A 72,089-nucleotide genomic window follows, 5' to 3' on the forward strand; every position below is an offset into this window, starting at 1 on the left:
ACTTTAACTCTACCATAACTTTAACTCTAACATTACTGTAACTCTAACAAATACTGTAACTCTGCCATTACTGTAACTCAGCCAATATTGTAACTCTTACATTACTGAACTCTGACAAAAACTCTAACAATACTGTAACTCTAACATACTGCGACTCTAACATAACTTTAACTCTAACATTACTGTAACTCTAACATACCTTTAACTCTAGCATTACTTTGACTAACACTACTGTAACTCTAGCATTACTCTAACTCTTACATGTCTTTAACTCTAACATTGTTGTAACTCTAACATATTGTGACTCTAACATAACTTTAACTCTACCATTACTATGACTCTAACATAACTTTAACTCTAACATTACTTTAACTCTAACATTACTGTAACTCTGACATTACTGAACTCTGACAAACTCTAACATTACTGTAACTCTAACATAACTTTAACTCTAACATTACTTCAACTCTAACACTACTTAAACTCTAAAATTACTGAACTCTAACAAAACTCTAACATTACTCTAACTATTACATGACTTTAACTCGGACATTACTGTAACTCGGACATTACTGTAAGTCTGACATTACTGTAACTCTAACAAAAACTCTAACATTACTCTAACTCAGCCACTATTGTAACTCTTACATTACTGCACTTTGAAAAATAAAAATAAAAGTATTACATTGACTCTAACATAACTTTAACTCTAACTATTACATGACTTTAACTCTGACATTAATGTAACTCTGACATTACTGTAACTCTACCATTACTGAACACTAACAAAACTCTATCATTACTTTGACTCTAACATAACTTTAACTCTAATATTACTGGAACTCTAACATTACTTTGACTCTAACATAACTTTAACTCTGACATTGCTGTAACTCTGCCGATATTTTAACTATAACGTAACTGTCATCTAGCATAACTTGGAAATTACTTTAGCTCTAACATTACTTCAACTCTAACAATACTGCACTCTAACAAAACTCTAACATTACTCTAACTATTACATGACTTTAACTCTGATATTACTGTAACTCTGACATTACTGTAACTCTAACAAACTCTAACATTACTCTAACTCAGCCAACATTGTAAATCTAACATTACTGCACTCTGAAAAAAAAAAAAAAAAAAAGTAGTATTACTGTGACTCTAACATAACTTTAACTCTGACAAAACTCTAACATTACTGTAACTCTGACATTACTGACCTCTGACAAACTCTAACATTACTGTAACTCTAACATAACTTTAACTCTAGCATTACTGTAACTCTGCCGATATTGTAACTCTAACACTACTGTAACTCTAACATTACACTATAACTCTTACATGTCTTTAACTCTAACATTGCTCTAACTCTGACATTACTGTAACTCTACCATTACTGAACTCTAACATATCTCTAACATTATCGTAACTCTGACATTACTGTAACTCTGACATTACTGTAACTTGGACATTATTTTAACTCTAGCATAACTTCAACTCTAACATTACTGAACTCTAACAAAAAGTCTAACATAACTTTAACTCTAACATTACTGTAACTTGGCCATAATTTTAACTCTAACATAACTTTAACTCTGACAAAACTCAAACATTACTGTAACTCTGCCATTACTGCAACTCTGACAAACTCTAACATTACTGTAACTCTAACAAAAACTCTAACATTACTGTGCCTCTAACATAACTTTAAAGTCTAACATTACTGTAACTCTGCCGATATCGTAACTATAACTTTACTGACCTCTAACATAACTTTAACTCTAACATCACTATAGCTCTGCCGATATTGTAACTCTTGTGTTACTGACATCAATCATAACTCTGCCATTATTTTACCTCTAACATAACTTTACCTCTAACACTACTTCAACTCTAACATTACTGGCCTCTAACAAAACTCAACACAACTTATCATTACTCTAACTCTTACATGACTTTAACTCTAACAATACTGTAACTCTGCCATTACTGAACTCTAACAAAAACTCTAACATTACTGTGACTCTAACATAGCTTTAAATCTAGCATTACTGTAACTTGGCCAATATTGTAACTCTAATGTTACTGAACTCTGACAAAAACTAACATTACTGTAACTCTAGCACAACTTTAACTCTAACATTACTTTAACTCTGCCAATATTGTAACTCTAACACTACTGTAACTCTAACATTACTCTAACTCTTACATGTCTCTAATTCTTACATGACTTTAACTCTAACAAATACTGTAACTCTGGCATTACTGCAACTCAGCCAATATTGTAACTCTTACGTTAGTGAACTCTGACAAAAACTCTAACAATACTGTAACTCTAACATACTGTGACTGTAACATAACTTTAACTCTAACATTACTGTGCCTCTAACATAACTTTAACTCTAACATTTCTGTAAGTCTGCCTATATTTTAACTCTAACATTACTGACATCTAGCATAACTTGGCCATAATTTTAACTCTAACATAACTTTAACTCTAACATTTCTGTAAGTCTGCCGATATTTTAACTCTAACATTATTGACATCTAGCATAACTTGGCCATAATTTTAACTCTAACATAACTTTAACTCTACCGTTACATCAACTCTAAGAAAACTATAACATTACTTTAACTCTGACATTACTTTAACTCATACATGCCTTTAACTCTACCATAACTTTAACTCTAACATTACTTTAACTGTACCATTACTGAACTCTGACAAAAACTCTAACAATACTGTAACTCTAACATACTGTGACTCTAACATAACTTTAACTATAACATTACTGTGCCTCTAACATAACTTTAACTCTAACATTTCTGTAAGTCTGCCGATATTTTAACTCTTACAATACTGAACTCTGACAAAAACTCTAACAATACTGTAACTCCAGCATATTGTGACTCTAACATAACTTTAACTCTAACATTTCTGTAAGTCTGCCGATATTTTAACTCTAACATTATTGACATCTAGCATAACTTGGCCATAATTTTAACTCTAACATAACTTTAACTCTACCGTTACATCAACTCTAAGAAAACTATAACATTACTTTAACTCTGCCATTACTTTAACTCATACATGCCTTTAACTCTACCATAACTTTAACTCTAACATTACTTTAACTGTACCATTACTGAACTCTGACAAAAACTCTAACAATACTGTAACTCTAACATACTGTGACTCTAACATAACTTTAACTCTAACATTACTGTGCCTCTAACATAACTTTAACTCTAACATTTCTGTAAGTCTGCCGATATTTTAACTCTTACAATACTGAACTCTGACAAAAACTCTAACAATACTGTAACTCTAGCATATTGTGACTCTAACATAACTTTAACTCTAACATTATTGTAACTCTGCCATGACTTTAACTCTAACATTACTTTAGCTGTACCAATATTGTAACTCTAACATTACTGACCTCTAGCATAACTTTTATTCTACCATAACTTTAACTCTAACAAATACTGTAACTCTGCCATTACTGCAACTCAGCCAATATTGTAACTCTTACGTTAGTGAACTCTGACAAAAACTCTAACAATACTGTAACTCTAACATCCTGTGACTCTAACATAACTTTAACTCTAACATTACTGTGCCTCTAACATAACTTTAACTCTAACATTTCTGTAAGTCTGCCTATATTTTAACTCTAACATTACTGACATCTAGCATAACTTGGCCATAATTTTAACTCTAACATAACTTTAACTCTAACATTTCTGTAAGTCTGCCGATATTTTAACTCTAACATTATTGACATCTAGCATAACTTGGCCATAATTTTAACTCTAACATAACTTTAACTCTACCGTTACATCAACTCTAAGAAAACTATAACATTACTTTAACTCTGACATTACTTTAACTCATACATGCCTTTAACTCTACCATAACTTTAACTCTAACATTACTTTAACTGTACCATTACTGAACTCTGTCAAAAACTCTAACAATACTGTAACTCTAACATACTGTGACTCTAACATAACTTTAACTCTAACATTACTGTGCCTCTAACATAACTTTAACTCTAACATTTCTGTAAGTCTGCCGATATTTTAACTCTTACAATACTGAACTCTGACAAAAACTCTAACAATACTGTAACTCTAGCATATTGTGACTCTAACATAACTTTAACTCTAACATTATTGTAACTCTGCCATGACTTTAACTCTAACATTACTTTAGCTGTACCAATATTGTAACTCTAACATTACTGACCTCTAGCATAACTTTTATTCTACCATAACTTTAACTCTAACAAATACTGTAACTCTGCCATTACTGAACTCTGACAAAAACTCTAACAATACTGTAACTCTGACATACTGTGACTCTAACAATACTGTAACTCTAACATACTGTGACTCTAACATAACTTTAACTCTAACATTACTGTGCCTCTAACATAACTTTAACTCTAACATTTCTGTAAGTCTGCCGATATTTTAACTCTAACATTACCGACATCTAGCTTAACTTGGCCATACTTTTAACTCTAACATAACTTTAACTCTACCGTTACATTAACTCTAAGAAAACTATAACATTACTATAACTGTACCATTACTGAACTCTGACAAAAACTCTAACAATACTGTAACTCTAACATACTGTGACTCTAACATAACTTTAACTCTAACATTACTGTGCCTCTAACATTACTTTAACTCTAACATTTCTGTAAGTCTGCCGATATTTTAACTCTTACAATACTGAACTCTGACAAAAACTCTAACAATACTGTAACTCTAACATATTGTGACTCTAACATAACTTTAACTCTAACATTATTGTAACTCTGCCATAACTTTAACTCTAACATTACCGTTACTCTGCCGATATTTTAACTCTAACATTACTGACATCTAGCATAACTTGGCCATAATTTTAACTCTAACATAACTTTAACTCTACCGTTACATCAACTCTAAGAAATACTGTAACTCTGCCATTACTGCAACTCAGCCAATATTGTAACTCTTACGTTACTGAACTCTGACAAAAACTCTAACAATACTGTAACTCTAACATACTGTGACTCTAACATAACTTTAACTCTAACATTACTGTGCCTCTAACATAACTTTAACTCTAACATTACTGTCACTCTAACATTGTTGTAACTGTACCATGCTATATCTAACTACTTTTGTATACATACCTGCACATGATCAGGGAGTAACGATACACTCAATGAAAAAACTATTCAAAAACACAATCTAGGATGCTCTGTAAAACACAAGACATATTATAAGACACAAATTATGACACGATAAAACACATCAAACCAAACTGACTTCACACTTCACACCTCAGACAACCCAACTCACAATAAAACATTGTGATACACATCACTTGAAGCTGCTCCCCTGAGAAGGGGACAAGGCTACACTACTGTAACCTCGTACTAGCATTGAAAAGGAGAGACATAGAGACAGAGAGATAGCACAAGAGATGAAATTACACTTTATGACACCTCATTGCACTTTATGACACCTACTCTTCACAGATAAGTAGATCCAAACAGACAGACAGACAGACAGACAGACAGACAGACAGACAGACAGACAGACAGACAGACAGACATGTGTACACAGATGGGTAGCCTCCGAGAGCCAACTTCTAGCAAAAAGGTGTGAAAAACCATTGGATGGGGTAAGAGCAATGATGGGAGGGAGGGATGGGGCTAGTGGAATCCCCCTGTCCTAGTTTTTTATTACAAAACCCTTGTCTCATCAGAGCTTGTAGATCTGCTGATTTTCGGAGCATTTTTGAAAATGTGTCTGTACCACCCTTATAACAACACTGTAACACTGTAAGAGTAACATTAAAACACAATAAAATTAATGTCGCTGGTTCATGGTTGGAGTTATTTACTGATCCAGTTTAATAAAAACAGCAACATTTTAAACTTAGACCAACTTAAAACACTGTGTTTGGCATATAATACGTATTATAAACTACACATGAGGATTTATAAAACATGTGCAGTCATATTTTATTATTAATGAGAGATTGCTAGATTATTGTATGTATGCGTGCAGTACCAACTATGACCAATAGTGTTCTATGAGGGAGGGGGGTAGTGGGAGACCCCCCCTCTAACTAGCTTTAATTATGACACCTCCCGTTCAGACACTACTGTGGGCCCAATAAAACAAGCTCTAACACGTACGTGCGAAAAAGCCCTCAGCTTGTAGATCGGCTATTTTTTCAAATAGCCTAGATATAAAAAATAAGGCTATAGTGGTTAATGTATATGTTTTATAATGTAATCATTTATATTTGCAAAGTATCTAGTAACTTTTCAAGTTAAGTTTTAAAAATAATTGTAGTGGAGTAAAAAAACAAGACAAAACTACACTATGTGTGGTTGCAGCTGTGGGGCCCCAATAAAACAAGCTATAACACCATAGGTGTGAAAATGCCGCTGTCAGAGGGACAACCGGCCCTGTTCCCCTACGGTTTGATCCCATTGGTTGGAAATAATCACCCAGCATGCAATTGTGAAATTTAGCTGTGTATTCTGCTCTTCTAAAACCATGCGTCATACTGGTAGTGACGAGAGCCATAGGACAGCATCTCCCCTCTGTTAAACTGAACTCGAGTCTATGTTCTGGCCCCCCCATGGGGGGCTAAGTCAGACTCCACCTTTAACTACCAACGCTACGGCCGCTGTTCAAAGAATATTATATATAATTAGTGTTAATTCATTTGTAGAAAAACAAATGAAAAAAAAAAAAAAAATAGATTTATAGAGAAAGATCTATAAGGGTCCATTTGGTTACCAACTCTTCATTATTTAACTGGGGATCGCCTGGAACCCCTATCAAGGACCACTGATGGTCCTATGTTTTGGTATTGCACTATGCATTGTGACATCATGCTAACGCTATTAGCATATTAGCATATTAGCTTAACATGTTATCCCCTATGGGTAGGTTTTGGTATTGCACTGTGCCCTGTGACATCATCGATTTTAATTAAATTGACTGAGTAATGAAATAATCAATCTGAAATGATTAATTATGGATTATGGAATGTCAAGAATGTCAAACATGCCAGGAATGTGAGGAATGTCAAACATGTCAGGAATGTGCTCAACAGCGCCACTATTTCCCCTAGCGGTAGGGTCAGGTACTGGAAAGTGACCTGTGACGTCACAAATATTAGCCTGTGGAATGTCAAGAATGTGAAACATGTGAGGAATGTGAGGAATGTGAGGAATTTCAGGAATGTGCTCAACAGCGCCACTATTTCCCCTAGCGGTAGAAATGTGTATTAGAACTACACCCTACTATACTACTCAGATCTACAAGTTTGTACATCTGCTATTTTTGAAATAGCCAAAGTGTGTAATTATATCCAAAATGATATCTTTCCCGGTTTCAGTGGGTTAAAGAGATATTTCACGTTCCAACATGTTTAGAGTCATTTTAACGTTTACTCAGACTTCTGTGTTTCACATCAGAAACAGCAGTAATTACACTTATCTTGGACTATTTACATTTCTTAATGGACATTAAAGGAAGGATTCTTTTGTACATAGTGGTATTTTTTCTCAGTATTCTTTTGTTGATTTTTGAACTGTTTGGTTGCTACTATATATGTCTATGAAATTAATTCAAGGACCCCAACGGAAAAATACGTCCGCAAGGACTTTTTGGGTCGGACCTTTTAGACAAAAGTATTATAAATGTAACTGTGTTGTTTTACATTCTTTTGCCTGATAAAAATGTCAATCAATCAAAAACATGTTGTGATGATATGTGCTCATCAGTCCAGTAGATGGCAGTATTAGTTTACCTTTTATTCCAGAGAGTGGTTTAAGTGATAGAAGCTTCTAGATCATGTGACAACAAACTGTCTGTCTGTCTGTCTGTCTGTCTGTCTGTCTGTCTGTAACAGTAAGGTTATTGCTGTTTATTTACATGACAACTCCTAGTTGGAGGACAAACAATGAAGTGTAAGTTTTAATCACAGGTTAAGTTGATGCAGATTTGTTAAACAATGTTTAAATGAAGTGATGCAACACAACTCTAATTAAAATAAATCCTAGATCAACAAGTCCGTGATTAGTCCTAAACTAAGCTTTTTTTAACCCTTTGGTGCTCATTTCACTGTGATATGGAATATATTAGATTCAAAGTGTCCTTATTGTCATGATGTGTTTACATTGTCAAATAAAACAATACATAAATGTACAGTCAGTCTGTCAGGTTGTTCAACATGTCTCTCTAGTAACTGGTGATGTTTAATAAAAGAATATTTCTGATTGGCTGCTGAGTGAATCAGGAAGTGAAATTAAAGTTTGGGGAGTTTCCAGAGAGAAGCTTCAAACACACACACACACACACACACACACACACACACACACACACACACACACACACACACACACACACACACACACACTTCTCATGTGACACTTTGATCACATGACCAGTGTGTTTTTAAAGACATTTGATGGTTTCAGCAGTGAGATGTAATGAGGCTTAGATTGATGTTTAATGAACATGAACAGCATTTCACACACACACACACACACACACACACACACACACACACACACACACACACACACACACACGGACACACGGACACACACACACACACGGACACAAGCGCACACACACACACACACACACACACACAAACAGACACACTAACAGGAGTGTAGCCTGAGACGTTCTGTTCATCTCAAAGTCTAGACCAGGGGTCTTCAACATGTGGTCTGGGACCCCTAGAGGGTCAAACACCACGCCCAGTGAGCTTGTAGATCTATAACTTAGGTGTAGATCTATAGCTTGTAGATCCATAACTTGTAGATGGACTATTTTCTACGAAGAGGTTTTGGTGTAGAGGGAAGAAAAGAGTGAACCAAGTACAGAGGTCAAGGTCAAGTTTACTAAGTAGCGTATTGAGGGTTTAAGTCACACATGGGCAACATACGGCCCGGGGGCCGGACCCGGCCCTTTGACCATCCCATTCTGGTCCTCGTAGTCCTCAAGGATAAACTAAATGACCTAACAAAAATCTACATAAATCTACATAAATCTACATCTTAAAAGACAGCATTTTATGTTCATGGTTTTGAGGGAAATGAATTTAACTTGACTCCAATGAATTATTATTATTTAATATTTACCATTAGAGTACATATACCTGCATTCCATATTTAGTTAGTTAGTTTTATTTCGGTCATAATTTTTCTTTTTAAACAAAACAGTTGATTATACATTGCAACTTAGTCAACATGATGACTATTTGGCCGAAAAGGTATGGGCTGAAGCCGAAGCTTATTTTGCCCACCTTAATATCATTTAAAATAAATTATCATACTGTAGTAGCATAAAGAAAGCGTAAGCTCAAACAAAAGAAAATGAACTAACACAAATTTTCAAATATTACATTTCAGAACAGACGAAACAAAAAAGAAACAACATTTCTGGTCACAATATCTCTTCATACGTAAACAATTTGTATATACCTTTTACGAATTTCGTTATAACAATATCTTCTATTACTAGTATTATTTTTACCATTACTATTTTGAATTTTCATTACTATTTATATTACTTTCATAATTATATTTGTATTTAATATTTATCAATATATATCTCGATATTTTCTTCATATATATCATATATGCATTCAAATACACATCCACAAACATATTCCATCCGTATTATTAAATTATTATTTAATCACTTCAATATGAAGTGATGAACTTTAACCTTTAACCTTCTCATCATGTCTCATCTGAAAGCTTTCAATTAATTACAACATTTTACTTTTATAAACATATTTCTGTCTTTCTTTCATTCTAACTATGTTTTTTCTTCAAAACTCCCCACCATCGTCTTCCCGGAAACAGATGATGTAACATCATATCTTTAATCTGATTGGCTGATTTGTCTAAACTACAGAACGAGTCCTCCTTCATTCTCTTTCAGACTCCAGAACTTCTCTTCAGGTAAACATGTGTTTATTCTGATGTGTTTATTCTGATCTGTTTATTCTGATTGATTGATTGATTGATTGATTGAATACTTTATTAGCAGTATAAAGCACAGGAAATACAGTTCAATACAAGGTCAGCTAAGAGGATTTAAAACCTAAGAAAGCCTATGGCTTGTTTCCATTGGGGTCCTTTGTACTCAATTCATAGAGACATTTAATGACAGACAGATATACACTACTATGCAAAACATCATGAAAACAGTTTGAAAACAGAAAAACTAAAATATGTACAGTAAACAGTTCGAGGGGGGGGGGGGGGGGCTAGGCTTTGACTTTTACAGGGGCCAGTTTTGAATAGCAGCCTCCTGTAGGTACTCTGTTAGAGCGGTTTTGAAGGAGAGTAGGGTTTTACACTCCTTCATGGCTGTTGGTAGGACATTCCACATTGTTGTGTCATAATAGTTCATTAAAATACCTGGACACTTCAGAAGAGAGTCAGTCACCACTAGGGGAAGGGAAATTAATGTTTCGGGAGTTTCAACCACACACACACACACACACACACACACACACACACACACACACACACACACACACACACACACACACACACCTCATGTGACACTTTGATCACATGACCAGTGTGTTTTTAAAGACATTTGATGGTGTCAGCAGTGAGATGTAATGAGGCTTAGATTGATGTTTAATGAACATGAACAGCATTTTACACACACACACACACACACACACACACACACACACACACACACACACACACACACACACACACACACACACACACACACACACACCAGGGTTTCCGCTAGGCATTTTTTGGGCCGGCCACCATGGCAGGATTATATTTTACCGGCCAAAGAATACATTTACCGGCCATATTATAATTAACGTCACATGCGTGTTTGCACTGCAGTCATGCACCCAACTGATTGGGCTCATTACACCTCGTTACGTTTGCTGCGCTTCTTTCCACTTTATCACAGATGCAATCTGTTCCTGTTTTTATAGATAACTAAATTATATGATCTACTATATCATGCAGAGATGTGGCTTGCCAAAAATGAAATGAATAAAGTGGGCATGAGTGAACTGCTGCGTGACGAATAGCCTACCAAAACATCCGCTCGATGTTCTTTTGGGGCGGCTCGCCCCAAAACACAGTCGCCCCGGGGAAAATCCGGCGGTATTCGCCTGGTAGGGTATTCCTAAACAAACATATCAGTAAACTATGCCTAAACCTAAACTTATTCCTATCCTAATCTTTACCTCAGTAAAACTATACCTAATCCTAAACCTATTTCTACCGTTATTCTCAGTAAAACAAATACAAGAACCACTGGTCCGCCTGAACAATGGGGGCGAGGGTGTTTTGGGGCGAGTCCTAATAACCCTGCGGGCTGTGGTTTCCCTGCGCAACACCGTCGCACATTATAAACAAATTAATATATATTTTGGGCTTTACATCGATTCTCATTCAACCTTGATATGCAAAAGTAGGTTTTGTTAACGTGAATTATATGTGTCATGATATATGTGGCCTTGCGCGAGGTTGATTACTTGCCTATAGTTGCTTTCACCAACTTTCACCACTGTATCCATTGCAGACAGACAGTCACTGTGCTTGCATAATATCCACGACCCACACGTGTTCGGGTCCCTTTATCGAGAATCGGGTCCGGTTTGGTTCAGATTCTATCACCTCGGAAAATCCAGGATCTGTTTATCAACACCCGAGCGAACCACTCTGTCTAGTGTCTCCTCAACGATGAAAGACACAGCCGTGTCTCTCAGCTGTGCTGTGTTGTGTCGTATCATAAATAGCAGACATACAAGCTCACAACGCGGCGCGTTGCGACGTGCTGTGAGCTTGTAGCTCTGATATTTTCAACGCGCGACACCATCGTACAACGAATAGGCTAATCTATAACTGCAGCGCAGAGCAGGCTGTCGGAATTAAACCACACAGTCAGATCATGATAAAAACTTTAAATGATTATGAATTTAATGGTTGTAGCCAACTACTTTATCCACATAATAATATTAATATTAGGCTTAAATGATAAAATAGCCTAATAACAGCATTTTCCCAACCGGCCACGGTGGCCGGTGGTGTTTATATTTACCGGCCAATTAAACATTTTACCGGTCAATGGCCGGTAAATACCGGCTAACGGAATCCCTGACACAGACACACACACACACACACACACACACACACACACACACACACACACACACACACACACACACACACACACACACACACCCCTCTGAAGTAACACTTTGATCACATGACGTGATGGTTTCATCAGTGAGATGTAATGAGGCTTGGATTAGAGGAGCGTCTGTGAGGCAAGGCAGTTTTATTTGTATAGCACAGTGGTTCTCAACCAGTGGTCTGGGGACCACCAGTGGTCCTTGAGGGGGTTCCAGGTGGTCCCCAGCTAAATGGAGAGTTTGGTAACCAAATGGACCCTTACTAGATCTTTAACTCTTGAGAGTGTAAAATGAAACCAAATGGACCCTTACGGGTCCATTTGGTTTCATTTTACACTCTACAAGAAGTCTGCACAATTAGATAATGTAGAAGAATTGTTATTTTGATCAACGTTTGCCTGTTATTTCTGAAATGGAACCAACATATACAACATGGATGGAATTGTGGACAAAATCTCATCCAACGACGACAAAATATTCTAAGTTTTGTGTCTGAGAGTCTAAATGTCATCAAACGGTGATGAATCTGTGGCTCAAATGCAGAATAAATAATGGACATTGATCTGAAAAGGGTTGAAACCCACTGGTAGCACATTTCAACAAAAAGGCAATTCAATGTGCTTTATACAAACATCGGCCTCATAATGGCGCTATGATAGGCCGATCTGTGTGCGCAGTTTCGCAGCGACCGGGCCAACGGTGCCGGAGATTAGCTGTTCACAGACAGACTGACACACGGACACACGGACGGACGGACGGGGTGCAAAACATGCTCTCTCACCACGCCGTACGTAAAAATAACTCAATCAAAGGCAGCAGAAAACAGAAAGGTCTTTAGTTGAGTCTTAAAAGGATCCCTGGCTAATAAACCGAATAATTCTGCCTTAATGCATTATATTTGTCCTCTATAACTAAAATACAAATAATTAAACACCTTAAATATTGTATTTTTTTTAAACAATTAATATTTTACTCATGAGGTGCAATGCCCGTCGCAAGATGATGATGTCATTTGTCCATGTGTGGTCTAGCCTTATGGAATTTATGGAATACACAAGCAAAAAAAACATATTTAAACTAGAAAAAGTGCTCCTTGGAGCACAGGTCTCCGCCAGGTCAGGTAGGTTATTGTGGCCTCCTGGTGGCGCTATAATAGGCCAATGTTTAAAGGGTGCCATTTGTTCTTAGGCCTTGCACGGCAATCGGACACTGCATTCATGGTTTGAGGCATTTTGTGCAAAAAAACAAGTTTTGCTATATTAGACCTGCTGGTGGCGCTATAACAGGCCAATGTTAAAAGGGTGGCATTTGTTCCTCAACATAGTGTGAATGTGCGTGCAAAGTTTGACCGCAATCGGACGGTGCGTTCATGATTTGTGGAATTTTGTTCAAAACAAGCCACTACTGCAAACTTTAGATGTCAATCTTAGCCAATGAGGATGGAATATGAAAAATCAAACACATCCGTCTTGATCACATGACTATGGAGATCATCTGTACCGTTTTGCGTGAAATTTGGATAACATCGGAAGGAGTAATATAAAAAAATGTGTTTTACATAAGTCGGCCTCCTGGTGGCGCTATAAAAGGCAAATGTAAAAAATGCAGGGCAAAGGTTTTTCCGTGACCTCTAGGGAATGCGCATACAAAGTTTTACACAGATCGGTGCAGTGATAGGTAAAAATATGAATCGGCCTATTATAGCGCCACCATGAGGCCGATTTGAACATTTTCAAGTGTCATTTCTTCCTCGAAATATTGGTAAAATGCGTGCAAAATGTCACGGAAATTGCATGCTGTGTTCATGATTTGAGGCATTTTGTTGAAAACAAAGCACTCCTGCAAACTTTGGAAGCCATTTTTAGCCAATCAGGATGGAATATGAAAAATCTGAAAGACACGTTTTGTTTAATGACTATAGAGATACTGTGTACCGATTTGCGAGAAATAAATGACGCTTCACCGGTGCGTTTCAATGTTGTAGCGCTCCTTTCGCAGCCACTGCTTCTATTTTTTTTTTTTTTCACGCCGTATGGGCACCAAACTGGTACACAGTTTGGCTAAGAATGGCTTCTAAAGTTTGCAGGAGTGCTCCGTTTTGAACAAAATGCCTCAAATCATGAACACAGAGACTGAGTGCGATGTCCATGACAATTTGCACACACATTCCCACTAGGCCGAGGAAGAAATGCCAATTGAACATTTTCATATCAGCCTCATGGTGGCGCTATAACAGGCCCATTCACGTTTTTATCTATAGAACTGCACCGATCTGTGTGAAACTTTGCACGCACACTCCCTAGAGGCCAAGGAAAAACCTTTGCCCTGCATTTATCACAGCTGCCTTTTATAGCGCCACCAGGAGGACGACTTTTGTAAAACACATTGTTTGCTATTACTCCTTCACATTCTGTCTAAAGATCACACAAATACACAGTATCTGTATAGTCATGTGATCAAGATGTAAGTGTCCGACATTTCATATTCCGTCCTAATTGGCCAACATTGGCTTCCAAAGTTTGCAGGATAGGTCCGTTTTGAACAAAATGCCTCAAATCATTACACATCAGTGTGTGATTTCCGTGACATTTTGCACGCATATTCCCACTAGGCAGAGGAAGAAATGCCATCCTTTTCACATTGGCCTGTTATAGCGCCACCAGAAGGTCTAATTTAGCGAAACACATTTTGGCACAAAATGCCTGAAATCATGAATGCAGTGTCCGATTGCTGTGAAAGGCCTAAACACAAATGGCACCCTTTTCACATTGGCCTGTTATAGCGCCACCAGGAGGCCACAATAACCTACCTGACCTGGCGGAGACCTGTGCTCCGAGGAGCACTTTCTCTAGTTTCTAATGGTTTGGTGTGGGTGATGGGAAGTGACAAACGGGTGCCAGTGAGGGTGCTACCAGACTGTGGATCATTATATTCTTTAGTACCAGAGTCTGTGTTACCTTTTACACCTGAAAGTGATACAGGGAGAGCATTTAGTTTCAGGGAATGAGGATGTTTGTGTTTCCTGTTCCAGTGCATGAAATGTCTCTCCTTTCAGAGTTTCTTCATGGAGAAGTTCACATGGGGCAATGGTGGAAAAAGTACTCAAATGTTTTACTTAAAAGTATCAATACTGCAATGTAGAAGTACTCTTTCACAAGTAAAAGTCCGGAATTCAAAATGCACTTGAGTAAAAGTAAAAAAGTATTGGAATCAAAAATGTACTTAGAAACACCTCAAACGTGTAATTGCAAACTGCAGTACTTGAGTAAATGTACTTAGTTACCACTGCATGGGGGTGCGGCCGGAGTTGCCGGTTAAAGGTGTGGACATCGTTCTCGGTAACGACCTCTGAGGGGAACGAGTATGAGCAGATCAGGTACCAAATGTAATCTGGTAAAAAGCTCAATAACCGATGACTGTTTTACTTCATAATTATGTAACAACTCAACTCAACCAAAACTTTATTTATATCACATTTAACATGATCATGTCAACCATAGTGCTGTAATGACACAAACTAAACAATACAATATAAACAGACATTAGCAAACAATGACATAATGCATGCACACACACACACACACACACACACACACACACACACACACACACACACACACACACACACACACACACACACACACACACACAAACACCCCTCTGAAGTAACACTTTGATCACATGACCTGATGGTATCATCAGTGAGATGTAATGAGGCTTGGATTAGAGGAGCGTCTGTGAGTTCAGTTTACAGAGGTTCCTGGTTTGATCCCTGACTCCTCCTGGCTTCATGTTGAAGTGTCCTTGAGCAAGACACTGAACCCCTAACTGCTTCTGATGAATGTGAGAATGTGGAACACCTTAGTTTAACATTATTAAAAGTAAATTAATACTTAATAGAGTTTTACTGCTGCCTTCTAATCCAGTCCTATATTGCACAGATCTGAATTATGACCATATGTAATGTTAAGCACTGTGTGACACTGTGTGACACTGTGTAACACTGTGTGACACTGTGTGACACTGTGTAACACTGTGTAACACTGTGTAACACTGTGTAACACTGTGTGACACTGTGTAACACTGTGTAACACTGTGTGACACTGTGTGACACTGTGTAACACTGTGTGACACTGTGTGACACTGTGTAACACTGTGTGACACTGTGTAACACTGTGTGACACTGTGTAACACTGTGTAACACTGTGTGACACTGTGTGACACTGTGTTACACTGTGTAACACTGTGAGTTAAATGAGACACATTTCACATCATGTGTAAATGTACACAGAGTTAAATGAGGACACATTTCACATCATGTGTAAATGTACACAGAGTTAAATGAGACACATTTCACATCATGTGTAAATGTACACAGAGTTAAATGAGACACATTTCACATCATGTATAAATGTACACAGAGTTAAATGAGACACATTTCACATCATGTGTAAATGTACACAGAGTTAAATGAGACACATTTCACATCATGTGTAAATGTACACAGAGTTAAATGAGACACATTTCACATCATGTATAAATGTACACAGACAAATACTCCAACTAATTACATTATTTATTTTATTAATATTTAAAATATTTAATCACTTCAATATTTATTCTCATCTGTTTATTCTCATCTGTTTATTCTCATCTGTTTATTCTCATCTATTAAATTCAGTTCAGTTTTGATCAGTGTTGATGAAGATTACAGCCACCCTCCTCATCCTCTCCTCTGTACTTCATGTCAAAGCGATCCCAGGAAGTAAGTACATTATATTTATGTTATTATATAATATATACATTTATATCTACTGTTATCATATAAAAACAACTATGAACAATGCACAATACAAACAAATGATACCCCCCCCCCACACACACACACACACACACACACACACACACACACACACACACACACACACACACACACACACACACACACACACACACACACACACACACACACACACACACACCTCTCATGTGACATTTTGATCACATGAACAGTGCGTTTTTAAAGAAATGTGATGGTTTCAGCATATACAGTATATATATATATATATATATATATATATATATATATATATATATATATACATACATACAATATTGAATCTTGAATGTTGGTCCAAATAAATAAACATTAAAACAGATGTTAGGAACTGTTGTTGTGACCTCATGAATTAAATAATTCTGTATGAATTACTTTCATAACAAAATATAAACAAATAAATACATGAATAAATATATACATTTGAATATGTTTCAGTGTGAATAAAACGTTTGACAGGAAGCTACTTTTAATATCCAGCCTTTCACTTCATATAAGAACCAAACATGATTGTTTAACATGATGATTATGTGTTATTGTCACTGTGAAGAAGTTTGTTGTTGAATTTAATGTCATCTTTGTTTTATTTACAGTGTTCCATGAGGACATTCATGTCATTGGCTGTTCAGACACAGTTAAAGACTCTTATAAAGAGGACATGTATGCACTGGATGGTGAAGTGTTGTTCTACGCAGACTTCAACAAAGGGAAGGCGGTGGAGCCTCAGCCTCCGTTTGTAGATCATATCACCGTCACAGACTATTATGAAGGAGCTATGAATGATCAGGAGACCTGCAAAGACCAGCTGAACACCATCCGCACTGCCATGAAGAAACCACCAGTGAAAGGTACATGAATACTATGAACACAATAGTTATTAACTAAAACGGTTGAATATATTTAACATGAATGAAGATGTTTAAACATGTATATTAAGCTTTATGGTTTTTATGGTGAAATATTTTCTAAATATTTCTAAAGCTCCCATGTGGCTTCCTGCTGTAAATGTAGCTTTGGGGAGGAGGGGGGTTGAGTGGCCCCGCCCACTCATTAACTATTCTATTGTTATTTAATTAGCTTCCAGTACAATGTTGAGGTATTTGTACTTTACTTGAGTATTTCCAGTTTTCAATACTTTTACTTCTACTGCACTACATCTCTGATCCAAATATTGTACTTTTACTCCACTACATTTATTTTAAAACTTTAGTTACTAGTTACTTTGTAGATTTTGATTATTATTATAAAACATACATTAACCACTTCAGCCCTATATACATTTCGGCCATTTGAAAATAGCAGATCTACAAGCTCACAATGTGTCGTGATGTGACACATGTGAGCTTGTAGATCTGCTATTTTCAAAAAAAATCATACATTTGAAAACTTCAAATGGGACATTTCTGCGCAATGAGTACTTTTACTTTTGGTACTTTAAGGACATTTTCATACTTTTGTACTTTCACTCTTCTGGACTTTTACTTCTAACAGATTATTTCTATATTGCAGTATTGATACACACACACACACACACACACACACACACACACACACACACACACACACACACACACACACACAAATTTATTTATTTGGATGTTCAATTAAAAGACATGAATCATGTCAAATCCAGTTCAAACAGTTACCATCAAAATAAAACGCATTAAAATGTATTCATATTGTGAGGCATTTCTCTCTCTAAATAACAACCTTTCTGTGAGTGTTATCTCTGTTATCCTGGAATACATGATGGGGTCTGACAGACAGACAGACAGACAGACAGACAGACAGACAGGCTATTTTAGACTTTATGTAGTGACATGTTTGGCCCATGGGGGGACAGTTAGCTTTGTGTTGATATTATACACATGATAATAAAAATGAACATTAATGTCATTTTTTATTGTCTATTTCCAGATGGATATGTGCTCTATTGGGCTACCCGCTGTGTGTTTAACTCCAGTGAGCTGAAGGACATACAGTACATACAGTCAATTAATTTCGATGGTGATGAGCTGACCAGGTGGGACAGTAGAGTAGATCAGTTTGTTGGATACACTGAGTACGGTGTGAAGAACGCAGAGAGCTGGAATAAAGATCCTGGAACACTGGCTTGGTACAGAGCAGCACGAGAGGGAATCTGCAAACACAACATTGAGGGCTACTACTCCTCTGTTCTGAACAAGAGAGGTGAGCTGATCTCAGAGCAGCACTCAACACTCATCACCTCATAAACTATAACATGACATCATAATAAATCATTCTATTCAGAGATGATTCATGGTGTTAATATTGATCTGATAATGATTATAAAACATTACTTAATCTATTAACTCATTCAATCCGGGGTCGCATCTGTGTCATTTTTACATTTCTTTGGCTATTCAAAAATAGCAGATCTACAAGCTCATAGCGCGGCACCGAGTGCCGCGCTATGAGCTTGTAGATCTGCTATTTCTGAAAAATTGTGCAAATCTTTGAATATATATTTTTTAAAGTGAACATTTGTAACATTTGTAAATCGTTGCTTCTGGGGGTCTATACAGACCCCTGGAACAACATATTTGACAAATGTTTGCTTTAAAAATATAAAGATTTAAAGATTTGCACACATTCTCAAGATAAAAAAAAAAAAGCAGATCTGCAAGCTCATAGCGTGGCACTCGGTGCCGCACTATGAGCTTGTAGATCTGCTATTGAGAAACATTTCAGATCCTCTTAACCCTTTAAGACCGGGAACGCATCTGTGTCATTTTAACATTTCTTTGGCTATTCAAAAATAGCAGATCTACAAGCTCATAGCGCGGCACCGAGTGCCGCGCTATGAGCTTGTAGATCTGCTATTTTTTTTAAATCGTGAACATTAATGTATAAATCTTTGAATATATATTCTACAAACAGTTTTTTTAAATTGCTATATCAGTGGTGCTCCAACTGTTCCATGTCAAGGACCCCAAAATGATGTGTTTCACCACGGACCCCCATCTCTAAATATGTTGTTCCAGGGACCCCCAGAAGTACAGATCGGAGTTAAAAATGTTCGCTTTACAAAGTATATATATATTCAAAGATTTTCACATTTACAAGATTTTTCAAAACATAGCAGATCTACAAGCTCATAGCGCGGCACTCGGTGCCGCGCTATGAGCTTGTAGATCTGCTATGTTTAAATAGCCAAAGAAATGTAAAAATGACACAGATATGTTCCTGGTCTTAATGGGTTAAACACTTAAGCCTGATTCATACTGTATCCTAACACACTGTCACACAGTAGAAATAGCAGATCTACAAGCTCACAACATGTGGTGTCACCATCGTACACAGAGTATAAATGAAACATATAGATCTATTTCTGAGTGTTTTCACCCTCATATAATGACCTTCCTAAAATAGAGACACCAGGATGAATGTTTTTAAATGAACTTTAAAAAGAACCATGCAGGATAAAACACACCTCTATCTCTATACACTTCATTTACCCTGGTTTTATATTTAATTATTGTCTTTACTAGTTTGTTTTCTATGTTTTTAATCACTTTAGTCATATTTTACAGGATTATGTGTTTAGTTTTGTTTGTTTCTACTCTTGTTCATTTGAACTATTTTCATTGAATGATATTGCTTGGTTTATTGTTGTTCATGTAAAGCTCTGTGTAACTTCGAATGATTTAATATGTTTAAATGACATTATATAAATGCATTCTATGTTGTAGAAAACTGTAGAATATTGTAGAATGTACAGTATTCTATGAAACATAGAAATAGTAATCTAGAATCATATGTAAACCAATAACCTCTCATTAGTCTAAACAGTATAATATCAAACATTAAAGAATCTGTAAATTGAAACTATCCAAACTATAGGAAGCCAGGTCTACAATGAACCTGTTATCTGTCTACATGCTATGGGAGGGGTTGTAGGGTTGGATCAGGCTTGAAGATATGGGGGTGTCATACCTTTGGTTGCTTTGTAGGCCAAACGTGAACATTTTGACTGGTTGAAGATCAAACGTGTCGCAGCTTTCTGGATCTAATTTATACAATTATTAATGATAATGACATTTTCCTATGACTGGTATAATAATAATAATAATAACAATAACAATAATAATAATAATAATAAGGGTAATAATAATAATAATAATAATAATAATCATCATCATCATGTTATTTATCCAGTGGAGCCCAAAGTGAGTCTGAAGTCAGAGACTCCCCCTCGTCGTGGTGAACACACTCACATGCTGAGGTGCAGCAGCTACGACTTCTATCCTAAAGTCATCCTGGTGACCTGGTGGAGAGGTCAAGAACCTTTGACCTCTGGCCTCTCCTCTACCGATGAGCTGTCTGATGGAGACTGGTACTACCAGTACCACTCCTACCTGGAGTACACACCCAGGTACACACCTAACAGACACCTATACATAGAAATACACACCTCTACTGGTACTACCAGTACCACTCCTACCTGGAGTACACACCCAGGTACACACCTAACACACACCTATACATAGAAATACACACCTCTACTGGTACTACCAGTACCACTCCTACCTGGAGTACACACCCAGGTACACACCTAACAGACACCTATACATAGAAATACACACCTCTACTGGTACTACCAGTACCACTCCTACCTGGAGTACACACCCAGGTACACACCTAACAGACACCTATACATAGAAATACACACTTAGTAGACAACTATGCATATATTCTTTCAAAATAAAACAAGTGTTACTGACTTGCTGAAAATGGCCCATTAATTGGTAGGCTAATGTTAAGTCCCCCATACACACACACACACACACACACACACACACACACACACACACGCGCATGACGAACGCACAAGGAGACACGCTATAACGTGTGTATCTCGTTACTAAGTTTCTTCTGCCTCTTGCCTTCCTATTTTTCCTGCAATGGGGAGGAAATAGTGGAATACACAATAAACACTAGAGCGGAGGAGAGCCCAGCGGGGCATTCACACTCCTACACAAAAATGGAGGACGCACGTAGACATGATTATTTTAGACGGAGAAAATATCAGTATAAGCTTATCTTAATGCCTATAACTGTATATAAAATAAGTGTGTGTGTGTGTGTGTGTGTGTGTGTGTGTGTGTGTGTGTGTGTGTGTGTGTGTGTGTGTGTGTGTGTGTGCGTGTATTACAGATCAGGAGAGAAGATCACATGCATGGTGGAACATCCCAGCCTGACCGCGCCTATCAAGATGGACTGGGGTCAGTTACTGTAATCTATACTATACTGTAATCTACTGTAATCTACTGTAATGTGTTACACTACACTCTGTTTTAAGGGTTAAAGGATTATTCTCTATTTGTACCTGAAGGTATATTTGTTTTACAGAAAGTAAAAACAGCACTCCATAAAAAAACAATACAAATACATGAAAACTTAAACTCTTAAAAAGTAACCATTCTAATAAGAAGGTCATGGCAGGAGCCTCACCTAGAGCTTATAAGTGTCTTGTCTAGATGTAATCTCTCAAGAACAGATTCTGCACTGCGTTGGAATCTGTCGGGGAGGTTCGTCATAACGTGTGCGCATTCAGATCAGGAAGCAGGCCGCGCTTTACCCAATCAAATGTAGTGGGCGGGATTCACATGTCCGTTGATCTTTCCCCCTCGAAACAAACCCAAACTAATTTAACAATAGCGTCCGCGGAGCAGACAAAACCACGGAAAGATATTCACATTTTAACTTACTCTTTCATCATAGAAACAAGTGGGCTTATAACCAAAACGATCCATGTTCTCTGGGAGAAGTGGTGTTAGTGTTCTGTGTAGAAATATTGTTAGTGGGAATGAAAACATAGTGGCACCCACCGGAAGTGAAAGCTGAAGGCAGACCTAAACCCCGGTTTCCTTGCGCACTGGTGTTACGTTTTCTTCCGCCCAGAGCCAACAGACATAGAACAAACAGCAGAGGTCGCTGTTTTTCATTTTCAGTTGGAACTGGGTTCCCAGATTGGTCTAGATGAGGTCCATCATCTTTGTTTACTAATGGCTGCTACCACATCCACATGTTAGCTTCCTGTACTAAACATATTATACACAATAAAACATAGTTGGCTGCTACATGACTTCAGTAGTTGGCCACTGATATTTACTTTATTGTAATCTGTTTACTGTACAGTTTAACTGTACTGTACTCTGTTTTATATCACAGATTGTGTTTGTTTGGTTGTTGTCATATTATTGTCAGATGACTCCATATAGTCAGTGAAGAACAAGGTGTTTTAAACTACTGTAATAATACAATATCATATCATATCATATAATTATTATAATATTATATTTGTGTTGACAGATTTCTCCATGCCAGAGTCAGTGAAGAACAAGGTGGCCATGGGAGCATCAGGTCTGGTTCTGGGTCTGGTCTTGTTCCTGTCTGGATTCATCTACTTCCAGTGGAAGAAACGAGGTGATTAACATGTTTCATTAACATGTTCAATTAACATGTTTAATTAACATGTTTAATTAACATGTTTCATTAACAAGTTCCATGAATATGTTTCATTAACATGTTTCATTAATTATTATACTACCAGTGGAAGAAATGAGGTCAGATCAACAGAGGATCACATGACATGTGGAACCCTCACAGAAATGCAAACAAACAAACAAACAAACATGTAAAGCCACAACCTAATATATTGGTTTAGAACCTTAACCGGTTTAGACCAGTTTAGATGACCTAGATAGAGGTCAAAGTGTGTTCAATGTTGTCACATTTAGCTTTAATACATCAGTGTTACATTTAGTCCTAAATAAGAGTCAAATGTTCACATTAGTTCTGATGCAACATGTGACCCTGATGACTGAACCCTAATGTTGTTGTGTTGTTGTTTTATTGTGTTATTGTGTGTACATGTATGCATTTTATGGAGAAATACACACAATACAGAACATAGGATTTATTTGTGTGTGTGTTTTAACTGTCTCTCTTCTTCTTCTATCAGGTCGTATTCTGGTGCCGACAACCAATGACGATCTTTAGACTCCTCCCACACACCCAGGTTCACTTCCTCTTTCTTTTTAATTCACTTTTATTTAAAATGTATAAAAGTGTATAAAACTAGAACACATACACACAACAACATGCTGGTGTAAGAAGTGAAACAACTAGACTAGGATACTAATACAAACTACTGAATTAATTAACTTATTCAACTACTTTGAACATTGATTTTCAGAGATATAGCTCATTTTATTTCTTATCATAATGAATCTAATAATCAAATGTAATAATCAATCAATGTAAAGTTGTATCAGACGACACTGATGACAATGTGGTCAGATGTATTGATTCATCAATCAAATATAAACATGTTTAACGAGGCACAATGGCGAGGCGTTATTATACCAAAAGAAACAAAAAGACAATGTTAAACTGGGTGAATCATTTGGGAGGTTCACGGCACCGTGGTTCCGGTCGCCTGATGACATTAAGTTATTTCCGCTGCGATCAGAAAAATGTTTTTGATCCCAGCCTAGAGTCTGCAGGAGTTTAGATCCCATAGCCCGAGAGGACGCCGGTCAGGTGATCAAGTCAGGAAGTGATCTGCCTGTGATTCAGTTCAGTGAAGAGACGACACAATGCAGCCAAACTCTGAACCAATCATTTGAACTAAACATTTAACTGAACTGAACCCAGTGATTCAGTTCATTGAATATAAGGGAAGGTTGTTCTAAAGTGTTAACATGTTCACACAGTTAATACATTCTGATTCTTATTGGTTTATTGTCTTTTCACAGAACACCTGGGTGTGTTTTCAGAGAAGCAGACAGTCATCGCTGCCCCCTGGTGGAGAGAGGAGGAAATACATGTGTGTCCAATCAGCTTTTAAATATTAATGGTCATAACAGCAGCACAATGATGACATCATCAAGCTTTTAAATAGTCATAACAGCAGCACAATGATGACATCATCAAGCTTTTAAATAGTCATAACAGCAGCACAATGATGACATCATCAAGCTTTTAAATAGTCATAACAGCAGCACAATGATGACATCATCAAGCTTCTAAATAGTCATAACCATAGATATAGAAACCTAGACACCTCATTGGTCTCTGCAGTTTGTTGGAGCGTCCTGTTTTGTATGGTTGCCGCAATATTTCCGGGGGGCACCGGCACTGGCCAATCACAGCACGTTGACTACTGACCAATCACAGCACGTCTTTTCCAGGACTTCCAGGAATCTAGTTGTCCCGCCCCCATCTGCCTCTGATTGGCCAACCGAACGCCCCCTTCTGTGACACACGCGGAAGTTTCCAGCTTACCCCCCGGAAGCGGAAGCGCGCCCGCCATACAGACGCCTCAGAGCCAGAGGAGGCGTCTACCTTTATATGTCTATGGTCATAACAGCAGCACAATGATGACATCATCAAGCTTTTAAATAGTCATAACAGCAGCACAATGATGACATCATCAAGCTTTTAAATAGTCATAACAGCAGCACAATGATGACATCATCAAGCTTTTAAATAGTCATAACAGCAGCACAATGATGACATCATCAAGCTTTTCAACAGATGTGTCTTTTAAACAAAATGCTAAGGATAATTAGTGTGGGGCGATTCATCAAATAACTGTTATAGTTTCTGTGGTCAGAAAACACAAACATAACATGTCAGAGACAACACTTGTACTGAGTTCTACACAAAGTGTTATGGAGACTTGTCCTACCTTTATTTTCAAGTCGCCAGCCAGCGTGGAGACGGTTAACGTTACAATTCAAGGGTCCAGTTGTTTGTAATAACAGCGTTGTTTTAACACAACAAACTTAAAAACGATCAGCTCCGTTGTAAATAAATCAGTATAAATTTAAGTTTAGTCCAGTATAAAGTAACAAACAAAACTTAACAAAAAAAAAAAATCTTCTTTCTAAATCGTCTTATATTCGTGGTCAAAAAAGTGTTTGCTGCCGTCCTCACTCAGGCTCCAAACATTTCCCCCTGTCCAACTGTCCCCCGACAGTCTGTCTGTCATTCCTTAATCAAGAGGTTCCTGCACCCTGTGGGTTCTATTGCATAGCTCAAGCAGCGGGGGGGCAGCAACGGGTGTCCAAACAGTAAATAAAATATAGATAACTAAATTGGCTCTAACATACCGGCCCCTAATTGTTAGCCGTCTAGGAGAACAATTACTTAAAAACAAAAAATGAGCCAATAAATCAAAACAAATGAAATCTCTTGAAGTAGGTGCTAGATTGTGATCTCTTCAGATTTGAGATGCACCTATCTTCAGTCTTAGGTTATTCAACGTTCAGTTTCTAAGAGAAGACACAGCTTATTTACTGGTCTCTCTAAAGTACTAGTTTTAGTCCTGATCCTCACGCTTCGCACAAGGCCTTTTGATCCGGGTAAGGTTTCAATAATCCGGCCAAGCAGCCAGGAGTTCCTGGGAGCGGTATCATCCATGATCAAGACTAAATCGTTTTTGGCGGGGTTCCTTTTTGGTTTCAACCATTTACTTCTCTCTTGCATAATAATAATCAATGAGGAGCCGGTCATTATTGAGAAATAAACCCAGACAGGGTGATTAGACCCTGACACGATAGCAGAGGGTCTTTATCACCCTGAAGGGCTTTATTTCTCATTAATGACCTGCTCCCCATTGATTATCCTGCTTATTACACAGCTACTTAATAAAGACATTCATAAATATACCATAAAAGTAACAAAACAATGGATGAAAGTTTTCCATTAATTTATGCCAGTTCATGCAGAGCAACACGGTCGCCTCGGAAAACAACTGGAAGTGTTGATAAAATAGATATTCAATATTCAGTTACTGTATTGATTATTTATGAGTCTTTGATTAGACAACAGTCTGTTATTGAGTTCAGAGGTCTTTCATCAAAAGAAAAGCGCTGAATTCTGTGATTGACCAATCAGAATCAAGCATTCAACCAAGCTGTGTAATAAACTATATTAAAACATTAAATAAATGATCACACACACAATCAGAGTTCTTCATAACATTAATATTAATATCCATCTGAATGGAAGTCAGTCAGCCTTGTTTGTGAAAAAGGTTTTATTGTTTTATAATTGACCATAAGTCATTTATTTTGTAATCATTTATAATGTGTGATAATTAATGTGTTACGATAATTATAACATCACTGCTTCCCTGTGATGGGTGGACCTGAACCTAGGGTGGTCTGAGGTGATGGGTGGACCTAAACCCTCTAGGGTGGTCTGAGGCGATGGGTGGACCTAGATCCTCTAGGCTGGTCTGAGGTGATGGGTTGTACGAGTTGTACGAACTCTTGTTTTATCATTGTATTGTTTTATTGGATCTTGTTTAGTCGATACACTTATTTGTTTTAGCTCGTGCTCATTTGATTTTGCTATTTTGTCTCATCTGTTTAATAAAGTAGGTAGCTGATATATTGCACTTTTACCTTAGCGCTAGGTATACTCTTAGTTGTTTGTTTTTGCAGGAAATGCGCTTAAGACTTCTAGTGATTAGTAGTTTCGTTCCCTACCTATGTTGATGCACTTATTGTAAGTCTCTTTGGATAAAAGCGTCTGCTAAATGACTGTAATGTAAAGTCTGCTAAATGACTGTAATGGGTGGACCTAGACCTTCTAGGGTGGTCTGAGGTGATGGGTGGACCTAGACCCTCTAGGGTGGTCTGAGGTGATGGGTGGACCTAGACCTTCTAGGGTGGTCTGAGGTGATGGGTGGACCTAGACCTTCTAGGGTGGTCCGGGGTTATGGGTGGACCTAGACCCTCTAGGGTGGTCTGAGGTGATGGGTGGACCTAGACCTTCTAGGGTGGTCTGAGGTGATGGGTGGACCTAGACCTTCTAGGGTGGTCTGAGGTGATGGGTGGACCTAGACCCTCTAGGGTGGTCTGAGGTGATGGGTGGAACCGGGTCCACCCAAATTAGACAATGGTGGTCCGCCACAGTCTATGAAATGAATGTGAAACACTGATGACATGCAATCATATTAAGTAAGGATTTATATGTAATCATTATGTAATCATTTACTTGTAATCATGAGCAGGGGAGCAGATCTCATTACAACTTCATAATATCAATAATATCACCAACATAGAGCTAACGCTAGGATTTAAACTAACTAATAATGTTCACAATGATTACAGTTTGTCTGACATTTGATATAAAAATCAAATCCATGTTCAATGCATGAAACAAACTATAATGTTATGATGTAAATAATCCATTATTGACATCACATGATTTAACTACAAACACATGAACATGCCTCCATGTTTAACTGATTTAACAACAAACACATGAACATGCCTCCATGTTTAACTGATTTAACAACAAACACATGAACATGCCTCCATGTTTAACTGATATAACTACAAAAACATGAACATGCCTCCATGTTTAACTGATTTAACTACAAACACATGAACATGCCTCCATGTTTAACTGATTTAACTACAAACACATGAACATGCCTCCATGTTTAACTGATTTAACAACAAACACATGAACATGCCTCCATGTTTAACTGATTTAACAACAAACACATGAACATGCCTCCATGTTTAACTGATTTAACAACAAACACATGAACATGCCTCCATGTTTAACTGATTTAACAACAAACACATGAACATGCCTCCATGTTTAACTGATTTAACAACAAACACATGAACATGCCTCCATGTTTAACTGATATAACTACAAACACATGAACATGCCTCCATGTTTAACTGATTTAACTACAAACACATGAACATGCCTCCATGTTTAACTGATTTAACAACAAACACATGAACATGCCTCCATGTTTAACTGATTTAACAACAAACACATGAACATGCCTCCATGTTTAACTGATTTAACTACAAACACATGAACATGCCTCCATGTTTAACTGATTTAACAACAAACACATGAACATGCCTCCATGTTTAACTGATTTAACTACAAACACATGAACATGCCTCCATGTTTAACTGATTTAACAACAAACACATGAACATGCCTCCATGTTTAACTGATTTAACTACAAACACATGAACATGCCTCCATGTTTAACTGATTTAACTACAAACACATGAACATGCCTCCATGTTTAACTGATTTAACAACAAACACATGAACATGCCTCCATGTTTAACTGATTTAACTACAAACACATGAACATGCCTCCATGTTTAACTGATTTAACAACAAACACATCAACATGCCTCCATGTTTAACTGATTTAACAACAAACACATGAACATGCCTCCATGTTTAACTGATTTAACAACAAACACATGAACATGCCTCCATGTTTAACTGATTTAACAACAAACACATGAACATGCCTCCATGTTTAACTGATTTAACAACAAACACATGAACATGCCTCCATGTTTAACTGATTTAACAACAAACACATGAACATGCCTCCATGTTTAACTGATATAACTACAAACACATGAACATGCCTCCATGTTTAACTGATTTAACAACAAACACATGAACATGCCTCCATGTTTAACTGATTTAACAACAAACACATGAACATGCCTCCATGTTTAACTGATTTAACAACAAACACATGAACATGCCTCCATGTTTAACTGATTTAACTACAAACACATGAACATGCCTCCATGTTTAACTGATTTCACAACAAACACATGAACATGCCTCCATGTTTAACTGATTTAACAACAAACACATGAACATGCCTCCATGTTTAACTGATTTAACAACAAACACATGAACATGCCTCCATGTTTAACTGATTTAACAACAAACACATGAACATGCCTCCATGTTTAACTGATTTAACAACAAACACATGAACATGCCTCCATGTTTAACTGATTTAACAACAAACACATGAACATGCCTCCATGTTTAACTGCAGGTTTTACAAACATTCATTCTTTCACATTAATTCACATCATTTGAGATTTGATTTGATTTTGGTAGAAGATATACAAGAAAAATCACAAAACAACTTAAACCCAAGATAACACATTAAAGTGTAATGAAACACTTGTTTACAATGTGTTCCTGCAGCATAACTAAAAATAAATAAATACAAATAAGAATCATAATGTTCTTTCTCCCTGGGATCAGCACCCCTGACCATGAATGGTTTGAAGTTTAGCCGTTAGATTGTGGGTTTAATTTGCTTGGTTTGAATATCAATAAAAGAATGAGAAACATTGTGTCACATTGTGTCACTTTGACCTCCACAAGGTCACCAAGGTCAAACATTGAGTTTTAATCACTCTGTAGCCACTTTTTGCAGACTTGTTGAACAAAATGTTTTTTCAGTTTTTCATGCTAACAAACATCAGTCGAAGGTCGAACTCTAATGTAACTCTTCAAGAGAGGCTAGCTTTGGCTAATTTAGCTAAAGATGAGACAATTGTTATACTTAATGCTGACAAAGGTGGTGAGATAGTGTTGTTGAATAAAACGCCTTATAGAGCTGAAATTTCAAGACAGTTGAGCAATAGTGTCTTTTATAGGCCTTTAAGCGTTGATCCTACTGTAAAGTTTGCACAAGGAATACAGCTGTTTCTTAAGAGGGCACTGGATGACCAATTCATCTCAAAAAACAAATATGACTTCATGTTTCAAATACATCCTGTGTGACCTATTTTTTACTCTCTTCCTAAAATACATAAGAGTTTGGTTGAACCGATTCCGGGGCGTCCTATAGTAGCAGGAACTCAGTCTTTGACTGAACCCATGTCCAAATATATAGATCTACATATTAAACAGTTGGTAGCCAAGCTTCCTTCTTTTGTTAATGACACTAAAGACTTTTTAAATCAATTAGATTGGGTTCAGAACACTCTTAACTCAGATCTCCTGTGTACTGTACTATGGATGTGTCTAGCCTGTACACTAATGTTCCTCATAAAGAAGGGCTTGAGGCCCTGATTTACTTTTTGAACCAGAGAGAGGCTAAAACTCCCCCTACTGTTTTTCTCACTGAACTCGACTTGTGTTAAAAAAATAATTATTATTGTGTCAAGGGGTGAGCATGGGAAGTCCCTGCTCCCCAAATTATGCCAATTTATTTATGGGAACATTTGAGTGTGACTGTGTGTACAATAACAATCCTTTTTCTTGGTTAAAATGTTGGTTTAGATATATTGATGACGTTTTTTTTCTTAATTTTCTCTGGGTCAGTAGAACAGTTGGAGGAGTTTAAGGTTTATATTAATTCTAGAATGCCATCGATATCCTTCACTTTAGAGTTTAGTAGAGAATCAGTGTCGTTCTTGGATGTATTAGTACAGAGAGATGTAGATAAGATTTCTACTTGTGTCTACAGAAAACAAACTGATAGAAACAATTATTTACATTTTTCTAGTTATCACCCTTCAGGGTTAAAGAGAAGCTTACCTTACAGTCAACTATTGAGGACGAAAATAATCTGTAGTACTGACAGTGCTTTCGACAGACAAACCCTCATTGGAAACAAGTCCGCAAGGACTTTTATGAAGGACCTGTTAGACAAAGTATTTTAAATGTAACTGTGCTGTTTTACATTTTTTGCCTAATAAAATATTCAATCAATCAATCAAAACAAACGAAGGACTTGTGCGATCGTTTCAAAACTAAAGGTTATAGTGATAAAGTGCTGAGTGTTAATGTACAGAGAGCTCGAGAGAAAGAGAGGTCTAGCTTGTTAACTCCAAAACCTGCTCGTGCAGGGGTAGTCTGGGAGGCATTGCGTCGGAGCTTGGACAGCAGGGGCGCGGCCACTGCGTTGTGATTCAAATCAACAGCCAATGAAGAAAAGGGGGCGGGATCCACATGCAGTGGGTGTTGCATCTAAATAGGATCGACGGGAAGCAATTTCCCCTTGAGAAATTTCGGCCGCCATTGTTGTGTACTGCTGTTTGCCTCTCGTCTGACTTTTTAGACGAGTTGCACAGCTCTCAGACCGGTAAGAGGCGTGTCCGCTCAGATTCTGAGCGTAAGCTACATCCCGCCCACAAATACCAGGGCTCTGGCCCAGAAGTTCCTCGCCAGAGCTGGCGAAAACTTCTGGGAACTCAGATTAGTGCAGGGGAGTCTAAGATAGTTTTGTCCACAACCTATTCCCCTTTGTGCATTGATATTAAGAATTATGTAAAAAAATACTGGTATGTGTTATCGAGTGATCCTAATGTGGGTCATGTTTTCAAGGAGCCCCCCATCTTTTTAAAATAGGGTACATCTAGTGCCAGCATATCTTCCATCCACTTACGTTGATATGTTTCGTGCTGTAGAAGCCCCGACGAGGACGAGCATGTAAACAAAGCGTGCGTGCGAGACGGCGGAGGGTCCCGACTAACGCCTGGAACAATAATATTTCTAACGCGATCCTCCATTGCAGAGTGACCGCCGATCGAAAACGTCTCACTTCCACCACGTTAAAAAGAAATGGAGATATTAAGCTTTTAGTCAAGGAGTTAACATTGGAGCGGCCGACCGGAAGCATTTTTGACATGGATCCACATCCGGCCTCTCCTTCTTAGAGACTCCTTGTATGATCCCAAAGTTTCGTTAGAGCGCCCCACGTGGGGAAAAAATATATATTTTTTAAAATGGGCCAAAAACGGTCCGGACCGTATGCACGAGATGCGCGAGAAAAAAGGACGCTCTGCTTCCAAATTCCGCCGTTTTTCTTTTTTCTCACGCCGTTTGGTGAACCCCCCAAGGTTGGTGCCCTGTGCTGTGCTGCTTTTATCCGCCAGATTGGGACGTTCACGGAATATTTTGCACCATTACGGTGCGTTCATCATCGGTGACGAGTGCCTCTAACAGCCGCTGCTGGCTGCGTGCAGCGATGCGAGGCAACACTCACACAATCACGTGCAGCATGCGTCCCCTCCTCCTGCGCCTAATAGCTGTACATGGGGCTGACGCGTGCTTTAGCGTGATTGTGTGAGTGTGGCTTCGGGAAGTAAATTCCTAGCCTCGATCTCCAGGCTTTTATTTTTTATTTTTGCTAAAAAATAAAAGCTTGGAAATTCCTGTCCCCACTTTTGGTACACAAAAGCGCCTCGCGTCGTCTGATGTGCCGCGCATTATTTATTTTGGGTGCGCATGCGCACCTGCGCTCCAGTTATGTGCACCCCTGATTATGGAATATAAAGACTTTGGGGCAAAAGTTCATATTTACCACCATGCTCTCTGAAACCAAGACAATGTGGGCCTATGGAACAAAAGTGTGTTCTCTTTCGTCATCTTTGCAGAAGGTGAGTAATTAATCTAATGCTGACAGTGGTGTAAAGTAACTAAGTAGACTACATGTACTCAAATACTGTACTTGAGTATAATTTTAAGATATTTTTACTTGACTGGAGTGTTTCCAATTTGCAATTTTTTTTCTTCTATTCCAATACATCTCAGAGGCAAATATTATACTTTTACTCCACTACAATTATTTGAAAACTTTAGTTACTACTAGTTACTTTGTAGATTTTAATTATTATGACAAAACATACATAAACCGCTTCAGCCCTATTTAAACTTTGGCTTTTTGAAAATAGCCGATCGACAAGCTCACAAGCGATGACGCGTTGTGAGCTTGTAGATCTGCTATTTTCAAAATATTTGAATACATTTGATTTTAGCCATGGACCCCCATCTGAAAATGTTTTGTGCCAGGGACCCCCAGAAGAGAACATTTGTCTTAAAAAAGTATACAAACAATGTTCGAATACTGCACAAAAATAGCAGATGTACAAGCTTGCATCACGGGTGAACTGGTTTTAGAGTACTTGGTATTGTACAGTATGGTCAAGTTGGACAATATAGCTCTGTTTTCATCATGTGTATCAGGGGTGCAGCCATGGGTGGGCCTGGTGCACCCAATCGATTTTTTTTAATTTTTTATAATAAATCTGTAAAATCAGGCAAAAATAAGATTGAAATAACATAACCCTAACCTAACCTTAACCCTAAACCCGAAATAAAGTACCAAAATCCGCCAAATAAAGTTATTTGCGCACACACGCACGACGCATGTGTCAGTTCCGGCAAGAACTGTCAGACACTCTCACCCCTGCTCACAACTTAGGAGGGAGAGAAATACAATCTCTATTGAGAGGGGCCAGACCTAATCTGACGAGGGCAATTTTGTTTTGCAATGGCAGATTCATCTGGAACCAGGCTAATATATCGTCACCTTGCTAAACTAATGGCCTAAAGTCATCTTTTGAGGAAAATGATATTTTTGCCTAAGGCAGCTCTTCATGACACTGGCCACCTCTGGTGCTGTAAAATGGCCTATCTCCTAATAGAAAAGGATCATGCTGTTCCCTCCCCTTTTAGTATAATGGCCTATTTCCCTAGTGTGACTTAAGCCAAAATAGGATTTTTTTTGGGCCTAAGTCACTTAGGCCAAAACATGTCCTAATTATTTGGCCTATTTAATCCTATTTAAACCTATTTAAATAGGATTCCTCCTCTTCATCGTCTTTTATGTGGAATTATATGGTGATAAAATAACCCAAATAAAACTAGAAAAAGTGCTCCTCAGAGCACAGGTCTACGCCAGGTCAGGTAGGCTATTGTGGCCTCCTGGTGGCGCTGTAATAGGCCAATGTGAAAAGGGTGCCATTTCTTCTTAGGCCTTGCATAGCAATCAGACACTGACTGCATTCATGATTTGAGGCATTTTGTTAAAAACATTTGTTTTGCTAAATTAAACCTGCTGGTGGCGTTATAACAGGCCAATGTTAAAAGGGTTCCATTTGTTCCTCAACATAGTGTGAATGTGCGTGCAAAGTTTGACCACAATCTGACGGTGCGTTCATGATTTGCGGAATTTTGTTCAAAACAAGCCAATAATGCAAACTTTAAATGTTAATCTTAGCCAATCAGGATGGAATATGAAAGATCAAATACATCCGTCTTGATCACATGACTATAGAGATCATGTGTACCGATTTGCTTGAAATTTGGATAAAATGGAGTAGTATAAAATAATGTGTTTAAAATAAGTCGGCCTCCTGGTGGCGCTATAAAAGGCAAATGTGAAAAATGCAGGGCAAAGGTTTTTCCTTGACCTCTAGGGAGTGCGCATACAAAGTTTTACACAGATCAGTGCAGTTATAGGTAAAAACATATAAGCATTTATCAACGTGGGGAGGATGCAGACTTGACCGCTGTCCCTGCCAGGGAAAAGACACGTTGGCTTGGAGTGCTGGTGGCTGGAACAGCCAGGAAGCTTTTGGAAAGTCTGGCAAGACGGGGGAAACGCTCCTCGTTGTGTGCCCACCAAGCCAGTTACGACATGGAGCTGGTTGCTTGTTTCTCTAACAGAATCTGGCAACACCGAAGACTAGCTTCCACATTGTTCTGCATGAACGGCAACTCATAAGGGACATTCAGTGCATGTTTGAGTGTCAGTACTCTGCATAATGAGGATTAGTGGAAAAAAACTAACTTTGGAGCTGCTAAAATAGGCGTTTACCCACATTTCTCCATTATGCCATTGCAAGGGGTCTCCACAATGGACAACAGGGGCTTCTATGAAAAAGTCAACTGCCCCTGGTATGTTGGTGAGTGATTAGCGACACATCAAAGCATACACGTAAAATGACTGGAACTCTCCTTTAAGTACGTGATTTGAAGATGCTTGAACATTCGACAATTGAGGCCTAATATTTCTACAATTGCTACAAAACCTGTCTCCTACAGCCACTGTGGGCATAAAACAATACGTTTAGGTCTGATAATGATGTACCGTACATGTTCACATCATGTATACTTTACATTACTTAAAGGGATAGTTCACCCAAAACCTACTTTTTTCTATCCATTAGTCACCCCATGGAGACTTGAATTATGGACCGGTAGGCAGCGGTTCCGGTAGGAGACACAAAGGAGCCTCTTTGTGTCTCCTACCGGAACCGCTGCCGGTCATCAAATTATTGTCTTAGGAATGAGACAACTGAAACATATCCATGAATTCAAGTCTCCATGGGATGACTAATACATAGGAGAAATAAGTAATTTTGGGGGTGAACTATCCCTTTAACACCATTTTGCAAATTCTTCATTAGTTTTACATTTTGGGAGAAAAATAACCAATGTAACAAAGAGGTGCGTCTGTTCCTGTCAGGGGCGGCCTTTCCTATGTTTCACCCGTTTCAATTGAAACGGGCCCCGAACCTCAGGGGGCCCCCGATTTTTTTTGAAAAAAAATAAAATAAAGTGTTTAGATTTTTTTTTTTTTTTTTTAAAATAAATTTTTAGATCTATCTTTTTTCAAATGTTATTATTATATATATTTTCCGCAAACAAAATCGGGGTGACCGTGTTTTGGGGCGATTTTCTTTTTCAATTTTTTTTTTTTTTCTGGGGGTGGGGGGGTTCATAGGGGGCCACATATTAGCTCTTGAAACGGGCCCCCAGATCACTAAGGCCGCCCCTGGTTCCTGTATCAAACACCATGTTCAAGTAAAGTTTACACAATGCTTATCATTTCATCAAGTTTCAGAAACAACTAAAGACAGCGGCTCTCAAAAGTTTTCACATCAAGGACCCCCTAATGAATATTCATTTGGCCAAGGATTGGGCCTCTTCCTTACTTCCTTCACATGTGCCAATGATGCTAATGAAGGCTCTGTTCCATTTAGTGTAACACAGTGGTTCTAATGAAGGCTCTGTTCTATTTAGTGTAACACAGTGGTTCTCAAAGGACCCCCATAACTCAGTGTACAGATTGAACCAAATGGATTGTAATTTGTTTCCATTTATACACTCAGAGTTACACACCCATAGACCATATTCACACGGCGGCCATATTGGAATTTAACATCGAAAGTGCCGCCACCCGGGGTGGCTACTTTCATTGACTTCATAGAAACATGGCCGCCGTGTGAATATGGTCTATAAGGGTCCATTTGGAACAGAGCCTTCATTAGCATCATTGGTAACACCTGTGAAGGGAAGTGAGGAAGAGGCCCAGTTTATTTCCAATATGGCCGCCGATTCCAAAACTCAGTTTGTGCCTCCCTCCTACAATGGTGCCCGGTGGTGTTACAGTGAAATTGGTGACCTTCAGAAAACATGTGACCATCTCGTAGACTTCACACAAACATCAATGTGACAGAGCAACTCTGTTCATAAACTAACAGCAGTGATTTACTTTGGATGTTTGACATGATGTGAAGTCCACAAGATGGAAACATCTTTTGTCAGGTCACCAAATTTCTCCAGAACACTTTTTTTTTAATTGTGGGAATAGCAGATCTACCAGCTCCAAAACGTGTCACGTTGGGCTTGTAGATCGTCCATTTCCACTCCGCTAATTCCACTATTAATGTGTTTTTTGAAAGTATAAGAGTAATTAAATTCTGTATATTATTATTTGTCATATCTGCCCATATCATTAACCCTTTAAGAGCGGGAACGCTTCTGTGTCATTTTTAGATTTCTTTAGGCTATTCAAAAATTGCAGATCTACAAGCTCATAGCGCCACACCGAGTGCCGCGCTATGAGCTTGTAGATCTGCAATTTTTTCGAAAGAAATCGTGAAAATTTGTGCAAATCTTTGAATATATGTTTTTTAAAGCGAACTTTTGTAACTCAAATCTTTGCTTCTGGGGGGATTCTACAAATGTAGAAATCCTCAGACCCCCGCAGACCCACCCCCCCCCCCATCTTAAAATATTTTGTTCCAGAAACAAAGATTTTAGTTAAGAATGTTAGTTAAAAAAATATATAAATTCAATGATTTGCACAAATTTTAAAGATTTTTCAAAAAAATAGCAGATCTACAAGCTCATAGCGCGGCACTATGAGCTTGTATATCTGCCATTTTTGAATAGCCAAAGAAAATGACACAGATGCGTTCCCGGTCTTAATGGTTAATCGCAATCATTTGTGTGACAATTAATAGTCAACGTCCATTTCATAACGGTGACACAGCCCTATAGTTCATAGTGTTCAGGTGTGATCCAGGTACGTACCGTGTGGGGTCTCCCACCGTGTGGTTGAGGATAGCTGGTATTAATAGAGCCGTGTGGTTGAAGATAGCTGGTATTAATAGAGCCGCGTGGTTGAAGATAGCTGGTATTAATAGAGCCGTGTGGTTGAAGATAGCTGGTATTAATAGAGCCGTGTGGTTGAAGATAGCTGGTATTAATAGAGCCGCGTAGGTTGAAGATAGCTGGTATTAATAGAGCCGCGTGGTTGAAGATAGCTGGTATTAATAGAGCCGCGTGGTTGAAGATAGCTGGTATTAATAGAGCCGCGTGGTTGAAGATAGCTGGTATTAATAGAGCCGCGTGGTTGAAGATACCTGGTATTAATAGAGCCGCGTGGTTGAAGATAGCTGGTATTAATAGAGCCGTGTGGTTGAAGATAGCTGGTATTAATAGAGCCGCGTAGGTTGAAGATAGCTGGTATTAATAGAGCCGTGTGGTTGAAGATAGCTGGTATTAATAGAGCCGTGTGGTTGAAGATAGCTGGTATTAATAGAGCCTCGTGGTTGAAGATAGCTGGTATTAATAGAGCCGTGTGGTTGAAGATAGCTGGTATTAATAGAGCCGTGTGGTTGAAGATAGCTGGTATTAATAGAGCCGCGTAGGTTGTATGGCACCACGTCCCGAGCACCGTACGCCTCGTATCTCGGACGGAGAGCGTTCGTTGGCACCGTTATACGTTTCAGCTCTCAGGGCTCGTTGCTGCGTCGACTCCATCGAGGTTCCATCTTCAAGCCCCTTGTCCTGAGTTACAGACACTCTATTACCAGCTATCTCCTGATGACTCCATCCATCCAGGACCTTCACTGTGGAACTCATACAGCGAGTCAAACGCTGAGTCATAGCTAGAAGCCATGACTCAGCGTTTTTAACTCACTGTATGAAGTAGATTTAGTCCACTCTGCTGAAGGTCACCACATGATTAACCTGCAAGACACAGATATACACCAACATTACATTTAATATATTGTAGAATAATAACAATATTAGAAAATGTAGTTTTTAAGTAGGCTATAGTGCAGGGGTGATGCAACTTTGATGATGCAGAGGGCCACTATATTTCCACTCTCACTCCAGAGGAACACAATGCATATTGTTGTTGTCGGGCAGAAACCTCTTATCTCCTTATTTTGACTTTTTTTGTAAATTAAATTTGTCGTTCTAGTATGTCACACAAAAGTAGCAAAAATAGCTGATCTACAAGCTCAAAGCGATGCGACGCGCTTTGAGCTTGTAGATCTGCTATTTTGGAATTGGAATCCTGAATTATTTTTTGGTCTTTTTTAATTGGAATCCTGAAGTATTTTAATTTCAAATACATTTAGTTATATTTAAGTTTGTCGGGCAGAAACCTCTCGTCCTATTTGATCAAACTACAGCGTCACATAAAAGCATCAAAAGTAGCAGATCTACAAGCTTGAAACGCGGCACAAAGCAACATGTTATGAGCTTGTAGATCTGATACTTTTGCCATTTTTGAATCCTGAAAAGTACCAGTTTGACATTCTGAGGTTTCCTCCTGATATAGCCCCTTTCGGGACCCTGTTTACCTTTTTTTGTATTTGGGAAGGCGGTATCCAGGGTCCCTTGTTGGTTAGAACACGCTCTCTCGTACCGGCGGCTACCACTGTCTGGTCTCGGGCTTACAGCTCATCGCTTAGAAGTTGCAGAGATTTCTCAAAGGTACCAAAAAGAGCAATACTAACACGCGAACAAGCGGCATCAAAAAGCGGGGATCGGCGATGCCGTTTAACATTTTTAATAATTTAGTAAAGCTTAAGCTCCTCTCTCACACTCTGCTCCACTGCCCATGTCCCGCCTCCCCGCGGTGACTGACAAGCTGCGCGTCCTACGCATAACTCTATGGTCCTCGTTACTGCCTCTGATTGGCGAGCTCCTACATGCTTGCATGACAATCACAACGCGGGGAGGCGGGACATGGGCAGTGGAGCAGAGTGTGAGAAATGAGCTTAAGCTTTACTAAATTATTAAAAATGTTAAACGGCATCGCCGATCCCCGCTTTTTGATGCCGCTTGTTAGTATTGCTCTTTTTGGTACCTTTGAGAAATCTCTGCAACTTCTAAGCGACGAGCTATAAGCCCGAGACCAGACAGTGGTAGCCGCCGGTACGAGAGAGCGTGTTTTGAGCTACAAGGGACCCTGGATACCGCCTTCCCAAATACCAAAAAGGTAAACAGGGTCCCGAAAGGGGCTACTCCTGATAGAGATTATATTATAGTTTCATTTCAGCATTAGATCAAGACTCACATTTATTCTTATCGATTTTGATATTTAGTTTATATTACTTATTCTCCTGCCTGAGTGTTATTTATCTTATGTTACAATTAAGCTCAGTTTAATCTCTATCCTTAGGCTTACAGTTGTTTTGTTCAAGACATTTTATGATAAGTATGAAATGTGTAAAAGTGCTGTACAAATAAAATGTCATTATTATTATTACTATTATGATGATCTCATCTATGACATTCTTGAACATTCTCCAATAATAGTGTTTGGAGTTAGTTCCATGTTAAGTCTCAAACATATTGATAAATGTATATTACTCTATATAAAGTGTTTATCCCAAAGCCAGAGATGTTATCCCACCATACGGACCCTTTATGTTCAGTAATATTAATATACAGATGTTATCCCACCATACGGACCCTTTATGTTCAGTAATATTAATATACAGATGTTATCTCACCATACGGACACTTTATGTTCAGTAATATTCCACATGATTCAATAAATAAATGCTTTAATCTGGTCTGTGAGAACATCACTGTATATATCGTTCAATGGGTGTAAGTGGCGCTGTTGCAGCAGGTGAAAGCCGGTATTACACCCCATGTAATCCAGGAAATACAATGACGTTCATTCACATACAGGATTAAAACACTTCTTTATTAAACTATACTGAACATTAACTAAACAATAACACCCCGTATGTACGGATAACATCTGTGGCTTTAAGATAATCACTTTATATTTACACTGTATACATAGATGTAGACGCACGAGCCTTAAACACAGAACTACAAACTATTTGGTAAAGTGTCACTGTCGCAGCAGGTGAACACAGGTATTACACTCCATGTTAATGTGGAAATAGAACGGCGTTCAGACACACGGGATTAAAACGCGTCTCAGACCCGTAATGACTGGTTACATCCGTGTCTTTGTGTTTAAACACTTTATGTGTTGGATTGGGTTCATTTATGAGGATTTATGAGCCGTTTAAAACTACCAACAAACACCAGACTCGATCACCATCAATAAAATCCCTGACCGTCTTGATCCAAAACTTAAATAGATTATAAACGCACATTAATGTATATATGGTGGGATTAGATCTACAAACCCCCTCACAGTGGTTAGATCTACAAACCCACTCACAGTGAGTGTGGTTTAAGGTTTAAACTTTAGGTGACAATTTAGTTTAGTTATCATTTAGAACAAATGTTTGTTTGATGCTATAGTCTTGGATCAAAACTATCATAGATGTATTTGATCGATTTAGACATTTACATATTATATCTATGAAGTAAAAGTCAAGACTGGATAAAAATGACTAGTTTGATGCATTTTCTCCCTCGGTTATAAAACACAATATTTCACATATTTGTCCATTAGGTGTCATAATAATTCACAGTCCTAGAACACCTTGAAAGCTTACTTAATAATGGTGTTAAATATTAGAGGATAAAAACATGTCATGTTGATATAAATACCTTCTACAGAGCAGCGTGGCGCGTCGCAAACCAAACAATTCAAACCAGCCGTGGCGCGCCTGCGTCCAATTTAAACCCGTATTCACATCCGGTCTAAAGCCCCGCCTACTGGATCCGGTGTGTTCAACACGTTCACCTAACATGGACGCACTATTTCCGTTTCCGTTTTCTGACCGGATGTTAAACCTGCAGAGTGAATTGATCCCCAGACTGCTTTCAGTCATCAACACTAATAATTCCTTTTAACAGGTCGTTCATGAAAGTCCTTGCGGTCTTGTTTCCAATGAGAACCTGTGAGCAATTATTATAGCAATAATATAAACCATCTACACCTGTGTGAGTCACAAAGCTCCACATTTTATACTTTGGCTTTTCAAAAAGATCAGAAATACAAGCTAAGATACACGTGAGCTTGTAGATCTGATATATTTTTTTATGTTTTGAAAAATCTCGAAAATGTTTGGAAAAGTTTGAATAATGTTGAATTTCTTAACATAAATCTTCTCTTCTGGGGGTCCCTGGCACAACATATTTTCAGATGGGGTCCGTGGGCAAATGCATACATTCATTTGAGGGTCCTTGACATGAAAAAGTTTGAGAACAACTGATTTATAGATCCACAATAATCTCCAGACACATGTAGTGTCTGCTGATGGCCACTAGATGGCGTCCAAACAGCAGTTTTCCAGTCTGTCCATGACAAGTCACTATTTTTTGTTACTAAGTAACTAAGAACATTTAACCAAGTACTGTACCTAAGTACAATTTTGAGGTATTTTTACTTTACTAGAGCATTTCCAATTGTCTATACTTTTACTTCTACTCCACTACATCTCAGAGGCAAATATTGTACTTTTACTCCACTACAATGATTTGAAAACTTTAGTTACTAGTTACTGTCCACACAGCACAGGTAGGGATCAGACATATTAGGCCCTATTTTTTCCGGTGCCTTACCGATTACCCCTAAAACTTCTTTGCCATTTTTTTTTTACTATTTTTAAAAACATTTTCAAATAGTGCAACTAACTGATCTACACGGACACGTTGTGAGCTTGTAGAGTATGTAACGTACCGGCACCGGCGGAAATAGGGCCCTTAGAATAAAATAAAAGAACCTGCACACCTTCAGGCATATGATCCATATCATATATCATATCATATCATATCATATCATATCATATCATATCATATCATATCATATCATATCATATCATATCTTCAGGCATATGATCCAAGGTCAATCTGCAGCCAAAAGAGAAGACTCTAAACAAACAATAAAACAAATCACTGCATAGAAGAGTCAGAGTGTGACTCTTCTATGCAGTGATTTGTTTTATTGTTTCGTCCTGTTGACCTTTCTTCCTCAGAATCTAAACATTAAGGCCATCATTAAGGCCTAAACTTTAACCAATTATAAATAATATAAATCACTGCGTATAGAACCAGAGTGTGCAACACTTAGTTTCTTGTTTTTTAAGTTTCCTTCTGAGACCTCTCACCAGTCTTTGGTGTCCGTTACCTTTACCTAGTAATCATTTAATCATTTAATCATAAAGATGACTGACAGAGCCTTCAGCCTTTCAGTCTGTAGCTCCCACTCTGACATGTTGTTACACTGTTTCACCAGCAGATGGCTCCGGCTGACATCTTTTCCCAAGTGAGAACAAACCTCACTGCACATTATATTAAACATATAAACATTATATATTATTATATAATATATACTTATATATATACGTATATACAATATATATATAATTATATACAATATTATTACCTACTGATAATTATGTCTGACATCTGAATGCAGGTCTAAAAAAAAAAATCAGGGGGGGAACCGACACAAAACGCACGCGCACGCACGCACGCACACACACACACACGCACGCGCGCGCGCGCGCGCACACACACACACACACACACACACACACACACGCACACACACACACACACACACACACACACACACACACACACACACACACACACACACACACACACACACACACACTCCCTCTGCGCTCTGTAGCGTGCATTACGGTAAAACAACAACCCTTACGTCATCATTAAGGGACGTTGAGCAGAACGTTGTGCGACTCAAACAGGATGCGTTCAGTTGATTCATAAACATTCATATAAATATTAATCATTTAAACGCATAAACATTACTATTCATTTAAAGTGTGTTAATGTAAACATCTGTTTCTACTGAAACAAACATTAAGGTAAGTTTATTAGTTTATTATAACTGTATGGATTAAAGTTCTCATCTTAATGATTCATTATGAAGTTTTCATCTTCTTCAGATCTGATTCAGATCCTTAGATTCAGATCCTTAGATCCAGATCCTTAGATCCAGATCCTTAGATTCAGATCCTTAGATCCAGATCCTTAGATTCAGATCCTTAGATCCAGGTGGATTTGATCGATTTAGACATTTGTATCTGTATGACGTCTTAGCTCCTCCCCCCACATTTTGCCTGGAATATCAGCTCCAAAGCCCGTATTTCTCCAAACATGTATAAATGTAAAATATAAGGTTCTTACCCGCTTGTCTCACATATTAACCAGATGTCCGGAGTGTGTGTGTAATGTATTAGTTCATATTCTACAATAAAGAAGTGTTTTAATCCCGTCTGTGGCCGAACGCCATTCCCCCCCTCGTTTACTTCCTGTTTACATTGAGTGTAATTCCAGATACCACGGGTAGTGACAGTAATTATTAGTGACAGTTTGTTATCTTGGTTCCAGGAGCCGCCATGTATCACAACAGCTCTCACAGGAAGTTCTGGATATTTGACGGCGAAGAAAGTCTGGAGAGACAGAGATGTGAAGCCAACCGGAAATACTGCACCGCCATGATGAAAGTAAGACAGGTTATAAATACTGCACCGCCATGATGAAAGTAAGACAGGTTATAAATACTGCACCGCCATGATGAAAGTAAGACAGGTTATAAATACTGCACCTCAATGATGAAAGTAAGACAGGTTATAAATACTGCACCTCAATGATGAAAGTAAGACAGGTTATAAATACTGCACCGCCATGATGAAAGTAAGACAGGTTATAAATACTGCACCGCCATGATGAAAGTAAGACAGGTTATAAATACTGCACCGCCATGATGAAAGTAAGACAGGTTATAAATACTGCACCGCCATGATGAAAGTAAGACAGGTTATAAATACTGCACCTCAATGATGAAAGTAAGACAGGTCATAAATACTGCACCGCCATGATGAAAGTAAGACAGGTCATAAATACTGCACCGCCATGATGAAAGTAAGACAGGTTATAAATACTGCACCACCATGATGAAAGTAAGACAGGTTATAAATACTGCACCTCAATGATGAAAGTAAGACAGGTTATACATACTGCACCTCAATGATGAAAGTAAGACAGGTTATAAATACTGCACCACAATGATGAAAGTAAGACAGGTTATAAATACTGCACCGCCATGATGAAAGTAAGACAGGTTATAAATACTGCACCTCAATGATGAAAGTAAGACAGGTTATAAATACTGCACCTCAATGATGAAAGTAAGACAGGTTATACATACTGCACCTCAATGATGAAAGTAAGACAGGTTATAAATACTGCACCACAATGATGAAAGTAAGACAGGTTATAAATACTGCACCTCAATGATGAAAGTAAGACAGGTTATAAATACTGCACCGCCATGATGAAAGTAAGACAGGTTATACATACTGCACCGCCATGATGAAAGTAAGACAGGTTATAAATACTGCACCTCAATGATGAAAGTAAGACAGGTTATAAATACTGCACCGCCATGATGAAAGTAAGACAGGTTATACATACTGCACCGCCATGATGAAAGTAAGACAGGATATACATACTGCACCTCAATGATGAAAGTAAGACAGGTTATAAATACTGCACCTCAATGATGAAAGTAAGACAGGTTATAAATACTGCACCGCCATGATGAAAGTAAGACAGGTTATACATACTGCACCGCCATGATGAAAGTAAGACAGGTTATAAATACTGCACCTCAATGATGAAAGTAAGACAGGTTATAAATACTGCACCGCCATGATGAAAGTAAGACAGGTTATACATACTGCACCGCCATGATGAAAGTAAGACAGGATATACATACTGCACCTCAATGATGAAAGTAAGACAGGTCATAAATACTGCACCACAATGATGAAAGTAAGACAGGTTATACTTACTGCACCACAATGATGAAAGTAAGACAGGTTATACATACTGCACCTCAATGATGAAAGTAAGACAGGTTATAAATACTGCACCTCAATGATGAAAGTAAGACAGGTCATAAATACTGCACCACAATGATGAAAGTAAGACAGGTTATACTTACTGCACCACAATGATGAAAGTAAGACAGGTTATACATACTGCACCTCAATGATGAAAGTAAGACAGGTTATAAATACTGCACCACAATGATGAAAGTAAGACAGGTTATACTTACTGCACCGCAATGATGAAAGTAAGACAGGTTATACATACTGCACCTCAATGATGAAAGTAAGACAGGTCAAAGTGTGGTCGCACTGTGAGCTTGTAGATCAGATTTTATTAAAGTTGACTTTAAAAAAAAATCAATTAGTCTGATTAACCGTTGCACCATAATGAGAAAATGTATGTAAATTCTAATAGCATTCTATACATTTTTATAATACTTGTGTGTGTGTGTGTGTGTGTGTGTGTGTGTGTGTGTGTGTGTGTGTGTGTGTGTAGCCTGGGGTCAGTGAGGAGCTGTTCTTGTCTCGTTCAGAGGAAGAGGTTTTGTTCAGACATTATGAGAGAAGATTACTGGACTTCTGCAACGCCTTCAAACCTGTGATGCCTAAAGCTGTGGTGGTACGTTATTATTATCATTATTAACCTAAAGCTGTGGTGGTACGTTGTTGTCATTATTATTATCATTATTATCTTAATACTACTACTATATAATTGACAAAAGCTCCGAAAGTTCGTGCAGGGTAAGCAAGCACAGGATCGCTCCATTTGCCCCGAAACCTGCCACAGTTGATCAGAGCTAGGGCTGTGTTTTAGGCATCTTACCCCACCTCCATCAGTGATCAGACTCTCGGCTTGATTGATTCTCTGATTTGCCTATCAGACCCTCAGCCTGATATGGCAGGTTGCCATAGCAACCATATACAGGAAGTTTGACCTCTTTATCACAATTACTGCAAACTCAAAGAGTGGCGGTGTACTAGCAGACATACCTGACCCACAGAGGGAGCCACTCTGCGTCAATCCATGCTACATGGACCCTGTGGGACAGCCAACCCTAACAGCCCCTGCATGGTCAATAACAGCTTCCCTAAAGACTTCTGTGACAACACTCCACTGCCTCATGATGGCCATGGTTACCCACAGTACAGACGGCCTAATGAGGGGAGGTTGGAAGGTTGGGAGGTTGGGACTAGAGGTTAGGGCCGCAAGGCAAAGTGGTGAGGGAGGAGAGGAGAGGAGAGGAGAGGAGAGGAGAGGAGAGGAGAGGCCAGAGGGGCCGGACTTGGCATGACGTGTGTGCAGAGTGACTAGGCCAGTGCTGTCTGGACCAACCTCGGATCGGGCCTAGATGTGAGGCAGTGAGGGCCGCGAAGCTCACATTATTGAGCGGTGTGTAGCCGCTCCTATAAGTGTCGTTGGGAAATGTTCTTTCCGTCGTGAAAATTTGTCTTTCGCTGTACTGTGATTGGCCGATAAGTATTCAGACCCTTTGCTCAGTACTGTGATTGGCTAGCGAGACGCATGATGAAATTCATAATCTATAAATGGCACCACGCACTTCAAAAAATTACTTTTTTTTTGGAAGTGAGCTTCCATCACTGTGATGACCACTGTTGTTGCTAAATAACACCGCTCACTTCACACTGGGTGTCATTTTTATTATTATTACCCTAAAGCTGTAGTGTTACGTTGTTATTGTCTCGGCAAGGCGAGAGACCATGTTTTGCACCCTGTCCGTCCGTCCGTCTGTGTACAGCTAATCTCCGGCGTAATGTGTAAGTGTTGCTGGGGGCTAGGGTACAGCACTATGTCCTCACAGTGGGGGCTCCTCAGTGGGAGTTTAGCCAGTAGGGTACAGCACTATGTCCTCACAGTGGGGGCTCCTCAGTGGGAGTTAAGCCAGTAGGGTACAGCACTATGTCCTCACAGTGGGGGCTCCTCAGTGGGAGTTTAGCCAGTAGGGTACAGCACTATGTCCTCACAGTGGGGGCTCCTCAGTGGGAGTTTAGCCAGTAGGGTACATACAGCACTATGTCCTCACAGTGGAGGCTCCTCAGTGGGAGTTTAGCCAGTAGGGTACAGCACTATGTCCTCACAGTGGAGGCTCCTCAGTGGGAGTTTAGCCAGTAGGGTACATACAGCACTATGTCCTCACAGTGGAGGCTCCTCAGTGGGAGTTTAGCCAGTAGGGTACATACAGCACTATGTCCTCACAGTGGAGGCTCCTCAGTGGGAGTTTAGCCAGTAGGGTACATACAGCACTATGTCCTCACAGTGGAGGCTCCTCAGTGGGAGTTTAGCCAGTAGGGTACATACAGCACTATGTCCTCACAGTGGAGGCTCCTCAGTGGGAGTTTAGCCAGTAGGGTACATACAGCACTATGTCCTCACAGTGGGGGCTCCTCAGTGGGAGTTTAGCCAGTAGGGTACATACAGCACTATGTCCTCCCAGTGTGGGCTCCTCAGTGGGAGTTTAGCCAGTAGGGTACATACAGCACTATGTCCTCACAGTGGGGGCTCCTCAGTGGGAGTTTAGCCAGTAGGGTACATACAGCACTATGTCCTCCCAGTGTGGGCTCCTCAGTGGGAGTTTAGCCAGTAGGGTACATACAGCACTATGTCCTCACAGTGGGGGCTCCTCAGTCCTCACGTTGTGTTTTGTCTTCCAGGGTTCAGCCATCATGTACTTCAGAAGGTTCTACCTCAATAATTCTCTCATGGAGCATCACCCCAGGATCATCATGTGAGGAACAATAACTATAACTATAACTATAACTATAACTATAACTATAACAATAACTATAACTATAACTATAACTATAACTGTAACTATAATAATAATAATAATAACACTAACAATGGTTAAAGCTACACTATGTAACTTTCCTGCTTGAACCTGGGTCTCTGTGTATTTTACTCAGGTTAACCTGTGCCTACCTGACCTTTATTATATGTAATAAACTAGTTATATTATATTATAGGTTAACATGTGCCTACCTGACCTGTATTATGTTTAATAAACTAGTTATATTATATTTATATTATATTATAGGTTAACATGTGCCTACCTGACCTGTATTATGTTTAATAAACTAGTTATATTATATTTATATTATATTATAGGTTAACATGTGCCTACCTGACCTGTATTATGTTTAATAAACTAGTTATATTATATTTATATTATATTATAGGTTAACATGTGCCTACCTGACCTGTATTATGTTTAATAAACTAGTTATATTATATTTATATTATATTATAGGTTAACCTGTGCCTACCTGACCTGTATTATGTTTAATAAACTAGTTATATTATATTTATATTATATTATAGGTTAACATGTGCCTACCTGACCTGTATTATATATAATAAACTAGTTATATTATATTTATATTATATTATAGGTTAACCTGTGCCTACCTGGCCTGTATTATATGTAATAAACTAGTTATATTATATTTATATTATATTATAGGTTAACCTGTGCCTACCTGGCCTGTATTATATGTAATAAACTAGTTATATTATATTTATATTATATTATAGGTTAACATGTGCCTACCTGACCTGTATTATATATAATAAACTAGTTATATTATATTTATATTATATTATAGGTTAACCTGTGCCTACCTGACCTGTATTATATGTAATAAACTAGTTATATTATATTTATATTATATTATAGGTTAACATGTGCCTACCTGGCCTGTATTATATATAATAAACTAGTTATATTATATTTATATTATATTATAGGTTAACCTGTGCCTACCTGGCCTGTATTATATGTAATAAACTAGTTATATTATATTTATATTATAGGTTAACCTGTGCCTACCTGACCTGTATTATGTTTAATAAACTAGTTATATTATATTTATATTATATTATAGGTTAACCTGTGCCTACCTGGCCTGTATTATATGTAATAAACTAGTTATATTATATTTATATTATATTATAGGTTAACCTGTGCCTACCTGGCCTGTATTATATGTAATAAACTAGTTATATTATATTTATATTATAGGTTAACCTGTGCCTACCTGGCCTGTATTATATGTAATAAACTAGTTATATTATATTTATATTATATTATAGGTTAACCTGTGCCTACCTGGCCTGTAAAGTGGATGAGTTCAACGTTTCCAGCCTTCAGTTCGGTCAGAATCTGATCCATGAAACTCCTGCTGGACAAGAGAAGATCCTGGAACAGATCCTAGAGTATGAACTCCTACTGATCCAACAGCTGACCTTTCACCTGGTCATCCACACCCCGTATAGACCTATGGAGGGTCTCCTGATAGACCTCAAGGTAACATTAACTACCTTATAGACCTCAAGGTCACATTAACACCCTTATAGACATATGGAGGGTCTTCTGATAGACCTCAAGGTAACATTAACACCCTTATAGACCTATGGAGGGTCTCCTGATAGACCTCAAGGTAACATTAACACCCTTATAGACCTATGGAGGGTCTCCTGATAGACCTCAAGGTAACATCAACACCCTTATAGACCTAAAGGTAACATTAACACCCTTATAGACCTGAAGGTAAAATTAACACCCTTATAGACCTATGGAGGGTCTCCTGACAGACCTCAAGGTAACATTAACACCCTTATAGACCTCAAGGTAACATTAACACCCTTATAGACCTCAAGGTCAACACTGCAGTCCTCAGACTAGGTTTACATGATGTTTACATGTTGTCTTCACACTAGGTTTCCTCTCTGTCTTCAGACTAGGTTTTCTCTCTTATAACAGTTAATATGATTATTATGTATGTTTGGTCTTCAGACTAGGTATCCTATCTTATAACAGTTAATATGATTATTATGTATGTTTGGTCTTCAGACTAGGTTTCTATGATTATTATGTATGTCTGGTCTTCAGACTAGGTTTCTTCTCTTATAACAGTTATTATGATTATTATTGATGTCTGGTCTTCAGACTAGGTTTCTTCTCTTATAACAGTTAATATGATTATTATTGATGTCTGGTCTTCAGACTAGGTATCCTCTCCTGGAGAACCCAGAGTCGTTGAGGCGAAGTGCTGATGACTTCCTGACCAGATCGTCCATGACGGACGCAGGGCTGCTCTTCCCGCCCGCTCAGATCGCCCTGGCGGCCATCTTGAACAGCGCCTCGAGGGCGGGGCTTAGCATGGAGACGTACGTCACGTCAAGCACATCAAACACACACTACTGTCATGTAGACATGTCAAGGTTATGTCACAGTTATGACATCATCGCCTGATCGCTGTGATTTCAGATCAAACCTTTTTCAAACATCAAAAGAATGTGTAATTAGCCGATCGCTGTGCGTCGTGAGCTTGTAGATCAGCTATTTTTCTTTTTTTGTAAACAGCTCTATATTGTTAAATAATGTTAAATAGATCTATATTGTTTCCATAGTCACCAGACAGAATATTTATATTCTGTCTCCATAGTTACCTGACAGATTGTTTATATTCTGTCTCCATAGTTACCTGACAGATTGTTTATATTCTGTCTCCATAGTTACCTGACAGATTGTTTATATTCTGTCTCCATAGTTACCTAACAGAATGTTTATATTGTTTATATTGTTTATATTCTGTCTCCATAGTTACCTGACAGAATGTTTATATTCTGTCTCCATAGTTACCTGACAGATTGTTTATATTCTGTCTCCATAGTTACCTGACAGATTGTTTATATTCTGTCTCCATAGTTACGTGACAGAATGCCTGGCGCTGAGAGACGACAGAGAGACTCTGTCCAAGCTCTACGACGCCATGAGACGTGAGTGAAATGTATTAATAATAAAACATATTATTATACCATTATTATAATAATTATGGGGCCAAGCACATAGTGCTATGGTCCCCTATAGCACATAGTGCTATGATCCCCTATAGCACATAGTGCTATGGTCCCCTATAGCACATAGTGCTATGGTCCCCTATAGTTTGTGTAGGTTTTCTTCTTCTGCCGTTTTTACCAGTTACTATATTGCAGAGTTTCGTAAAAACGACTGCATGGTTAAGCCAGAACTGCAAAAAGTTGCGGCAGAAACACAAATAGCCCTAATAATAATACTACTACTACTACTACTACTAATTATAATAATAATATATGAACTTAAACCTGTTGTTTCTACAGGAATGACGATCCTGATGAAAAAATATGAGCTTCCTAAACCCGAGGAAGTGAATGTTTACAAAGTGAAACTAGAGAGGATCCATGTGACCAACCCTACTGTATACAAGTATGTATTATTATTATTATATAACCAACCCTACTGTATACAAGTATGTATTATTATTATTATTATTGTCTCCGCCAGGCTGAAAGGCATGGCGAGAGAGTATGTTTTACCCCCTGTCCGTCCGTCCTTCCGTCCGTGTGTCCGTGTGTCCGTCCGTCATTCTGTCATTTTGTGTACAGCTAATCTCTGGCACTGTTGGCTTGATCGCAGAGAAACTGTGCACACACACTCCCTGGATGCCAGAGCAGAACCTCTGCCCCAAATATTTCACATGGGCCTGTTATAGCGCCACCAGGAGGCCGCTTTTTGCAAAACACATTTTTGGACAGTACTCCTATAGATTTTGGCCAAAAATCCCCCAAATCGGTACACAGTATCTCTATAGTCATTAAAAAAAACGGCTAATTTCAGATTTTTCATATTCCATCCTGATTGGCAAAAATTGGCTTTCAAAGTTTGCAGGAGTACTCCGTTTCGAACAAAATGCCTCAAATCATGAACACAGCATGCATCAGACCCAGTCCTAACCCTTCCAGAGTAAGCAACATAGACCCAATCAGGAATAGCTCATCAGGCAATCCAGTGTAATCAGCGAAGCTCAAGGAACATATTGACCCTACACAGAGTACCAGGACAACTGGCTGGCCGTACAAACCAGCTAGACCTCTCAGTGGCTCTTGAGCCCGGTTCTAAGCAATCAGCCGATTACAATTTACGTGAAATGTTGCACACAGATTCCCATTAGGACGAGAAAGAAATGCCTTTTAAAAATGTTCAAATCAGCCTCATGGTGGCGCTGTAACAGGCCGATTCGTGTTTTTACCTATAACTGCACCGATCAGTGTAAAACTTTGTATGCGCACTCCCTAGAGGTCAAGGAAAAACCTTTGCCCTGCATTTTTCACATTTGCCTTTTATAGCGCCACCAGGAGGCAGACTTATGTAAAACATTTTTTTTGATATTAAGCCTTCAGATTTGATCCAAATTTCACGCAAATAGGTACACATGATCTCTATAGTCATGTGATCAAGACGGATCTGATTTTTCATATTCCATCCTGATTGGCTAACATTGACATGTAATGTTTGCAGGAGTGGCCCGTTTTGAACAAAATGCCGCAAATCATGAACGCAGCGTCCGATTGTGGTGAAACTTTGAATGCATATTTGCACTACGTTGAGGAACAAATGCCACCCTTTTAACATTGGCCTGTTATAGCGCCACCAGCAGGTCAAAATTAGCAAAACACATTTTTAGAACAAAATGCCTCAAATCATGCATGCAGTGTCCGATTGCCGTGCACGGCCTAGGAATAAATGGCACCCTTTTCACATTGGCCTATTATAGCGCCACCAGGAGGCCATAATAACCTACCTGACCTGGCGGAGACTTGTGCTCCGAGGAGCACTTTTTCTAGTTATTATTATTATTATTATTATTATCATATAACCAACCCTACTGTTTACAAGTATGTATTATTACATATTATGTAGTAGTTTTTAATTTACCCTAAGTTACTCTTAACAATACTAAATGTCTAATATAATACTAATCATTTAACCCATTAAGACCCTTAACTCTTAACGATACTAAATGTCTAATTCTAACCTGACGTCTACAGGAGCTCTAAGAATCATTTAACCTTAAAACAACCATTTCTCTGCTAACAACCAGGAACAACAACGTCTATTTCTCAACTATACACATAATAAGTATAGTAAATGAAGTAAACACACACACACACACACACACACACACACACACACACACACACACACACACATTAACACATGTTAACACATTAAGTAAACACACACACACACACACACACACACACGTTAACACATGTTAACACATTAAGTAAACACACACGTTAACACAATAAGTAAACACACACACACACACACACACACACACACACACACACACACACACACACACACACACACACACACGTTAACACATTAAGTAAACACACACACACACACACACACACACACACACACACACACACACACACACACACGTTAACACATGTTAACACATTAAGTAAACACACACACACACACATGTTCATACATACTAAGAGTTTTATTTGACCCGTGGTTTTGTATTCAAGATGCAAAAGGTCTCAGGATCAGAGTCTCAGGATCAGAGTCTCAGGTAGAAAACAATAAAAAAGAAACATCGACGATATGAAAGACACACAGGAAGTTACATCATCGATATGAAAGACACACAGGAAGTTACATCATCATCATCATCATCGTTGGCATTTTGCGTTCAGTTCCGTTAATAGACTCGCTGAGGTCTGTGAGGTCTGTGAGATCTGTGGAAATGTTTAGTGCATTGACGGTACGGCTGGACAACCAATAGATCCATGTTATTGATACAGTGATATAAGACTAGATACCGTCTGGGCCTGTGGAGATCTGAAGCACTTAAGTCTGATCTTATACTAGATAAGAGCATTTATATTTCAGCACAATACAATATTATCATCACAATATCCATTATGGAGACAATATTATCATCACAATATCCATTATGGAGACAATATTATCATCACAATATCCATTATGGAGACAATATTATCATCACAATATCCATTATGGAGGTATTTGGTGAGAAATAAGATATATTAGATTTCGACCATAACGACCCAGCCAGTTTGGTAAACTGACATCGATGTCACAAGATAATATATGACCAGATTGTTACGTAAAATACACGTCACAAACTGCTTTTGGGATGGGGGGGGGGGGGTAAATGGGGGCGTGGCACGACTTCTGTAAAACGTTTTGACTTGGCACGGCGGAGCACTTGACGGTGGGAGGAGCTAAAGTGATAAAGCAGAAAATAGGACAAAGCTTTTGTTTTGACCCCCCTCTCCCCCTCATGGCTTAAAGGGAGATTGTGTGAAGTTTGTTGGAGCAGCATATTATTGTGTACAGGTTAGCAACACATGCACAGGAACAGTTTACAGCTAATCCTCTACTAACTGTGTGGTCATCAGACTGCTGACTGTGTGGTCATCAGACTAACTGTGTGGTCATCAGACTAACTATGTGGTCTTCAGACTACTAACTGTGGTCGTCAGACTAACTGTGTGGTCTTCAAACTACTAACTGTGGTCGTCAGACTAGCTGTGTGGTCATCAGACTAACTGTATGGTCATCAGACTACTAACTGTGGTCTAACTGTATGGTCATCAGACTATTAACTGTATGGTCATCAGACTACTAACTGTGTGGTCATCAGACTACTAACTGTGGTCATCAGACTAACTGTATGGTCATCAGACTACTAACTGTGTGGTCATCAGACTACTAACTGTGTGGTCTTCAGACTACTGACTGTGTGGTCTTCAGACTACTAACTGTGTGGTCTTCAGACTACTGACTGTGTGGTCATCAGACGATAGCTGTGTGTTCATCAGACTACTGACTGTGTGGTCATCAGACTGACTGTGTGGTCTTCAGACTACTGACTGTGGTCTTCAGACCAACTGTGTGGTCATCAGACTACTAACTGTGGTCGTCGGACTACTAACTGTGTGGTCATCAGACTACTAACTGTGGTCGTCGGACTACTAACTATGTGGTCTTCAGACTAACTGTGTGGTCTTCAGACTACTGACTGTGGTCTTCAGACTACTGACTGTGTGGTCTTCAGACCAACTGTGTGGTCATCAGACTACTAACTGTGGTCGTCGGACTACTAACTATGTGGTCTTCAGACTAACTGTGTGGTCTTCAGACTACTGACTGTGGTCGTCAGACTACTAACTGTGTGGTCTTCAGACTAACTGTGTGGTCGTCAGACTGACTGTGTGGTCATCAGACTACTAACTGTGTGGTCATCAGACTGACTGTGTGGTCTTCAGACTACTGACTGTGTGGTCTTCAGACTACTAACTGTGTGGTCATCAGACTGACTGTGTGGTCTTCAGACTACTGACTGTGTGGTCATCAGACTACTAACTGTGTGGTCTTCAGACTACTGACTGTGTGGTCATCAGACTGATGTGTGGTCATCAGACTACTGACTGTGTGGTCTTCAGACTACTAACTGTGTGGTCTTCAGACTAACTGTGTGGTCGTCAGACTACTAACTGTGTGGTCGTCAGACTACTGGCTATGTGGTCATCAGACTATCATTCAAATGTGTTCATATATCCAATACACGCAGCTTTACATCCATAGGAGCCTAAAAGGTAGAATATCAACAAGCAAAGCAGCATAGAAAAGATCCATCTAACAGGTTTACGCCAGAGGCTACATGGTCATTAACATGGTCATTAAAATGGAGGATGTACAGTGGAGTCGAGTATTGCTAGAGGTGGTGGGCGTGGTTAAGGCGTTGCGTTGTCTCAGTCAGTGAGGTGCTACGTTAAAGAGAGTTAAACGTTAAAGAGAGTTAAACAGAGAGTTAAACGTTCCCTCAGTCAGTGAGGTGCTACGTTAAAGAGAGTTAAACGTTAAAGAGTTAAACGGAGAGTTAAACGTTCCCTCAGTCAGTGAGGTGCTACGTTAAAGAGTTAAACGTTCCCTCAGTCAGTGAGGTGCTACGTTAAAGACTTAAACGTTAAAGAGTTAAACAGAGAGTTAAACAGAGAGTTAAACGTTCCCTCAGTCAGTGAGGTGCTACTTTAAAGACTTAAACGTTAAAGAGTTAAACAGAGAGATAAACGTTCCCTCAGTCAGTGAGGTGCTACGTTAAAGAGTTAAACGTTAAAGAGAGTTAAACAGAGAGTTAAACGTTCCCTCAGTCAGTGAGGTGCTACATTAACTCATTCACTGCCACAATTATTGCTGGCCGCGTTTGCCCACTGCCAGAGATTTTTCATTTAAAAAAAAAAGTACTCAGGAGCCGAGATACAGAATTTTTAAGTTTTAAGTTAACAAGGAAGTGGATGGGAGTGTAGATCTTTAAACAATCATATCTCCTTGGTCTTTGGGTCAAATTTGAAAAAAAAACTAAAAAAAAAAAAAAAAAAAAAAAATTAATTTTTTTCAAAAAAAAAAAATTACGTTTTTTACGTCAGTGGCAGGATTGGTAAACGGGACAAATTACGTTTTTTACGTCAGTGGCAGTGAATGAGTTAAAGAGAGTTAAACGTTAAAGAGAGTTTAAAGTTCCCTGATGAGGGGTGAAAGGTTTCAATGCTTTGGATTGTCCTACGACCTTCAGTTCACCTTGACAGAGGAGACGATGGAACCAAAAGTCTGCTTCACATTGGCCATCGTCCGTGTCGATCACTAAGACCTATTACATCACTGACCAATCACGTTGAGAGGCGGGCAGAGCAGAATAAAGGACCTCAACAATTGTAATAAATTCCGTGGTTGCTTCTAGTCAAGTACTGAGCTTTAGTTCAGGTCCATCTTCATAGAAATCACCTCCTCAGAGTCCTTATGTCCCTTATGGAAGGTGTCCTTATGTCCCTTATGGAAGGTAAACGACACATAGTTGTGTTTGAATGGTTCAGGTTGGGCTTTGGAAGGTCGATGCAGCAGTAATTCTTCCTGGACAGTTGAGTCTTCAGTTATATTGCGTTTACAGGTGGCTACATGCTGTGTAGTTCAAATCACTTTAGTCTTCAGACCAGGACTTTAGTCTTCAGACCATGACTTTAGTCTTCAGACCAGGACTTTAGTCTTCAGTCCAGGACTTTAGTCTTCAGTCCAGGACTTTAAAGTCCTAGTCTTCAGACCAGGAATAAGTCACATGACCTGAATGGCAGCAGCCAGTGACAGGATGGTGCATTCTGTCCTGAAACACAAAGTACACATTTAGGTAAAAGAGTTTTTTACTATGTAAATATACTTCTGTACTATAGAAATACTACTACTGTACTTCAATGTGCATACTGTAATAATACTGTAATAATACTGTAATAATACTGTAATAATACTTCAGTATAGGGCTGGACAGTTAACCACAAATACATCCAAGTCAATGTTTAGAAGCAATAACCCACATCATCCTGCTTATGTGAATGAATAATCAAGAACCAGCCAGGGTTAATGTGGTTAATGGTCATGTAATAATAATACTAATAATAATACACATACAACCAATGAGTTTGTGGTAAATGTGTGAACTGAGGTACATGTACATACATGTATAATGTATCTAATCTACATGAAATGATACAAACATGAAGACAATAGGTGTGATGTCACTCTTACTGTAGGTGTGATGTCACAAGGTGTGATGTCATAGGTGTGATGTCACAAGGTGTGATGTCATAGGTGTGATGTCAGACACTGTACCTACTTGAAGCTACATGACAACAGGACTGATGACAATGACTGTCTGGAGGGACGAGGACGTTATGACAACAACACAACAAACTGAAACCATTAGAATGACACAAATCTTGAATGGAAAATGAGAGAATGAGTCCCTGTGACCTGGTGGACTTTAAACTAGGGATTTAATGACCTGGTGGACTTTAAACTAGGGATTTAATGCTTCAAAACGGATGTTTTAAGACTTAACTGTTAAAGTAACTGTATTTAACTGTTTTAAGGATGTTAAAGTAGTATTTAACTGTTTTAAGAACTCTTGAAAGCCTTGACATGAGAAAACAACTTCAGACATTTTGAGTGATTTTTCAGGGCCTGTGTTTGTGGGTTCAAACTGATGCTTCAGTGTGACTAATAATAATAATAATAATAATAATAATAACAATGTGGTAAAACTATCTGTTTCAGTAATACTAATAATAATATTGAATGTGTTTCAGTAATAGAGCACCGAAGTCCTGACGTCACTGCCAGTAGAGGGCGCTTTCCGCAGGTTCGTGGCTTTACTTTTTGTATTGATATCCTCATTGGGGAATCTTAGATCTCTTCATATAAGAACTGTGTTCCAAACATAAACACACCACCCTGGCGACTTTACTTATATAGATATGAAGCATCGACTGAAGGTGTAAATGTACACATTTACCCAAAGAGTAACACAATATAAACAGTAGAAACCAGTCAAACGACCCAAAGACTACATTTCCCATGAACGCGGCTGCTGTGGGGACAGTGATTTCGGACCCGGAAGTAGTAGTTCTTAAGACTTTTAAGGCAGAATTAATTCCATTTTCGCCTGAAACAGGCTGTATCAAATATGAATATCATAAACGATGCAGAGCCACGCCCCCTGACAGAAAGGCCAGGGTGGTGTGTTTATGTTTGGAACACAGTTCTTATATGACGGGATCTAACATTCCCAAATGGGGATTTCAACACAAAAAATAAAGCCACAAACCCTGGAACAGTCGGACTTCGGTACTCTATACTAATATTAATATTTATGTGTTTCAGTAATAATAATAATATTTAATGTGTTTCAGTAATAATAATATTTAATGTGTTTCAGTAATAATAATAAAATGAATATTTAATGTGTTTCAGTAAGAGGAAGCGAGGTTATGAGGATGACGACCATGTGGCTAAAGAACCACGCATAGCAGAGGAGGTGAGATCATGAATATTAAACGGCTCATGAATATTAAAAACATTTGTCTACCACAACCTGATCTCATCCATCCTGTCCTAAACGTTGCATCACTTCCTGTGAATTGCTTAATTGTTCGTTAGCATGACGGTAGTTAATTAACGACTGTTTGTTTGTTTGTTTGTTTGTTTGTTTGTTTGTAGGAATGGACGGATGAAGATTTGTGAAGACAAAGCATTAAAGAAGAAGACATGTTTGTTTAAACATTTAAAACATGTATTAAAGAACACATGTCCACTGTCAGTTAAAGGACTATTTCACTTTTTAACACTTCTAGGGTGGTTTTAACGTCTACTCAGGCTTTAGTGTTCTTAAGTTGCTTGATTCCATATTTAGATATTTGATATTCATTTTTATGGGACACGCCCTCTCATAAACCCATTGTAACCTTGGTTCTAGTAACTGATACTTTTCAAAACAATGAATGAAAACATATGAAACATTTTATAAACATGAACTGAAGTTATAGTGGGTTTATATAGGGGCGGGGCTTGGGTTTATATAGGGGCGGGGCTTGTCTGAAAATGATTGACACATATTGTAATATTGAATCAATCAAATCAAAGAGTTCATGTTAAAATGACCCCACAAGTGTTTAAAAGGTGAATTAGTCCTTTAAAAGGTGTATAGATTTATGATATTTCTGTTTTTCTTGCCTCACATCCTCAATAAATCGTCTTGTTTTGATTTCATGATTTCAGTGAATAAAGATATTTTTTCTACATGTTTACACATGTTTACATGCCGTCTATACTTTACTACACTGTCTACGCTTTACTTTAGACTTTACTACACTGTCTACGCTTGACTTTAGACTTTACTACACTGTCTACGCTTGACTTTAGACTTTACTACACTGTCTACGCTTTACTTTAGACTTTACTACACTGTCTACGCTTGACTTTAGACTTTACTACACTGTCTACGCTTTACTTTAGACTTTACTACGCTATCTGTGTTGGTGGCTCCGCCTTCTTAGGAGACAGGAAGCAGGTTGGAGTCTATTAACAATAGGAGAGAGAAGGTGAACACAGCTTCTGAACCATTCATTATTATTATGAATATTAATTCCAATAGGAGAGTGAAGGTGAACACAGCTTCTGAACCATTCATTATCTCTATGGTCACTGAACTAAATATTGGAGCCATCGTCACAACATTTTGACACTAAAATGGCTTTTTTCAGAAAAACTCAAAAGGTGGCCCAGCCGTCTGACTGCCTGTTTAGTGGTCAGGTGGTCAGGTGGTCAGACGGTCAGATGGTCAGGTGGTCAGATGGCTGGCCGCGTTTTCAGAGCATGTTTATTTTAATGATCAGACGGTCATAACAAGGTCCTAACTATACTGGGGCAGACTTTAAAAATTGCAGATCTAAAAGCTCACCATGTGAGCTTGGAGATCGGTTATTTTCAGTGAAGGGAGTGGACCAAGTACACCCCCCCCCCCCCCTCCCCCCGTAATGAAAGAGTCTGTAAAGTACTTTACAAAACAGAAATGGTTTAATAAGTGCATGCATGTCTGATACAATCTGTATTAAAACACATAAATGACTGTAAACACTTTTCATCAACTTGGTTTCTCTGATTATGAATGAAAGGAAAAGCAAAAGAAAAACAGAAAAAGCTGATAAAATAAAACGTTCAGCTTCATCTCAAATATAAACTCATGATTCCAGCAAGAATTTATTCTTGATATAAAATAATAAAATAACCATTACTTTATGAAAGAAAGAAATTAAAGGACAAAGAAAAACAAGGATAGAAATGCTACTTTCAGCACTTTGTAACCATCAAATAAATCAGTCACTAATTACAGTATAAAAAGCATTATCGCTCAAAATCCAGTTATTATAGAAGAAAGGGGGAGGGGCTTCATGTCAGTTTAACGTTCCTCATAAGTAGAGGACAAGGACCTGTGTGTATGTGTACGGTGTGTGTGTGTGTGTGTGTGTGTGTACGTGTACTTAACTCCTTAAAAAAGGTTTGGAAACTTAACGTCGGCCAATTATTTCTCCCCTTCTATAATACCAATTGGTTTTGTATTTTACATCATTTTTATCGTTGATTACTCACCTTTACAACGAGGTATAACTTGTAAAGATCGGGCAATCGTGGAATGAGTAACACAGCTAAACGTATGGGTAGCACCCCCCAAAAAATGGCCCAAATCCCCCAATATGCTTCTGTTGTAATGGCTCTGGTTTGGAGCGGCCTGCCAGGTGTGTGTCTGGAACCTGAGCTGCTGCTTGGAGCATCAACACAAAGTCAAAGTTGTGTGTGCGTTGATGCTCCAAGCAGCAACACTGCCCCCTCATGGACAGATGCCACGTTTGATGCAACAGGGCAAGTGAAGCTGCTGTTCTGTTATGCAGAGCGGCAGCATTACTGGACGTCAGACCCGGAACCATTTACAATCTTACATGTACAGTGGCCGTCCCAGGAAGACAACATCCCAATAAAGAGCGGTTCCTCACCATGGCTTCACTGAGGAACCGCAGGCTTTATTCAACAGATGTACAGGTACAGATGTTCAGGTGTCAGTCACACACCTGTCATCAACGATAACCATATAAAATACCATACAGACTGATGACCATATAAAATACCCTACAGACTGGTAACCATATAAAATACCCTACAGACTGGTAACCATATAAAATACCCTACAGACTGGTAACCATATAAAATACCATACAGACTGATGACCATATAAAATACCCTACAGACTGGTATCATTGAAGAGGAGAAATAATCAACCCCAAGTTACGTTTCCAAACTTCTTTTGAGGAGTTTATATATAAACACAAAGAGTTCAGAAATATGTTTTATTTCTCTATTGTAAACAAAATGCTTCTTAGAGAGAACTTTTAACTCATAAACTGCCAGGGTTTTTCAAAAATAGACTGCCAGCATGTTTACAGCTTAAACATGTTTACAGCTTAAACATGTTTACAGCTTAAACATGTTTACAGTTTAAACATGTTTACAGTTTAAACATGTTTACAGCTTAAACATGTTTACAGCTTAAACATGTTTACAGCTTAAACATGTTTACAGTTTAAACATGTTTACAGTTTAAACATGTTTACAGCTTAAACATGTTTACAGTTTAAACATGTTTACAGCTTAAACATGTTTACAGTTTAAACATGTTTACAGTTTAAACATGTTTACAGCTTAAACATGTTTACAGCTTAAACATGTTTACAGCTTAAACATGTTTACAGTTTAAACATGTTTACAGTTTAAACATGTTTACAGCTTAAACATGTTTACAGCTTAAACATGTTTACAGCTTAAACATGTTTACAGTTTAAACATGTTTACAGCTTAAACATGTTTACAGTTTAAACATGTTTACAGCTTAAACATGTTTACAGCTTAAACATGTTTACAGTTTAAACATGTTTACAGTTTAAACATGTTTACAGTTTAAACATGTTTACAGCTTAAACATGTTTACAGCTTAAACATGTTTACAGCTTAAACATGTTTACAGCTTAAACATGTTTACAGTTTAAACATGTTTACAGTTTAAACATGTTTACAGCTTAAACATGTTTACAGCTTAAACATGTTTACAGCTTAAACATGTTTACAGTTTAAACATGTTTACAGCTTAAACATGTTTACAGTTTAAACATGTTTACAGCTTAAACATGTTTACAGCTTAAACATGTTTACAGCTTAAACATGTTTACAGCTTAAACATGTTTACAGTTTAAACATGTTTACAGCTTAAACATGTTTACAGCTTAAACATGTTTACAGCTTAAACAGCTTAAACATGGGGAAAATGTAGTTTTTTTGTCAGTTTATTTGTCAGTTTTAACATTGAAGTGAATGGAGCAGCAACTTTTTGGAAAATGTCATCTCCTGGTTCTTTGTGACGAACAGAAACACAGAAAAACCCAAAAGATAAAAAATAATTTTAGAAATTATAAAAAATAAATAAAAAAAAGTTTTTGCCATAAACGTTTTCAAACGTTTTTGTCAGAAAATGGCGCCTGAAAAACGACTCATCCCACAGATACTGTACATGTTCTCTACAGATGAGTTGTTTACTAAGAAGCATTGTTACAATAGAGACATAATTACATAACATACATGTATGAACTGTTTGTGTGTATATACTGTCAGACAGAAACCTTGTATCTCCATATCTTTTCATAAATTAATAAATGTTATACTTTGTGGTGGAAATAAAGCTTATCTAACACTGTGGAGCTCCAGACCAGGTTGATATGAAACCAATGAAGTATTAAGAGTTTGTGACTAAATCATATTAATAATAACTATTACATTCTACTACATGTTACATTGATTATCAACTGGAAATACAAGGTTTCCACTGGAGTAACACACACACACACACACACACACACACACACACACACACACACACACACACACACACACACACACACACACACACACACACACACACACACACACACACACACACACACACACACACACACACACTTTGGCAACCTATGCTGTCATAACACACATTCCAGGGTACAAAAAGAAGCTTGTTTTGCTGTTTTAATCTTTATATTTTTTGGCCCTTGTTGAGGAAATGAAATGAAATGTAATGATAGGAAATGAATCACTGACAGAGTGATACTCTGATACTCTGATACTCTGTACTCTGTACTCTGATACTGAGTCTCTGAATCACTAACAGACTGATACTCTATACTCTGTACTCTGATACTCTGATACTCGATACTCTGTACTCTGTACTCTGATACTGATACTGAGTCTGAATCACTAACAGTTGATGAAGGAAAGAAAAGGTAAACAAACTAAAGGACCCTGAAGGGAGATGAAAGACAAAGAGCATGTTGTGGTGAAGTCATGTCGTCATGGAGACGTCATGGAGACGTCATGGAGAAGTCTTCGTCATGGAGACGTCATGGTGTCGTCATGGAAACGGTTCAGTCGCTCTTTGATCAAGAGTCCGTTGGTTCTGCTGTCGTTGCATAGCTCTGAGATGGGGGGTGTGGGGGGGGGGTGATGCTCTCACAGGGAGGATGGAGGACATGGAGGACATGGAGGAGGTGTAGAAGGAGATGCTTCAGGAACAGTAACTACCTGTTGCTGTTGCTCATGGCGTAATGAACCTGTTTCTGCTGCAGCAGCTCTGTGATCGCCAGGAGCTTCTTTAACACATGCTGTAAAATACACAACATATAACACATATAAATACAATATCGGATCTACAAGCTCTGCCATTACAATAAACAAGGTAAACACATACATAGAATACAGAGACAGTGTAGTGTCTCAGTAAACTATAGGATCATAGAATACAGAGACAGTGTAGTGTCTCAGTAAACTATAGGATCATAGAATACAGAGAGACAGTGTAGTGTCTCAGTAAACTATAGGATCATAGAATACAGAGACAGTGTAGTGTCTCAGTAAACTATAGGATCATAGAATACAGAGACAGTGTAGTGTCTCAGTAAACTATAGGATCATAGAATACAGAGAGACAGTGTAGTGTCTCAGTAACCTTTAGGATCATAGAATACAGAGAGACAGTGTAGTGTCTCAGTAAACTATAGGATCATAGAATACAGAGAGACAGTGTAGTGTCTCAGTAAACTATAGGATCATAGAATACAGAGACAGTGTAGTGTTTCAGTAAACTATAGGATCATAGAATACAGAGACAGTGTAGTGTCTCAGTAAACTATAGGATCATAGAATACAGAGAGACAGTGTAGTGTCTCAGTAAACTATAGGATCATAGAATACAGAGACAGTGTAGTGTCTCAGTAAACTATAGGATCATAGAATACAGAGACAGTGTAGTGTCTCAGTAAACTATAGGATCATAGAATACAGAGAGACAGTGTAGTGTCTCAGTAAACTATAGGATCATAGAATACAGAGACAGTGTAGTGTCTCAGTAAACTATAGGATCATAGAATACAGAGACAGTGTAGTGTCTCAGTAAACTATAGGATCATAGAATACAGAGAGACAGTGTAGTGTCTCAGTAAACTATAGGATCATCTAACCTACAATCCGATTGTTGGCTGAAAGCAACGACCAAAAAACCCGACCAAAAAACCCGCTGTTGCCAGATCGTGCGCGAGCAACAAGCAACCTAAGCGAGCAACAAGCAACCTAACACACAAAGCTGCCCACTGCGCATGCGTCGACGCACTTTCTCTAACCAATTTACACCCACTTCACGCTTACAAAACCTGGACATGGCAACGTCGCTCATCGTTCTGTGATTGACAGCAAAAGCTGGCCAATCAGGTGGCGAGTTCGAGTGAGCCCGAATGGCTCCGAGTGCAGCCGACAAAAAACGAACGGCAGCCATTGTTTTGTGCGAGTCAGGGTGCGAGTAGCCTCGGAAACCCAGGCTTTTTTTTATAGGGTGCGAGTGCCTTCATTTATTCGCTGACGGACAGAGAGAGACAGAGAGACATAGAGGGAGAGAGAGAGAGAGGAAGAGAGGGAGGGAGGGAGGGAGAGGAAGAGAGGGAGGGAGGGAGGGAAAGAGAGAGAGAGGGAGGGAGGGAGGGAGAGGAAGACAGGGAGAGAGAGAGGGCCAGAGGGGGGAGAGAGAGAGAGAGAGAGAGACACGGAGATGGAGAGAGAGAAAGGACGGCAGGAGGCGATGCGCTGTTAAAAATTTAAAAACTTTTTTGGGGGAAATTTTTAGCCCACGATTTTGGAACCCCAAAATAAGCGAGCCCTTGCTCATTTTTGCGCGGACGTAATTTGTTTGTCATTGTGGTGAATGTTTGTGTGTGCTGCTGATGTTTGTTGTGTGAAGCTTAATGTCAGAGTGTTTGTGTTGGAGCGCCTCAGTGCGGCTGCAGAATTCATGTGCAACATCTTGCATGCGTGGCTGTGGCTTCACAGTTTTCCTTCGCAGTGTCTGTAGGTCACGGTCTGGAGACCCCAGGGTCTCCAGGGACCCCAGGGTCTCCAGGGACCCCTAAGGGGGGGGGGGGGGAGACCCTCTGGGTTTTTTATTTTTATTTTTTTATCCCATGATTTTGTACCCCCAAACGACATTTTCTTTGGGGGGGGGGTAGGGGGGGGGTACTAGAATTCTGCCCGCGTAGCGGGCAGAACTTCTAGTAGAATACAGAGAGACAGTGTAGTGTCTCAGTAAACTATAGGATCATAGAATACAGAGACAGTGTAGTGTCTCAGTAAACTATAGGATCATAGAATACACAGAGACAGTGTAGTGTCTCAGTAAACTATAGGATCATAGAATACAGAGAGACAGTGTAGTGTCTCAGTAAACTATAGGATCATAGAATACAGAGACAGTGTAGTGTCTCAGTAAACTATAGGATCATAGAATACAGAGACAGTGTAGTGTCTCAGTAAACTAGGATCACAGGTAAACAATGAACCTAACATCAGGCTAAACAATATACTATCTAAATAATAATCTGTACATTGGAACTATAGGATAAACAATGGACCTAGCATCTGTCAAAAAGTCACAGTTTTATAACTGTTACTGACAATGTGTTCATTAATTTAATGTAAAATGGGAAACATTTGAACACAATTCAAGGTTATATTTTAATGTCTTCTTATATATTTCCTGTATTATCAGAGACCAGACTGTTTGTCTAATGCTGGATATGTGTGGGTTAGGGTTGTGGTTAGGGTCAGATATTTAGGGGTTTAGGTGTTAGGGGACTAGGGTTAGGGTTGAGGGTTTAGGTGTTAGGGGACTAGGGTTAGGGTTTAGGTGTTAGGGGACTAGGGTTAGGGTTTAGGTGTTAGGGGACTAGGGTTAGGGTTGAGGGTATGGAGGGATAGGCATTTTGTTTCCTTGTAGGACAACATCAGTGTCTTGTACTTGGTACGGGGGAGGGGGGGGGGAGGGGGGCATGTTGCATTCTGGATCATCTGAAGGGGCTTCAGAGAGCAATGCATGCTGGGAGACCAGTAAGGAGGGAGTTACAGTGTGTGTGTGTGTGTGTGTGTGTGTGTACCTGCTGTGCTCCTCTCTCATTGGACAGGGTCCTCAGCTCGTCAGAGTGGGCGGCACAAAGCTCATGCAGAGCGGCCAGGTCCCGAGAAACATCCGTCCTAAAGTGCTCTGTGACCTCTGGGAGGTCAGGGACGTTCTACACACACACACACACGCACACACACACACACACACACACACACACACACACACACACACACACACACACACACACGCACGCGCACACACACACACACACACAAGTTTTACACAGATCGGTGCAGTTATAGGTAAAAACACGAATCGGCCTGTTATAGCGCCACCATGAGGCTGATTGTAAAATTCAAGTGGCATTTCTTCCTCGGCATAGTGGAAATGTGCGCAAAATGTCACAGAATTTGCATGCTGTGTTCATGATTTGAGGCATTTTGTTCAAAACGGAGTATTCCTGCAAACTTTGGAAGGCAATTTCAGTCAATCAGGATAGAATTCGAAAAACCTGAAAAACCTGTTTCTTTTAACTCATTGGCCGCCATTATCGCATTAATGCGATCTAATAAATAGCGCGCCTGGCCGCCAGGATCGCATTAATGCGATCTATGGTCTTTATTGATCTTTATGCTCTGATCACGCTATTCTGTTATGAATCAGGCTAAGTTTCAGGTTCCACTTACTTCAACCACCACTGCATCCGGTTTCATGACTTGGGTTCCGTTTCCGGTTTTACATTTTTCCCCCCAGTCATTTTCGACCATAATAGGGAAACAAACGGTTTTTCACACGCTATGAAAAACGATCGGAGACCTCCCCTCCTATAATCTATGGTCTGGGTGACGAACAGTCATCCCCGTTGTGTATCACATCGTAATTTTCGCCGATCACAGAATCTGAGACATTTCACTTCCGGTTCATGTGTTTGACTGTGTGAGTGGGTGTGGGGGGGGGGCGAGTGTGATCGAGAGGCGATCAAGCTGGTATGTGCTGCTCTCTAGTGGTGGAACGATCAAAACAATTCAACTGTCCAGCTAGACTTTCTATATGTGAATTAAATAACAAAATAACGAAACAAAAAGACACGAAAATCGCTGGCAAGGGCTGCTATGAACGAGGTTTTAACTCTGGCAGTCAATGAGTTAATGACTATAGAGATACTGTGTATCGATTTGCGTGATGTTTGGACAAAAACTGTAGGAGTATTGTCAAGAAATGTGTTTTGCACAAATCGGCCTCCTGGTGGCGCTATAACAGGCCCTTGTGAAAGATTTGGGCCAGAGGTTCTGCTCTGACATCCAGGGAGTGTGTGTGCACACTTTCACTGCGAGCAAGCCAACGGACAGATAGAATGACGGACACACGGACGGACGGACGGACAGGGGGTAAAACATACTCTCTCGCCATGCCTTTCGGCCTGGCGGAGACAAGAACAATAATAGTAACAATAATAGTAATAATAATAGTATTAATAATAGTAATAGTAATAATAATAGTAATAGTAATAGTAATAGTAATAATAATACTCACCCCCAACTCATCCAGAAACATGATCATTCTATGTTTGTTGTTTTTGATGAAAGGGTTAACTCCCTCCATGTATGGTTCCTGTTTAAAACACACAGTATTTACATTAAACACATTAACTCTTTGACTGCCATGAAATAACACGTTGTTTTTCTATATCTCCGTTCCTCTTGCTTTACGGCAGAAACAAGCTGGACAGAGGTCACAGAGGTCACAGAGAAGATTCCATGATGTTTTAAAGGTCAGTAAAATCACTCTTTTTCTCTATACTCTTTCTATTACATTATATGACTCTGGCAGTGAAAGAGTTAAAGGCCTGAATCACCCTGTAGCTGAGGGTGTAGAGTGTTTAAACACCTGAAACACCTTGATTTCCCCCACAGGATCAATAAAGGTGTGTGTGTGTGTGTGTGCGTGCGTGTGTACCTTGGCACCAAACTCCACCAGGTTGGCGAGGTTCTGAACGGATTTGGCCACCAGGGTGAGAGTTCTGCCAGCTGTGGAGGATGGAGGGTCTACACACACACACACACACACACACACACACACACACACACACACACACACACACACACACACACACACACACACACACACACACACACACACACACACACACACACACACACACACACACACACACACACACACAATAATGATAATAATAATAAGGAACATGTGGACATTCATGACTGGATTAAATACATTCATATATCGTTTGTTGACCAAAGTGTAGTCAATCTACATGGAGGCGTGTGTGTGTGTGTGTGTGTGTGTGTGTGTGTGTGTGTGTGTGTGTGTGTGTGTGTGTGTGTTCTGAGTACTCCAGCAGACTTGACTTAATCCACGCATCGCCTCTGCCTCTAATCATGAAACTAGAGGCAGTCAGAATAATAGCATTGGCCGAGGTACAACATCTTTTCTCCAATGTACATGTTCCACGAAAATCACTACGTGATTTGACTGACAAAACTGTGCACCTAGTGAGACAATGGACTGGTCTCAACACACACACAACACGTGACATTATATTTCACAGTAAACGTGAGGGTGGTATGGGCGTTCCCAATTTTGAATGGACATATATTGCTACGAGGCTCTCCTATTTGTTAAATATGCTGAACAATGATGACCAGTATGTGAGAGAGCTTGCACGTTCATCTCTGTTCTTGGACCTAAAACGACGTAAGGTCCCCCTGGCATGTGACTCGGATCCTTACTTCCTATAGGCTTCAGGAGGATCCTAGCATCCTATAGGCTTCAGGAGGAAACCTAGTGGAAAGCTAGACAGTCGCTCCCCCGGCTTCGGTGTGTGGTCAGACTGGCCGGACTTAAACGATCTGTGCTGTTGGGCTGATGTTACCTTGAAGTGGGTAGGGTCTAACTCTGACCTCAGTACAGTGGGTAGGGTCTAACTCTGACCTCAGTACAGTGGGTAGGGTCTAACTCTGACCTCAGTACAGTGGGTAGGGTCTAACTCTGACCTCAGTACAGTGGGTAGGGTCTAACTCTGAGGGATGGCTGTCTCAGAGGACTTTATATTTGACCCCAGTATCTCTGTCAGAGCATCTATGACTGTGTGTGGAACAGAACATCAACTCCCACTGACTAATGCCCGAGGTCGCCTCTTATGGGCACAACAGCAAAGGCAGCGGCAGCATTGGACCGAGCTAAGACTGCAAGGGAAGTCTGCATGTCTCCCTGCTGTCCATTCTGTCTCTCACTCTCTGTTCAAAAATGTTGCTTTAGACGAATGCATTGTTATCTTTACTCTGAAAGCGTGGTTGCAGGTTTTACCATCTAAACTTAACCTCTCCATCTGGTTTCCAGGCAACCATGCTCCTCACTGTATACATCATGGTCATGAAGAAAGAGCTGAAACCATGTCCCACATCCTAAACGGGTGCCATGTATACAGGGGACTCTACATAAGTAGGCATGACAGAATAGTGGATCTGATATCAAAATATATCTCTTCTATTTTCAGGTCCTCCATCATGCTGTATAAGCATTCTACTGTGAAGCCGAACATGTTTAGCCTGTGTAACGATGATTCTGTGTTCTCTAACATTTCAGCTAACACCCCTGATGTCTTTGTTGTTAATGAAAACCATAGGGAGGTGTTCATTCTCGAGGTCGGCTGTACTTTTGATTACAGCTTAGAGGAAGCCTTCCTAACCAAAGTGATAAAATACCATCAGCTAGAGCAGACCATCTCTCAGCTAGGCTACAGATGTAAACTTTTGGTTTTTATGGTAGTGTTTATTTGGTAGTCTAGGGCACAAGTTGGTTGTAAGGGGCCTGCACATGGCCGGCCTCTCCAAAAGTAGGGCTAAACAATTAGCAAGATACTGCTCAATATCAGCTATTATAGGAAGCCGCTCAATGTGGAGGAGGCGTTGTTTCCTTTACCCATGATTGTTGTCCGCTGTGTTTGACAAGTATGCCATTTTTATTTTGTATGTAACGCTGCTCTGCTTTACATGCGCTTTGTAACTGGCTGTTTTCCCTTCATCTGACTGCACTGGCAGTGTTTATGTCCTTTGTACATCTTGTACTTCTGTTTATGTGGACATAAATACATATTTCAACTGTGTGTGTGTGTGTGTGTGTGTGTGTGTGTGTGTGTGTGTGTGTGTGTGTACCAGCGATAATGTTGAACGTTCTGGGGTTCAGGATTGCAGGACAGATGAGCCTGAGGAAGACGAACCCACTGGAAGAAGAGATGAAGATATTCATAATTACAGCGGTAAAGCCTACAGTACACTGA

General features: G+C 39.0%; 3 protein-coding genes across 5 annotated transcripts in view; 2 read left to right on the forward strand and 1 right to left on the reverse strand.

The window, feature by feature from the left end:
- Positions 1-9,890: 9,890 nt before the first annotated feature.
- Positions 9,891-28,324, forward strand: LOC308081365 (H-2 class II histocompatibility antigen, E-S beta chain-like). The gene is made up of 9 exons (XM_080457742.1): positions 9,891-10,016; positions 16,920-17,003; positions 17,669-17,923; positions 18,993-19,265; positions 21,255-21,471; positions 22,254-22,321; positions 23,412-23,525; positions 24,064-24,120; positions 24,860-28,324. The coding sequence occupies exons 2-8, from the start codon at positions 16,940-16,942 to the stop codon at positions 24,099-24,101; spliced, it is 1,029 nt and encodes a 342-aa protein (XP_080313868.1). The 5' UTR covers positions 9,891-10,016; positions 16,920-16,939; the 3' UTR covers positions 24,102-24,120; positions 24,860-28,324.
- A 15,561-nt stretch (positions 28,325-43,885) lies between these two features.
- On the forward strand, positions 43,886-60,318 carry LOC308081367 (cyclin-H-like). 3 transcript variants are annotated; one of them, XM_080457744.1, is made up of 10 exons: positions 43,886-44,014; positions 44,541-44,656; positions 46,542-46,664; positions 48,716-48,789; positions 50,154-50,367; positions 51,067-51,230; positions 51,772-51,842; positions 52,203-52,308; positions 59,728-59,791; positions 59,974-60,318. In XM_080457744.1, exons 2-10 carry the CDS (start codon positions 44,549-44,551, stop codon positions 59,995-59,997), a joined length of 948 nt encoding a protein of 315 aa, XP_080313870.1. In that variant the 5' UTR covers positions 43,886-44,014; positions 44,541-44,548; the 3' UTR covers positions 59,998-60,318. The 3 variants fall into 3 exon arrangements, with proteins under 3 accessions (XP_080313870.1, XP_080313872.1, XP_080313871.1); XM_080457746.1 differs by lacking the exons at positions 43,886-44,014; positions 44,541-44,656 and adding an exon at positions 45,897-45,910; XM_080457745.1 differs by lacking the exons at positions 43,886-44,014; positions 44,541-44,656 and adding an exon at positions 46,236-46,252.
- Positions 60,319-64,632: 4,314 nt separating this feature from the next.
- Positions 64,633-72,089, reverse strand: part of LOC308081366 (ras GTPase-activating protein 1-like) — a 35,111-nt gene continuing 27,654 nt past the window's right edge. Inside the window, exons 17-21 of the mRNA XM_080457743.1 lie at positions 71,965-72,032; positions 69,746-69,834; positions 69,323-69,400; positions 67,824-67,958; positions 64,633-65,009 (exon numbers count right to left, since the gene is read on the reverse strand). Coding sequence (XP_080313869.1) covers positions 64,926-65,009; positions 67,824-67,958; positions 69,323-69,400; positions 69,746-69,834; positions 71,965-72,032 — 454 coding nt within the window. The 3' untranslated portion in view covers positions 64,633-64,925. The remainder of the gene's footprint in view (positions 65,010-67,823; positions 67,959-69,322; positions 69,401-69,745; positions 69,835-71,964; positions 72,033-72,089) is intronic.

Source organism: Gymnoscopelus braueri (assembly GCF_963280865.1).
Source record: "Gymnoscopelus braueri genome assembly, contig: SCAFFOLD_185, whole genome shotgun sequence".
NCBI lineage: Eukaryota > Metazoa > Chordata > Actinopteri > Myctophiformes > Myctophidae > Gymnoscopelus > Gymnoscopelus braueri.

What these genes read in the sequence shown, in the direction of transcription:
- LOC308081365 (XM_080457742.1), top strand. Translation starts at nt 16,940, where the DNA reads ATGAAGATTACAGCCACCCTCCTCATCCTCTCCTCTGTACTTCATGTC. An exon ending in TGTCAAAGCGATCCCAGGAA is followed by an intron (nt 17,004 to 17,668) that starts GTAAGTACATTA and finishes TTTTATTTACAG; the next exon opens with TGTTCCATGAGGACATTCAT. An exon ending in TACCTGGAGTACACACCCAG is followed by an intron (nt 21,472 to 22,253) that starts GTACACACCTAA and finishes CGTGTATTACAG; the next exon opens with ATCAGGAGAGAAGATCACAT.
- LOC308081367 (XM_080457744.1), top strand. Translation starts at nt 44,549, where the DNA reads ATGTATCACAACAGCTCTCACAGGAAGTTCTGGATATTTGACGGCGAA. An exon ending in ACTGCACCGCCATGATGAAA is followed by an intron (nt 44,657 to 46,541) that starts GTAAGACAGGTT and finishes GTGTGTGTGTAG; the next exon opens with CCTGGGGTCAGTGAGGAGCT. An exon ending in TGATGCCTAAAGCTGTGGTG is followed by an intron (nt 46,665 to 48,715) that starts GTACGTTATTAT and finishes TTTGTCTTCCAG; the next exon opens with GGTTCAGCCATCATGTACTT.